This window comes from Aristolochia californica, unplaced genomic scaffold, assembly GCF_029961685.1.
Source record: "Aristolochia californica isolate CCGP_79_NKW_82.1479 unplaced genomic scaffold, dmAriCali1.0.hap1 SCAF_8, whole genome shotgun sequence".
NCBI lineage: Eukaryota > Viridiplantae > Streptophyta > Magnoliopsida > Piperales > Aristolochiaceae > Aristolochia > Aristolochia californica.
In genome coordinates, this window is record NW_027182279.1 from 6,756,862 (window position 1) to 6,828,950 (window position 72,089).

At 37.8% G+C, this 72,089-nt stretch overlaps 1 protein-coding gene and 1 pseudogene across 1 annotated transcript; one reads left to right on the forward strand and one right to left on the reverse strand.

Moving 5' to 3' along the window:
• Positions 1-20,261: 20,261 nt before the first annotated feature.
• On the reverse strand, positions 20,262-31,471 carry LOC137938902 (U11/U12 small nuclear ribonucleoprotein 25 kDa protein). The gene is made up of 4 exons (XM_068784001.1): positions 30,913-31,471; positions 29,934-30,039; positions 29,614-29,713; positions 20,262-20,857 (listed from the first exon to the last, which is right to left on the reverse strand). The coding sequence occupies exons 1-4, from the start codon at positions 31,199-31,201 to the stop codon at positions 20,765-20,767; spliced, it is 588 nt and encodes a 195-aa protein (XP_068640102.1). The 5' UTR covers positions 31,202-31,471; the 3' UTR covers positions 20,262-20,764.
• On the forward strand, positions 31,348-31,848 carry LOC137938239 (pentatricopeptide repeat-containing protein At2g17033-like; annotated as a pseudogene).
• Positions 31,849-72,089: the final 40,241 nt, after the last annotated feature.

Genomic DNA, 72,089 nt, shown 5'->3' on the forward strand with positions numbered 1-72,089 from the left:
GTCCTAGTCTATTATGCCAAATATGAGCAGAAACATTATTAACAAAGGCATTGGAAACAAAATTCAAACACTAAACATTAAGAACATAGAGATCTTGGACTTTGTCACCTTTGCCAATCATCCTCTTGGTGGACAAATCCTGAATAACAAAACAATCAGAAAGAAAACTTACTATAAGGCCAGATCCAGTAACTAAAGCACTGATGGAGATCAAATTGAATTTGAATTGAGGGACAAACAATACATCTTTAAGCACAAGATTAGAATGTAGTTTAACATCACCAGCAAAATGGACCAAAATCTGAGAATGATTTGGCAAAATAACTGTAGTATGAGGAATAGAATGCAAGGAAACAAAAGCATGAGCTTGTGAACAAATATGTTGACTAACGCCTGAGTCTACAATCCAGAACTGATGTGAAGAAATTAGAGGACATAAAGACAAAAAAAAAAAAAACAAATACTTGTGAGGCAGTTGGTTGGAGAAGAATCAGGAGCAGTGGTGACCTTTGCTAAGCTACTCAAATGTGTAGAAATCATTGACATTAGCTACTGATATTGAATTGAGTTCAGATTTTGGACAAAACTTCCAAAAGAGTTAGAAACTTGTCTATCATCATAGAAACTTGATGAGCAGCAGCATTAGAATTGTTGTTGGATCTGAATTTATAACTAGAGGATAACCATGGATCTTGTAGCAACGATCCATAATATGTCCACGAAATTCTGAGAAGTTTGAGATCCTGTCTCTTTTCTGATTCTTGGCAGTACTGTCACTTTTTTTATTGTTGCAAATGAAATTCTGAGAAGTTTGAGAACCATATCCACCAGATTTAGTAACATCTGTTTTAACAGCAAAGGCCATTGTGCCATTAGGATTGATTGAATCAGAGACAGGATTAGTCCTCCTTTGTTGTTCCTCTTGAACAATCAGAGAAAAAACACGATTAATAGGAGGCATCGGATCCATGAGAAGCAACTGACCACGAACTTAGGATAAAGAGTCATCAAACCCCATTAAAAAAACATTATGTACTCCATTTGATGATGATCATTAAGACTTTTAACTCCACTACAAGAGCACTATCCACAAGAGCAATTAGGACGATAATTACTCACTTCTTCCCATATGGTTTTCAGCTTTGTGAAGTAAATGCTAATAGAACTTTGTTCTTGATGCAAATTCATCAATTCACGTTTAAGGTGAAAGATTCTCGGTCCATTCCTCTGTTGAAAATGATCCCGAAAATCTAGCCAAATCTCTCACGCAGAAGCAGTAAAAATAATACTGGCATAAAATTCATTTGTAACCGAATTCAAGATCCAAGATATAACAATATTATTTTTGCGAATCCAAGAGTTAAAATTAGCATCAATACCGTGAGGTTCAGGAATGGAACCATTGACAAATCCCAATTTGTTCTTCACAGATAATGCAACTAACATCGCGCGACTCCAATTGGTATAATTCTCACCAGTGAGCAGCTGGGAAACAAGAACTTGGCCAAGGCTATCAGAATGATGAAGATAGTAAGGATTCAAAGGTTCTTCAATGGAAAAATGATTCGAATTGGTACGATCTCGTAAACTGTAATCACTTGTTGAGGGAGGATTCGCCATATCAAAGAAATCAAGCAAATTTCAGAGACGAATGCCAGCGACAAAGAAAACTTCAGCTCGGAGTCAGTTTCCGTGATCAATCCAAGCTACGGTGACGACTTCTTCTTCTTTTCTCTGAAAAACAGCAGAAAACATAGCTTCGCCTTTCGCAAAAGAAAAACGAAAAATAGAGCTTCGCCAGAACTTCGCCTTTAACGTAGTTGGATGCTAATAGCCAACGATTTCGTCCAATGGCTCCGACGCGAAGATCATATCGGAATTCTCAGGGTGAATCTGAGACAGGATGACAAGAGAGGACGAGATTTGATTTTTCCCCCTCTAATACCATATTAATTTCAAGAAGAAGAAAATTTTCTTTATTCATCATCCAACTCATCTCACAAAAGAGAGATATAAATACAGAAAACAAAACACTGTTTACAGCAGTTCAACCAATGAACAAATGACATGTGTACAAGACTATTCAAACTCTAAAATACAATATTTACACCCTAATATCCTCTGCTAAAGAGGATACTCTCTACCAGAAATAAATGATAGACACCAATTACGGTGAGCGTCCATTATAGGAATAGAAGTAAATTCCAACCAGGCAGAGAGGAAAGATACAATGCCAACAATGATGCAGATTTGCAGTAGATATTCCCACCAATGAGATTGATGATTGATGTACAAAACTTCGGATTGGGATATCCAAAGGCTTTGGACGAAAATGCAACAGAGACAACAAGATAAGAATTGACATTCAGAGACAACCAAACAGCAAGAGCAATGCAAGAAGAAAGCACGATAATGAAACGAGAAATCGTACAGAGCAGCACGACAACAGAGACAAAAAATGGTAAGTGAGCAAAAACATTCTCAAGGCATGTCAATCTTAATGACTCAGATTAATAACCCAGCTTGTGAGTTATCGCCGATGATGACAACTTACAGCCTGACTCATCCGATGAGATTGATGAAGACTGAATACCGAGAGTTGGTTGTATACCGAGTTGGCTTGAAATGGCAGAAAATTCAAGTCCGATGATGGTAGAAATGGCAGAGAGATAATCATATTTCTTCTCTTTGGTCTGGGTTTTATGACTCCCACCGCACCAGCAACTCGAGCGTTGCTAGCTGTTTATTGTTCTATCGAGTTAACTCAACTCACCTCAGATTGGACTCACTGGATAATCTGAGATGGGTGCCTGCCCCAAGCTTGTTTCGTGAACTTATATCTCCAAGAGAGCCTCTTCCACTACTAGGGTTTGGAGGCCGGTGATTCTCCTAGAGAGATCACAAGAAATACCAAAAGATTAGCTGTAACAGGATGAGATACCAAAGAATTACATTAGATCGACCAGAGCATACTTCTAACCAAAATATGATGATGAGTATTAGCAAGCAATACCAAAGGTAGCGAGGTACCAACCATCAAAGATAGGAAAAAACAACAACAACCGATGAGATAACATCAACAAGTTGATCTTCCATGGAACAGAAACAAGTTTGGAATTCTAAAAACCATAGTTACGAGTCCTCAAAAATTAATGCTATGATACCATGTTGATTTTCAGAACTCCATGGATTACATCGTGGATAAAGAAGAAGAACACAAATTGGGGAGAAAGGGAGAAAGAATGTGTTATGCACGCAATAAAATTATTATTTTAGTTGTTTTATTTAATTTACTTTATTTATTTTAGTTTAGGCCACAAGGGTATTTTTAGAATACTTTATTTATATGGGTATTTTTGTAATATTTTATATTAAACCCTAACAGGGTGAACCCTATTTAAGGGGTAAGAGTAATGAGAAAGACATGCATTGAAGTATTGAGAATTAGGTTAATTCTAGAGTAAACAGGCTTGGAGTTCTCTTCAATGAGATCTAGGGTTTTCAAGCTTCCATTTGGCTTGATTTTCATCGTCCTCATCTTAACATTATGTCTCTCTACGAATCCATGTGTCAGATCCAGGACTGTAATAACTGGTATTAGAGCAGGAACACACGGAGTGGTTGGAGAGATTGAATAGAAAGATGGACAATATGATAACTCGTCTTTCGACTGGAAGGAACACAATTCCGGAACAAAGAGGAGAGGACCTCGATGCCGCCGCAGAAATGAAGGGCCTCCGACCTCAAATCTCCGATTATGGCATATGCGCAAAAGAGGCATCCGCTGTTTTAGACAAGTAGAAAGGCGAATGGCCAGAAAAATAAAAAATTTCTTCTTCGTTACCGCCCGAAGTTCCTGCTGAAGAGGCAGATGCTGTTTTAGATGAGCAGAAAGGCCATGCCTCGAAAACTTTCAATATTTCCCTGCAGGGAGATCCAAAGCCGCATAGAGGGTGACCAAGATTTGGGGCATTCAGCAGGTGTTTCTGCCAAGACGTCGTCGGTGGTGGGCGATACTGGTGCGACCCCAAATCCGACTACGGGGGCCTAAAAAATCTCCAAGAAGGACCCTAGAAATCCAAAATCGGAGGGAAATTTTCTGGCACCGATTTCTACCAGGACGTGTTTCCGAGTGCCCTCTGTCTTGGAAACTATCCAAGCAGCGAAGTCCCAATGGGCTGCCCTTCGCCACCAGAGAAGCAGGAGACTCCATCGGTGAAATTTTTGCGTAAACTCCGTCTCAGCAACATAGTGGCAAACGACCTTCCATAAAATTTGGGAGAGGGGTTCTCGAGTCTGGGGAGCTGAGAAATAGAGGTTAACAGGTTTCTGAGAGCCCTCTGTCGCAGAAACTCTCCGAGTGGCGAAGCCCCAATGGGCTGCAAGTCACCACCGGAGAAGCACGAGACTCTGTCGATGAAATTTTTGCACCATTCGGTGCCATGAGGAAGAAAGACGACCGTTGCCCGCCTTAGTTGGTGTCGTGAGGGAAGGATCCGTTGTCGACAAGGTTTTCAAAATTAACAACAGTCGCTCTGTTTGGGATCAATAGGACGATGCCGAAGGTTTCCGATTTCCGCAGAAGACCTGTCAGTGAGATTTCCGCAGAAGGAGGAAGACGGCTTCCGATTCAAATTTTCCTAAGTTAGGAAAATTTAATCTGCGCAGTAAGCTGAGTCGCGCACCGGACTGGACTTACCAAACCGAGTCAACCTAGGCCAACACAAACCGGGCCACTAAAAATAAAAAAAAAATCCAGTTTTGGGCATCCAAAAGGTGGACATAGCTATCGCGAATGCTACTGGGGCACGAGTGGAGACATCAGCATCCAGACCCTACTTCCGAGATTGAGGACAAACTCGTTCTTCCCCGGGGGGGGGGGGTAATAATATTATGCACACAATAAAATTATTATTTTAGTTTTTTTCTTTAATTTACTTTATTTATTTCAGTTTAGGCCACAGGGGTATTTTTGGAATATTTTATTTATAAGGGTATTTTTGTAATATTTTATATTAAACCCTAACAGGGTGAACCCTATTTAAAGGGTACGAGTAATGAGAAAGACAAACATTAAAGTATTGAGAATTAGGTTAATTCTAGAGTACACAGGCTTGGAGTTTTCCTCGATGAGTTCTAGGGTTTTCAAGCTTCCCTTTGGCTTAATCTTCGTCGTCCTCCTCTTAACATTATGTCTACCTACGAATCCATGTGTTAGATCCAGGACCATAACAGAATGAGGTTATGGACTTGTGTCCAAACCATCCCCCTTAAGCTCTATTTATAACTGATAAAATTATAATATTACAATTATGCCCTTCACCCTAGTAAGACTGAAGAAGAGATAAGAAATATAAACTAATTACATCAATGACACCCTAATTACATCATATATTTCAACAAGATTTAGGGCTTTAGATGGAAACCAAGATAATGTGATTCTTTAGCAGATATGATTTTCTGAATCTAGTGAACTAGTCAATTACCAAAGCTATTTGTAGAATGAATTATCAGAGGCCAGCCAGGAAGCTCCCAAATGAAGATACCAATCAAGATCCAACAGAGGAGAAAAATCAAGTAAACAACAAGTAAATGACAAGATTAATGAAGCCAACTTCCAGTGATCTAGGGACATAATGTCGTAGTAGAAGAATAATCCCAGATTGGCAATTGTTGTATGCTACAACTGACGAGATTAACTTGAAATGAATTCGATAAGAGCACACAAAGATGCCTTTGATAATATTTCCAGTGTAGTAATGGATCCAACTAGATCCTTTATTGCCAAAGAGATTAGATGACAAAGTCAATTGGATCCATGATTCGGGTAGTCAATGAGAAGGCAAAAAAAAAAAAAAAAAATAGACCCGAGTTATAGCAATTGTTCCAGGTGTGTTTCAGAGCAAAAAAACAACACAGAGTGCTTAAGATGACACCAAGGAATACATTCGTCAATTTACATAGTGCCAACTAGTCCATTATCGTGATGACCATGATGAAGAGGAAGAACCAGTGAGAACTGAATACCAGATTTCATGATTGATAAATACTGGTAGCAGAGAACCAGAGAGTTAGATACCAGGGAGAGGTAGATATTCGACTTGATCAGTACTGAAGGCAGAGAACCAGATGTGAGGGGTAAATATTTGTCAAAGAATAGACCGGGAAGACCGTCACCCTTGAGGTCAAATCCATTGATACCATATTGACAATTGCTGCCTTCCAGGAGAACTGACTACCAAATGGACATAATGCAAATGGATCCGTTGTAGTTTTTGTCTCTAGGACAAAATGTGTCCTTGTCGAGTGCCAAGAAATTCCTGAAACCAGAAACACTATCACCAGAGAGAAATTTTGGTGCTTGTATTGCATTGGAGGGACCGAAATTCAATTCAAGAGGTAGATAGATAATGTTTCTAACATATTCTGGAACATGGTACTTTCAATAAAAAAAACATACCTTGTGTAAGTTTGATCAAAGCATAGCATTTTTAATCTTTTTTTGTAACCAACCAAGTATAAATAAAAAAATGGAATCCTAAGCCATCTGCTCTGATAACAAGTTGAACCTTAGGATTCCATGATGTATAATCAAGGTAGAGGAGGATTAAGGGGTGAGAAGATGAAGGAGAGTTATGATGAGAACATTTAGGAGGAGAAATACAAGAGTGACGAATTTGGAGAAGCTGAAAGAGGATGGATAATTAGGGTTGTGGAAGATATCCAAACTCTTCCCCTTAACCTTTATTTGTAGATATCAAGAGTACATAGATTACAAGTATACCATTCACCCTAGTGAGAGGGAAGGAAAGACAAAGAATGTAAGATATTTAAAATAATGCCACCTAAACTTGTCTATGACTTTCAAAAATACTAATAAAAAGGCATTAATGTCCATGCTCCCCTTATACCCTTAGAACTAATATTCTATGTGAAAATATTTTCCTAGAAACCTAAATATATAGAAACTACATCTTCTAAAGGTTAAGTATATTGAACTAGTACTATTGCACTTTGAAGTCATCTACTAAGTTCAAAATATTACTTTTGGGCTTAAACTTTGAAAATATTTATCATATTGAGTTGCTTTGAGTGTGTCCCCCGGAGTTGAAAAACCAATCCAATTTTATTATGAGCTTTGAATAATTTGGTAAGGATCTATTAAGATTCTATCATGGTAGTGTTTATCTACTTGTGCTTGTATTGTAAAATTTGTTTGATTAATAGGTTGTTGTATGATAGGGAATGGGCACTATAAGTACCCATTCACCAATCAATAGATGCCCAAAATAAAATTAAAATAAGCGATTTATAAATCGACCAATTGAGAGTGTCCTGATGGCCAAGAGAGAGAAAGGCTATAGGAAGCCTCCATTTGGTCAATTGTTAGAATGCCTAAGCCAAAGAAGCTGAACAACCAAAAGAAGAATAAGAGGCATCTAACAAAGACAGTTCAACCAGTCCACAACTGTCTAAACAACTTATTCCAGAAAAGTTGCAAAACAAAAATTAAAGCTTTGATCTAAGCAAGATTAGTCTCTAAAATCCGTACATGATCCAAGTAACAACACATAATAAAAATATTGTATATTTATCAAAATTTTAGTTGAGATTTTCCCAAGTTTCACAAAAGGAAAAAGTGTTTCTTTCTTAGCTCAACAGTTCAATTTTTTAACATTAGAACTCATTTGTTTAAGATGTATTCACCTAAAGCTCTCTTGTACTTTAAAACGAAATTGGGGATTGAATTTGGCCATTTCATAAGTATTTTTTGTGCTTTTACTTTGAAATCTTATTTGCGTAGCCTAATTCCTACTATATCTCATATACCATTACTTTGAAATCATTTTGTTAGTTCTAGCAAATAAATTTGAAGTGACACTTGCACTAATTTGAGATCATTTGGGAATGTAGGGGCTGAATTTTCAAAAATTCAAACACCTAGGTACGTGTTTTTTGAAATATTTTGAGTAGTCTTGGTTAAATGTGTCTTACCTTGAAAGCTTTCACTTTGTAGTTGTTAAAGTGTTTAGAGTATCACTTATGTGCTTAGATTGTGAAATCATGATTTGATTGAGTTGGTACTAAGTGTCTCTCATATTTCAAAACCAATCTGATTTTACTCCAAGCTTTGAACTTTGAAATTTGGTCATTTAAGGATCTAATTGAGTTGTTATTAAATAGAATAGGTACTTAGGATTGGTATATCTATGCATGTTTTACTTATATTATAACATCCAACTTATTGGGAGGCTTTTGAATTTGGGCCAAGCTATAAACAAGTAATTCTTGCATTGTTGGATCAAGCGTTGGGATGGCAAGATTGTTGTTACCTCAATCTTATTGAGAGGTGCTAGTGTGGCCAAAGATAAAGGTTGTTAAGCCTTATTGTTGTTATTTGAGTATTAGTACTATATAGGCAAGCAATGCCAAAAATCCCTTGGTGGGTCCAAGCCCGGAAAGCCTAGTGAACTGTTAGTGTAAAATCCCTTTGTAGGTTAAGGTTCGATAACCTAGTTAGCTATTGTATTCCTATGTGAGAGTTAGTTATTATAAATTAGTTATATGATCAATTGAGTGGTGTAAGTCACTCTAATGGTAGCATTACAATTGTCCTTTGAGGTAATTTGTTGTAAGTACTATTTGGCATCCCAAACATAGTAAATTAACTTTAGGGGAGTCAATTAATAATCTGAAACAATGTCAGGCTATGAATCACTATAAATCATTGTATGTTTAGTATGTGTATGCTAGTACATAAGTATTTACTTTGAAATCATTTTGATGAAAACAATTAAGGGCTAAACCAAAGAAATTAATAAAGAATCAAATTTGGAAGCAAAATTAAACAAACTTATTCACCCCTCCCCTAAGTTTGTTCTTCATCAAATCTAACAGTTTTACATTTAGAAACTAATCCTACAAACCCAAATCATTCTAAAACTCTCTTTTATGAAATGCTCTTATCTTTCCAAAATTTCCTCTATTGGAAATGCTCTGATTTTATTTGAATTTCCTCTTTTGGTTTGGATAATTAGACACATGCTCAAAAAAAATTGTTGAAGGGGGATAACTTACTAGGGAATTGCAGTGACTAGATTTTTTTCTCGATAGAGAAAATAGAATGCTAGCTAATTTTTTGAATTCCTGGTGGTAGTGAAACTTATCTCACTCCTTGAGCAGGCTTGTTAAAAAAAGAGGTTTTCGCGTAGTATACAATATAGATTTAACTACTGTGCACTTAAAAACTATACCTCTAAACATGGAAAAATATGATCATGTAATTAGACTATAATGGACAATATAGCCTCACTTTAGGGTACCTTAACTATAAAAACTAAAAAATTATTAAGAATGATATTTTCATATTATCCTTATCAGTTTTTATTCATTCAAATATTTTTAAGGGAGGTGTGGGAGATTGAGGAGCTAGTAGCACTGCCCTTCCTAACGAGTGAGTGTGAGGAAAAGGAATTAAGTCTACTTGTAATCCCCTTTAGGAAATATAATGGACGAGATTTGTTAGTCCATAGAACAACATAAGGCTACTCGAATGCAATCATGGGAAATTTTAATATTTTAATCAAACGTCTCTCCATTTCCTGCTCCTAAAGACAAATAAATCCCAACTATGAAGGAAATGGAGTAGGTTGCTCTAATTTATCTGAAAATTTTGAAATTATTAATTTAAAATTTAAGTGATTATTTTACCCACTCACTTTAAGGCTGTGTTTAGAGCACAAAAAGTGGAGAGAAAATAAAAGGAAGAGAAAAAAGAGAGAAAGAGAAATGAAAAGAAAAGAAAAGATGTTTATTTTCTCTTGTTTGGATGCCCATGGGAAATGATAGAGAAAATGGAAGAGAAATATAGTTTCTCTTATTTGGATACATGTGGAAAAAGAAAAAGAAAATAAAATTAGTAATATTTTAAGTTTTTTATGATTAAGATTTTCTCCCCAAATTCCATCATTTTATGAGAGAAAATTTATTAACCAAGAGAGAAAATGATTTTATTTTTTATTTTCTTTTCTCTCTACGATAGGTTAAGCAATTAACTTACAATCGTATTTTTATGTTATTTTCTTTGTTGTTTAAGCCATTGTGGCTAACTAGAAAATGAGAACCGACCAGTGACCGATCTATAACCTAGGGAGTAATGTAGTATTTATATGTTGTGAATAGTAATGTCGTATTTGTATGTTGTGAACAGTAATGTAGTAGTTTTGTGTATTTACTGTAGCATTTATATTTTCTCAATATATAAAAATAGTGTTTCAGTATCTGTGAAATATCTATAGCATGTTTGAACAGTGTTGTCATGTATGAATAGTAACAGTGTTGAAATAGTAAACCGATAGGATAGAATATGTCCAACAATGAAACTATTGGTATCTTAATTTGTTCGATTACACTTCGAGGTAGAAAACGAAACGGAGTTGTGATCTACCTTGCTGAAGCAGCTATGGAGCCGCATCGGTTAGCATGTACGGCTTATGGACCTCTAAAAACCACAAGGTTGCTAGAAGCAATTTATCCAACATAGTGATAAGCCGACGAGAATAGGATAAAAACCTGAATAATATTAAGTAGCAGTAGAAGACATGTTGGGAATATGTAGATAATACGTAATTATCATTGATTATTTTATATTTTGAAAGAAATCAAATTGGGTATATCAGCTGGAAACAAGATCGCAGGGCTAATGGTCCGAAGGAGCTTTGAAAAGGCTCATATCTCTGGTATAACAAAGCCACATATCCACCATCCCATTCAAAAGGGAACCACTATCAATGATGTAATTGTGGTATGTCAAAATGGTATAAGAGCCTAGGATTAGAATGTTTACTTACAAAACATACTCCCAAAAGTTACAACCTATTACCAGGTCAAATCCCAAACATTTGAAACAAAATGTATAAAAAATCACAATTTGTGAGTCAAAAGGGACTTAACGGTCCTTCGAGTAGCACTATGCTCAAAACAAGACAAACTCAAGTATGTCCTATTCTAAGCTATTCGCATGGATGACATAGTGAAGAAAATTCGATATAAAACAATATCGTTGATCTAATAGGAGATACACCATAACTTTTTCTTGAAAAGCTATAGCGATAAATATCCTCCAGAATATGTCGATTTCTTATGCCAAGGCTTAGAAATTGAAATAAAAAATATAATGGAAATTCTTCAAGAAGAACTAAAAACTTTAACAAACCCATCTAGAATAATTAAAAGAAAACTTTAACAAACCAATAGTAAATACTCTAAATGATCTAAAAATCTATGTAGAAAATCAATTTAAAAATTCTCTAATTCTAGAACCCATCAAAGAATTAAAAGCTAAGGTTTTAAAAACAAAACCTAGTAAAGAAGAAATTCAATCGGTTAAAGTCAAAATTAAAAAAACTTAAGAATGTAGACAGGTCTCAATTGTTGACCGAAATCAACATTCTAACAGATAAAGTGGAATTTAGGGATCTCGTAGTACAATAAACTACCCCTATAATTACAATTCATCCATTGGAATGACTTTTACTAGTTTTATTTCAAAAATTAGAAGAGATTGTGTCTCGCATACAATTCTTGAGATGACTAAACCAATAGGAATTAAATTCACTTCTCTCCAAAATAGTATTCATGTTCACCATGAAACTAGGGAGAATATGAAGAACATCCTATTCTAATGCAGGATGGACAAAAATGGACAATTAGTATCCCTATGATAATTGAAGTCTATAACAGAGATTGGATAGAATACCAAAAGAAATCTTTTGTCTTTCAAAAGGAACTATCAGTAGAAATTCAAGATACTGATTCTGGTACATTTTCCTATAGACTGTTATCAGAATTTGACTTAGCAAAGCTAAAAAGATTCAAATATTTCCATTATGGATTAGTACATATAGGGTTAGACCCTTTGATATGAATCCATCAAAATTTACTTTTTATCGCTGCTATAGTCAATAATTCGGTCAAAAACAATTTCGAAAAATCTCTTTAGGAGGAGTAAGAGCAAATTTAGGATTACGCCCATTATCCTTTACAACTTGGCCCAATCTTCAAATAGATCTTCACGAAAAATATAACCAAGATACTTTGTCATTAAAAATTTATACAGATAACTAGTCGAAAAATGGAATTCAACCAGGAAGAAGAGTTATGCGCATACTCGTATGCGTAGTAGCATGAGGACTCAATACTGGAAAAGTTCTAGTTAAAGATTCCTAGAAAATCACTTAATTATCCAAAAATATTGGATATTCAAAAACCATAATGGTTGAAGAACTCGACCCAAAACAATTAACTTGGCCAACGGAATGGGTAGTCCAACCAATGGCACCGAGACACCTACCTCTATCTCAAAAAATCATAAAAGAGATAGAATACCTATAGAGCTTCTACCAGTTCCCATTTCGAAGGAATAGTAAACCCCAGGCCAAATGCCTATGTTCCTCTTCACATAGACAATGGAACATAATCAATTTACAAGAGCATATAAACTGCTTATACAATTCATTTCGACATAAAGAAATTTTAAAATGCCAAAATATTCTAGAAACAATTCTAGAAAAAGTGGATGAAGTAATGAGTCTTGTATTCTTTAGAGAATTAACATAACTCATACAAAGTTTAGAAAACCTAAACAAAGATAAAATACAAGATATCTTAGATGAAATTTTAGTCATAAAAGAACAATTAGGTTCTAAAACTATGAATTCAAGGTATAAAAATCCTTTTACACCTTGGACTCTAGAAAATGAATGAGTTTTTCTATCCAACAGATTTAGAAACTCCTTTACCTTTAGGTCTCCCTGGCATAGCAGGATGGCTTAAAAAATTAGTGTGCATAGCACCCAGAAACAGAAACCCGGAACCGTCAAGTTTCAGGATGGCTTCAAGCATAACTTCATCCTCAAACAATGAAGTATATGCTGAATATAATACTTTTGGTAAACAACCAATTTATTGTGTTCAAGAATAAAAACAAAACGAAAATCAACAAGAAGTGATCCAGAGCCATGGGACTTGGAGGACAATGTTACGACTGAAATTACCAAAAACGGACATTATTCTACAAAAGACAAACTTGCAGATGATCTGGGCAAAATATTTAAAATGCTTCAAGGAAACTCCGAAGCAGAATCTTCCAGAGAAAGAGACTTTGTAGTTGAGGATAATTTTCAAAAGAGATATTCTCACACCAAAGTCTCACTAGGAGGACAAAGATATCCAACAAAATATACTTTTGTTGATCCAAAAAATACTAATAAAGGACATCATCCAATAGATAACATTAACCCTTTTAGATTTTATCTCAATCTAGATTGCCAAAAATATGGAGAAAAAATCCTGAAAAGTAAGAAAGAAGCATGAGCAATGTTGCCAACATGCATGAATCATGGAATAAATATTTTGCATATAACTTCTATACCCACGCCATACAAGGTGATGTTGCTGTTGGAAGATTGGCCCAAGCCCACACGACCAAGGAAGGCTCACATATCCAAGTGTGTTGGAAGATGGGCCCAAACCCATAAGACCAAGGAAGGCCCACACATCCAAGAGATGTGGAAGATGGGCTCAAGTCCCATAGACCAAGGAGAAGCCCCGGGCCCATACAATTGTGGCATTATGAGTCTTACACAAGAAGAAGTCTTACGGAGCCACAATTATTATGGAAGCATGTCTCATAGAGTTTCAGTTTAAAGGTATTTTAGTCAAGTTAATCTTCTATTTATATTTGGTTATTTTATTATTTTAGGACTTGTCTTTAAGTGTTAGAATTTGGGTGTAATTGGGACAAATGTAGTGTTATTGTAATTGGACTCTACTACCTTACTCTATTATAAATAGAGGTTCATGTACTCTGATTACAATAAGTCAATGAAGTATTTCTCTTTTCCATAAATTCAATGTGGTATTAGAGCAGGATTTGTGAGTTGACTTGGTTAACCCATAGAGATAATGAGATCCTTTTCTCTAAACCCTATACCCTAAGTCTAGTTTTGTTGTTATTTTTTATCAATCCCTACACCCGTAGTTTACTTTGCATTTTTCACCTCTATAATGAGAATTTAATATTGAAAATTATATATTGACGAAAATATATTCGAGTCTAATTTCCAAGGAAAAATGATTTTTTTCAATCTAATTTATCTACAAAGAGAAATTGATATTTGAAGCAGCTAAGGTCATATTGAAAAAAAAAGGTTCAAGTAGCAGCAGAAAGCTTCAACTTCCGAGGTATTTTATGCTATCAAGAACGAGACTTTATCTGAAGATTTATATATCAAAAGAAATATTTGTAAGACTATTTTCTTACCTACTCAATTAATTCTAGATTTGGGCTATATACAAAGAGAAATCGATATTTTAATCGACAAAGGTCAAATTGGAAAATAGGTTCAAGCAGTAGCAGAAAGCTTCAACTTTTGAGGTATTTTATGCTATCAATAACGAGAATTTATATGGAGAAATATATATCAAAAGAACTATATGTAAGTCTATTTTCTGACCTATTCAACCAATTCTTGAACTATTTTTTTATAAGGAGATATTGATCTTGGAAGAGTCAATGGTTATGTAGAAAAAAATGAGAAGTATTATTTAGTTCGGCCAGATGACATAGATTGAAAACTATCAGATTATTTATCTTCTTATAATTATATTTTATGAAGATAAGTTATACTTGGATGAAATTTATTTAAGTCTAGTTTCAGAAGGAAAAAATTTCATGTCAATCTGATCTATAATTTAAGATATATTCGCATTGGAAGAAACAAAGGTCATGTTGGTGTCCTATTGCATTGAAAAATCCGAATTTAAGCCGATTGTTTTGCATCACTGTTTGAGTTGCTATATCAGGAAAATATCTCATTTCTCCATATTTTAAGGGCTTATTGCTACATCTATGTTATTTGAGCTTATTTCTGCATCTATGATATTTGGTTCAAGCTGGGATTACTGCCATTATGCCCTAGCTTGAGGGGGAGAAGTAGAAGAAATACAAGAAAGATGTATTTTATTCCATATGTTGTGGATAATTTTATGTGACCAAAATATTTAAGAAAGGGGGAGCACAAAAGATGAAGTTTATGCATCTAAGAAAAAATATTTATATTGGATTATGATTATTTCATGGGTCCTTCTACAAGGTTTATTATTTTGGTTCGTGTTATATGTGTTGGAAAATGATCGTGTTACATTACATTTGCTACTATTATGTCTCTTTGGATGAAACATTATTATTGAAGAAGAGGTGGCCTCAGTACCTTTTCTCATACCATAATTTATTTGACTCTAAAAAATATCACAATTGGGACACCATGAGAGTCGGTGCCCGGATTGAAACACCATGATAAATTTAACTCTAATAAATATCACGGTTTCGATACCATGAGAGTCGTTGTCCGGATTGGGACACCATTATAAATAAACCCACTACCCCCCTGTAATAGTTTTTATTACTCCTACCACTTGAGAGTCGTTATCCTGTGGAGGGACACGGTGGTAGACACTTCAGAGCAATGCCGATAGACACACTACCTACAGAAGACGGAGTGTGCCCTACATCCAGCATTAGGATTGGAGTAAGGAGCAATGTCTTACTGACTAGGAGTGATTTTTACTCTCACTTATATTATGCCAACAGGGTCTCATGGAAGGACGCAACTGCGTGAGGGGGAGTGTTGGAAGATGTGCCATGTTATACAAAAATATTTTATACATCATTTGCAGCAAGTTGGGAGTTCATGCTGTTTTCTCACCCCTAGTTTGAGGGGGAGTATTGGAAGATAGGCCCAAACCCACACGACCAAGGAAGACCCACATATCCAAGTGTGTTAGAGGATGGACCCAAGCCCATAAGACCAAGGAAGACCCACATATCTAAGAGAAGTGGAAGATGGTCTCAAGGCCCATTGACTAAGGAGAAGCCCCATGCCCATACAATTATGGCATTATGAGTCTTACACAAGAAGAAGTCTTACAGAGCCACAATTCTTATGGAACCAAGTCTCATAGAGGAGGTTTAGTTTAAAGGTGTTTTAGTCAAGTTAACCTTCTATTTATATTTGGTTATTTTATTATTCTAGAACTTATCTTTAAGTGTTAGAGTTTGGGTGTAATTGGGACAAAGTTAGTTTTATTGTAATTGGATTCTACTACCTTCCTCTATTATAAATAGAGGTTTATGTACTTTGATTACAACAAGTCAATGAAGTATTTCTCTTTTTCCATAAATTCAACAGTTTCTAATTGGTGGGATAATCTCCCCGAAAACCAAAAGGCAAAACCAGAAGGTTGCACTTCAATTACTGCAATACTAAAAGCCATTGTAGTAAAATTTTCAAAATAGTTTCTAGGCATCAATCCTTCCCTAGAAGCAATGAATGAAAGTCTCAAATCTAGAACAAGACAAGAGACACTACATAAGTTAAACAAGTTACAAATATGTAACATTTGTTTCTATGAAAAATATTATTGTGAGTTTGCAAGTTATTACTACAAACTCAAAACAGAAGATTAGAAACATTATCTAACAATCTTCTATTCAAAATTGCTAGAACCGTTTGCTACACACTATGAGAAAGAATACATAACAAAATATTGACCTGAATTCCCAGATAATTCTATAGAAATCTTTCTAAGAACATTTACTATTGGAAGATGGCATAGATTTATGCATGATAAGTTTGCCACTCTATACGAAACACAACAACTTCAAAAGAAAAGCAGTCGTGCATATAAACAAACTCTTTGTTGTTCAGAACAAACCAAGAGTGTATGAGCCTATGGTTGTAAAAACCATTATTAAAAACAAAGAAAACATCATAAATTTTTTTCAAAAAAAGAAATATAAAATACAAAGAAGTTTTCAGAGTAAATATTCTCCAAAAAGAGATGTTTTAGAAAAGGGAAAACTTTTCAAAAACCAAATCCGTATTGCCCAAAAAGAAAACCTTCAAGCAAATGTAAATGTTGGATTTGTAAAAAATAAGGACATTTTGCTAGAGATTGTCCTAATGAAAAACGAAAACGACAATACAACACCTATATGGTACTTGCCAAAACAAAGGATTAGATGTATGCCATTACGATGACATACAATCTGAAGATGAAGTTTAAGTACTTCACATAAATACAGAATCTTCAAAACTAGAAAATTTCGAAAATATGTTCGACTCATCCGGATCTGAAGAATGAGTATTTGGATAAATGATGAACATGTTTCTTCCAAAAATTCTTATATCACGGTCGTCTTAAAACTACCTGGATATAACAAATTTCATATTCATGCTCTAGTTGATACCAGAAGTACCTATTGTATCATCTGACATGCGTTACTTCCATACAATCTTTGGAAAACTCTTCTAGAACCTCCTCAAGTAACAATTGGTTCAGGAGAAACTCTTACGCTTCACTATGAAGCAAAAAAAATTCACCTCAACATTGGAGGCGAACGATTTTTTGTTCTTTCCTTATTTAGTCTAGTAACAACAATAAATATAGGACTGGATTTTGTCCTAGGAAATACTTGGTTAATGTTCCATGCCCCCGTTGAACAAACAGCAAAATATTATCGTCTACGGTGTCATACAAGACGAGAAATTAATGGAGATGTTGTATTTGCCTATGCCATTAAGCCCTCTGAGGCTTATGCAATTTCTGGAAATGCTCAAACTCTCCATGAACACTTCATAAAAGCAGCAAGTGTGGTGATGATGAGGTTCCACCCTTAGAATCCCTCATCATCGCATAAACCTACGACACCGAAGTTCAAACCCTTATTGAATCAACTTGTTCTAAGAAACCTTTAGAATGGTGGTTTAAACAAAAGCCTTTTGCAGATCTCAAACTCATTGATCCAGATAAGGAAATTCGAGTAAAACCAATGGTTTATACACTTTTGGATGTTGAGGAATTCTCAATTCTAATAAATGATCTCACAAGGACTTATACGAGCAAGTCATTCTCCGCACACTTCTCCTGCAATTCTAGTTAGAAATCATTCAGAGATAAAATCGGAAAAAGCAAGAATGGTCATTAACTATAAAAAAATTAATGAAACCACAAAAATTGATGGTTATTATCTCCCTAACAAGGAACGATTAATTGCATCCATCAGAGAAAAACAATGGTTTTCCATATTGGTTGCAAATCAGGATTTTGGTCAATTCGTCTTACCGAACGAGTCATCCCACTGACAGCATTCAGTTGTCCCTCCAGACATTATGAATGCCTTGTAATGCCCTTCGGGCTAAAACAAGCTCCTAACATCTTCCAAAGAAGAATGAATGATATCCTGAAACCATTCTTTATATTTTGTCTAGTGTATGTTGATGACATCTTAGTTTTCTCCGAAACAAGAGAACAACATACAAAATAATTAATACAGGGTTTAGAAGCCTTAATGTTGTAAATGCACTTACCAAAAAGAAAACTGAAATATTTTGTACTAAGATAAATTTCTTAGGATTAAACATTTCCTCGGGAGAAATAATTCTCCAAAATCATATTCTCAAAAAATTATCTTCGTTTCCAAATGATATAGAGGACATAAAACAACTTCAAAGGTTTTTAGGATGCCTTACATATGCTGAACAATTTTTCAAAAATTTGGCAGAGGTTTGACAATCTTTTCAGCAAAAGTTAAAAAAGATTGTTAAATGGGAATGAACTCCCGAAGACAGTACAAGAGTCATTAGGATCAAACAAATGTTAACCAAACTTCCTACCTTAACATTACCTGATCCAAATGCATTAATTATTTTAGAAACAGATGCTTCAGATCACACTTGGGCAGTTATATTAAAATGTAAAAATAATGATTTAGAAAAAGTATGTAAATACACTTCTAGAACGTTCAAATCAGCAAGAATAAATTATCATTCTTATAAGAAAGAAATTTTAGCTATAAAAAATGCTATCAAGAAATTCTTTATATATCTTGCACCTCAAGAATTTTTAGTACGTACCGATTGGGAAAACTTTGTAAATTTCACGAAATGAAACCTCGAAGACTCTCTTTGCCGAGGACTGTTACTCCGATGGCAACAATGGTTTTTTCAATTCTCTTTTACTTTTGAACATATTAAAGAAGAAACGAATTATCTACCTGATACTTTGACTCGATAATTTACTTGTGTTATAGACAGGAAAAATGGCAATGGATCCACTCAGTGGCTGCTTGCATGATCTCGTAGCAATAATTACACTCTTATAGTATTTCTCTCTACCCTACAATCTCTGTTCGACAATCTCTTAGTTCTTTCAGAATGAAGGGATATTGATGAGAAAATCACTTTCTCTCTTAGTTAATAAATCTCAAAGTTAATAAAAAGGGAAAATAACTAGAAAATAACTTTCTCTATGTTGCCTTTCTTTTCTTAATGTTGCCAAACAACAGAAAATAACTCTCCCTTTTTTTTTTCTTTTTTGTGGGTTCCAAACATGCCCTAATAAACCTATAAAAATCATTTATTAGATATTTATATATTACATTTTACTCTTTTGAATTTTTCTATTGAAAAGAGTACAAAGAGTAACTATACTTTCGATCATGTAATAGAATTTCTATTAACTTTCTATTTTATTATGTTTTGTATTTTATCTAAGATCATGTAACTAAGGTTTCGAACATTTTCCTATTATCATAAGCAAATGAGTTGACTGATACAATTGCCCTGCATTGGCTTGCATTGCTCATAACAGGTGTATCAGGTAAGAGACAATTTCATACGGTATAAGTTAATATGCAATGCATATCTGCCTACAAGTAATACCATCCTTCCTTGCTTGGAAGACGCCTTTTCAAAGTCGACTTTCAGTGTACTTCAAAATGGTTGCTAAAACATTAAAACAGTCTTATAAGTCCTGTCTTGTGCCATTAGTTGATTTCTCTAATTGATATAACAGGACTATCTATTATTAGCCAGCCAATTTCTAAAGTTTTCATCAGATTCTCTGATTCCAAAAGACTGGAGTTTGGGCTCAATTCCCTTGAAAGAACGTCTACTAAACGCCCGATTTGCTCTCTATAGAGTATAATCACAACACAATAAAATTTTAAAATATAAAATGTTAAGGTACTTCAGAGATGACTGGAGATAGAATTACGTGTAACATCATACACGGAATATCATTTCTTAGTAGCTGTTTATAAGCAATCAGACAAAGACTACTAAGGCTAATCGCGTAAAGTAGCCAATGGCCAGCTAATCATATTGCAAAAGATTTGACTAAGCAGTATCAATTGGCTACATTCATCAGTTTCACCTCCTATGGATACAACATAGTTTGAATCCTCAAATCAACATGCATCTACACAAATAAAGGCATTCTTACCAAAGAATGAAACATTTTCCTTAATGATAACAAAAACTTTCACAAATAAGAGAGATAGGAAGCTGTTTGAGGTTTTCCCCTTACTATTGGTACTGGTGGCCATAGTTGCAATAGACTGAATAATCTGCAGGAAGTAGGCTAAACTCCGTTGGTGCTTGAGCAGACCGAACACTGATCTTTAGTTGAATACAGATTTTACCCATTTTAGTCAACAAGAAAATGATGAAACACAATCCACCTGCTACTGCTATACGCTACTCAATAAGGTGGAGAGTTTGTGCAGGACAGCAGTTCTGTGAAGTGTTGCTCACAAGTTCAATATTCACAATAAACAGTATACATATGGTGTCTATCCGTTCCAAAATGGTATCATAATTATGTGGTCTGTTCCCTGCAAACAAGGAAATTCACAAGCCAACTATCTCTTGCTTAAACCATGAAAGAATCGGTGTTTCCTCCTTCGAGAGTGCCTCCGGAACAATCTTGACACGACACAAGGAACAAAGTGCAGCTGCAAAAACCATCCAAAAGTACATAAGATGAAGTGTCCATCACATAATAAAATAACAGTACAACTCGTGCAAACATTCAAGTACAGGAATTTGATGATTGAAACCATGGGGTGCACAGATTCATGTTATTCCATGCGCTAATAGTCGGTATCCAAATGCATATAGCCAACTTGACGGCAAAACTTACCTGAATTCTAGTTCTTTCTTTTTGCAGTTAGTCATTTGTGTGGTGGCTAATTAATTAGACAGTAACTTGTAAACTTTATAGGGGTGTTAATTTATGTGATTAGCTGTTTTACTGTTCTACTCATCCGTGTATAAACAGAAAAGGATTTGGGCAATTCACATGTTTACCTGATTACCATTGTTAAATGGAACATATATGGGTAAGCACACCAAATTACCCTGTTACCTGAAGACTAGGTTGTTGATTTAGGGTTGACTCTTATCCAGATTTTGATGATAATAAAACTTAATTGATCTAAAATTTGCAAACTTAGAATTTCAGATGCACTTTCTTCAAGATACACAAAATCAAAGTTTATGCAAAAGAACCGGTATAAGCATCTCAAGAGCTCGAACTTCACGAGTGTGTCAAGTCATCTTCAAGAAACACCCTTAAGAGAAGAAATAAATAATTGAAGTTTAGAGTCTAAATAGTCTAGCAAATCTCAAGTACTCTACTTATGTAAGAAAGTAGCCCCAAATTCTTCAAACTTGAGGTACAATTGAAGTTTTTGAAACTATAAGATCTTTTGCATTCATAATATGTTTTATCGATGCATACCTACTTTCAAACATTTAGAATAACTTGGGACTAAAAATAATCATGCTTTGACGTTACATTTAGTAAATTGGCTTTGGTTGGATCAATCATTGTCTGCCAATGATCGATCAACCAAATGTGCATTGGCCTATGTGAAGTTGGGTCCAAGGCCCATCCCAAAATGACTAGCCAACTTAGGAAACCTCTTCCCTAACTAACAAACTCAAGATCTTTGTACTCACTAATCTATGTAGGATATTCCTTAATACTCCCCCTCACGTGTAGGCCCTCTTTTGTGGCTCTACAAGTGGATAGTCTAGGTGTGAGCACTCTTTTGTGGCTCAACAAGTGGATAATTTAGGTGTAGGCCCTCTTTTGTGGCTCAACAAGTGGATAGTTTAGGTGTAGGCCTTCTTTTTATGGTTTTATAAATAGATAATTTAGGTGTAGGCCCTCTTTTGTGGTTCTACAAATAGATAATTTAGGTGTAGGCCCTCTTTTATTTCTCTACAAGTAAATAATTTAGGTGAAGGCCCACATATGAGTTCTCGCTCTGATACCATGTGAAGTTGGGTCCAAGGCCCATCCCAAAATGACTAACCAACTTAGGAAACCTCATTCCCAACTAATAAACTCAAGATCTTTATACTCACTAATCAATGTGGGACTATTCCTTAAAAGCCTAAAATATACAATATGATCAATCAATCAAGAAAGATAGATCTATCAATCAGAATTTAGCCAAAAAGTCTTATAAAGCATGATAAATATTTTTTTGTGGACTGATTGACCAATCTTGTCTAGGATATGAAAAATTATGAAGCATGATAGATCATACCATTAGATTGATCAATCATACTGAAGTTTGCCATTGAGGGACATAATGCATGATCGATCATAGGTTTACCATCGAGTGATCATACATGTACTGTACAGACAGTAAGAAGATTGCATGATCAATCAATCTAAATACACTGATCGATCAACTAAATGTGTCAAACCCAACTAAATTATATTAATCGATCAATCCAACGATCAACAAGCCATTGTTTGACAAAAACTATAGTCATTACATACGATTGATTGATCATTACTTTGCATTGATCAATTAATGTCATGTCAACTTTTTACAAACGACAAAACAACGACTAGTTTGGCTTGAGAAACTTATAAATACCCCACCAAATGTGCCTTTGAGAAGTTAATGAACATTTTTTTGGTATACCTACACCATTCAAAACATTCAATATTAAAATTCCTTCCTAAATTCATTTTTTAGAGAAAAACACCTCTTTGCAAAATTTTCAACTCCTCACAAAATTTCCTCCTTACATTCAATTAGACAAGCTCCATATCATCTTCAAATTAAGCATCAAAATTGGAGGCTTGGATAATTCAAAGGTATAAGTTTTTCTTGTTCTTGTAATTTTATATTTTATTTGATAGATTCATCTAGAACCGACAATGAAATCTAGAAAGAAGTGTTTGCTAGAGCTAGAATCAAGTAAAATCTCTGGGGAAATTTCTTGTAATCGTGTATTTGGGCACAAACGTGGCTTAAAAGAAAGTCGGAATTCCAACTAATAGAGCTTAAATTAGTGGAATTTCCCAAGTATGGGGTCTTAAGTTGTGAATACCAATAGGGGAACATTGATAACAAAACAACTTGTGCTATTTGTGGTGTATGATTTTCTATTTTTTTTATTTTTTAATTTGAGCACACTTAATTTAGTTTCCAAAACTCAATTCACCCCCATCCCCCTCTTGAGAAGTCACCTGTGGCAGCACAGGTTAAGATTATTAGGCTAGGATGAAGTAGAGCTCAATAACTCATTTTACGCTTACATCTTTAGGCTGTGTTTGGTAGTAGAAGAGAAAGCGGAGAGAAATGAAAAAATAGAGAAAAGGAAGAGAACGAGAAAAGGAAAAAATGAGATTCTTTTCTCTTGTTTGGGAGATGAGAGAGAAAACAAAAGAGAAACAATGTTACTCTAGTTTTGATACACATGAAAAATAGAAAAGAAGTTAGAAAGTTTAAATAATATTTCAGAAAACATTAAAGATTGAAACTGAATTTGAAGTCAAAAGCTCTATTGCCAATGCTATGGCCATGCCGATGTTTGAATTTGAATGCTCTGCATTTTCAGCAGCATACATGGATGCTATAGCAACTTCAACTACAGCCATGCACAAGGCAGCTTGAATTTGAGTATTATCCATGCTTGCCACTCTTTCCTTTAAAATTTTGTTACCACTCAACTCCTTGCTGTTGAACCAGTCTTCAATTGATGCTCAGTAGGACAATCCAATCAATGGTCCCCACAGCTATTTAAGCAATAGAAGCTCAGAAAACCACATCTGAAACCGCACATGTGCAAGGACAAATTACCTATGCAAGGAAAGAACGCTTTTAGAGCAACATCAGGTTTTGTATCTGCAACATCTGATTTCTTTTTCTGCGCAAGTGCTTTAGAGATTTTAGCAGCAGAGACACTCCTCAATCTTGAAAGAAACTCCAAGAGCTCCTTCAGTGTTTTGGGAGGGATCTTGTAAATTTCCAGACCTCCCCCATCGACATGAAAACATCCCATTTTCAAGGAAGAATTCAATTCATACCAATCTCCCATATCTTTAACCAACTCATATTCAGAAAACAAAAAGAGCTCCATTTCCTATCGCCGTCCAAATTCCAAGAACCACAAACAGCAGTTTTGAAGAGCAGGTATGAGAGAGTCTTACGTGACTCTCACCGAAAGAAGTCTCATAGAACAGTGATTAATATAGCAAAATCGTAAACAACTGTGTCGAAGAGCAGGTATGAGATAGTTTTACATGACACTCAGAGAAATAAGTCTCACAAAGCAGTAATTAATATGGAAAAATCTTACATGAGTCTTATGGGAGGATGTCTCATAGAAGTGTTACAGTTAAAAGGTGTTTTAGTTATTTCAGTCTTCTATTTATATTCAGTTGTTCAGAAGTGTTAAACTTTGGGTGCAACTGAGACGAGGGTAATTTAATAGTAATCGAATTCTACTTCTTTCTTCGATTATAAATAGAGGCTCATCGTACTCAAATTAAAACAAGTCAATCAAATATTTTTCTTTTCCAAAAATTCAACAAGTATAAGTTCTCTACTTTTATCTGGTAATCCCACCAATGAAACGGTTTGCAATCTTGGATTTCTCGCCCTATAATTCATCACAAGTACATGAGAAGATGCAGGAAGAAAGAGGAAGTGGACACAAGAACCGATTGATGCCTCGTGCTTGCTTTCTTCTTCTTTTGGCTCCGGAATCCAAATTCCAAAATTAAAAAAACAGATGAAGAAATTGAGCTCCCATTCTTTTGGCTCTACAGGGGAGAGACTCCACCAGAGCCAGACAGGACCAGCTAGTCAGACACTTGCCAAAGAGAAACAAAAAAGGCAAAAGAATCTGTTATGGTCCCTGGATCTAACACAGCGATTCGTAAGGAAGAAGAGAAGAAAGAAAATCAAGCCTAAGGGAAGCTTGAAAACCCTTGAGCTCGTTCAGGAGAACTCAAATCCTCTGTTTTAACCTAAATTTTGACTTTCTTCTTTTCATTCCATTCCCCCTCTAAATAGGGTTCATGTCCACAAGGTTCAAGAGAAAATTACAATTTTGCCCCTTCATGGTATTTAACTTGAAAAGTAAACTAAATGACTAAGTAACTGACTCAGTTAGGGTAATTGACTCAACCATGGTGTCTCTGCCTGACTCGGCCTGCTATTGGGTTTATAACATTATAAAATTACAATTTTTCTCTTCCATGGCATTTAACTTGAAAGGTAAACTAAATGACTAAGTAACTGACTCAGTCAGAGTAATTGACTCAGCCATGGTGTCTCTGCCTGACTCGGCTTGCTATTGGGTTCATAACATTATACCCCCCTTGGAGAACGAGCTTGTCCTCAAGGTCGAAGGTAGGGATGCGTGCCGAACGTCACCACATCTCCCCAAGTAGCATTTGTGGTATCCGCGGCAAACCATTTCATGACAAAAGCGGCAGCCAGGCCTTGCTCTGCCCTCCATCAGTCCTAGACTGGTGTGAAACGACCCCTCACTACGACCTCCCATTTGCAAGGTTGCACTGCCCACACTTTTCGTGGTCATGGCGGAGAACCAGCATGGCAGCAACAACGTCATGACCACCCCCCTGGAACTGAGAAGACTCAGCAGCACTAACCCCCTCAATTTGTTGCACCTTGAAACACTCAGAGGCCTGAAACCATCATGGAAAACAGGATCTGCATTGTGACAATGTATGGTGGGTGGAGCCATTCCATAGTGTAGTGCCAAGACAGCAAAGAGTGCTTCAACTGCCCCAGCTGTCCCAAGGAGATGACCAGTATCACCCTTTTTTTTTTTGAGACAATACCAAGGCCCCTGAACTTGCATTGGCTTCAACAACATCACCCAGTGTAGTGGATGTGTCATGAGCATTTACATAGTCCACTTGATTCGGATGAAGCCTTGACTGGTGTAGCGCAGTAGTCATAGCCAAAATGCCCCCCCTCCCATCAGTATGTGGCTGAGTAATGTGATCAGCGTCACCTGACATGTCATGGCCACAAATCTCAGCATAAATACTGATGCCACGTTCCTTTGCCTGTTCAAGATTATCTTCTCTGCTATTATCATCCTCATGCCAGAGTTCATGCCACTCGAACCTATCAGTCATGTAATCCATATCCACTGTTGAGCTAAGGCCATAAGCTCTTATACTGGTTGGTTCATTGTCATAAACAGCAATTACAACATTAGTGGAGCCAGTTAGTGGCAGAAGCAATCGAGCACTATCACTTACCATGCAAGAGGTCAAGGTGACAAATAATGGAGTATAACTGAGAATGAAGGCCCTGCCTCTGTTTAAGATGGGTCTTGCGCTAAACTTCCCAACCTCCAGATGCATGAAAAGACCTGAGACTTGTTCCCGCTATAGAAAGAGGAATTTTGTGGCTTGAGAAAGGAATCCAGTAGAGAGAGCCGCTGGTCCCATAGGTCTGAATCAATGAGGAAGCAACGCCTCACACAATTGAGCTCCAAAATATCTGAAGCTACCTGGGCAAAGTCTGAATAATCCTGGGCAGCAAACCGCAGCAATCCTTCATTTTCATTTCATGCCTTCTTCAACATAGCTTTCAGCTCATTAACACGACTAAGCAGGATACTCACTTTAGAAGTTTCAAATCCAGACATTACAAGCTTCTGCCCGCTGTCCTGAAGTACATCAAACACCTCACCAGACATAAATTCCAGGTTCTTCGAAATCTCTACCGCTTCTGTTTGAATCCATTTCTGATGACATTGGTCATTAAGTTCCAAAATCAGAGGTGAGTGATGAAAGGTGTCCACCATGCTTACTGCAACAGCAGCAGCAATTTTTTCTTTTCATCATCATCTCAGTTTCAATATCTTCAAGAATGGCATGTGCATTAAGAACACTGTTTCTGTTCTCAACAACAGTACTGTATTTCCTCACCTTTCCCTATTCAATAAGACTTCTGAGCACAGACTTCCCATATTCCCCCTTTCTTTTCGTCCTTTTATCAAACATAAGAGTTACAAATTTTTCGATCCCATAATCAACGGTATTCAGCTCCCTCCAACACATTCCAGAAATTCCAACAGAACTTCCAGCAGGCAAATTATTCAGGGACATCAATTGAAAAAGAGAGGTAAAAGCAGACTCCATTTTCTGGTAGATGTTTGTCATGTTTTCAATAAAAAGAGCAGTCCTTACCTCTTGTGATGGATAATGGAACATGCACATTGGACCTTTCAACTTGAATTCCACTGATCTTGACAAACAAGAACTGCACATACTCTTCTGCAACAGCAAATTCATCTCCTGGGCATGCCGGGCTATATCACCCACACCACCATCAGGGTCCTCGTCCTGTTGTGGCAATTTCCGACCGAACATCATTGTTCCAAAAGTGTCTTCTTCCGTCAAGGCCACACTCTCCACGGTGAAATCAATTGTTCTGGGTTGTTGTTCTTTCCTGTTCCAATCACCGTCATCGCCGAGAAGAACTACCTGAGGAAGCTTTCCCCGACGGCAAATAGCGGAGGCATCTGGCCGGAATTTTTCGTGGAGCTTCTCGGCTCGGGAATTTTCAGTCTCCCCGACTGCTGATTTCACGACTCTGGGTGTCGGCGCTGGATTTCCATGCTCGGAGGAGTTAGGGCGACCCTCTGCTGGACGGCTGTTCCCGACGGTGAACAGGGAGTCTCGGGAATTTCCGAGACAGAGTCCCCATGGTGGGTGCCATTCCCATTTTTCCACTAGTCGATCTGCGTTGCAGTCTGCCTATTCCCGATGGCGAACAATAGCAAATCGGGGCTGAAGTTTCGAATAGGGTTGGCACTCGTCGGACTGTTCCGAAAGGCTTTTGGCCCCATAAGCCGTTGGTTTTGGAGTGACAGGCTCCCCGTGTTCGGAAATCCCGGCTCTGGAATTCCTTGCTTGACGATTTGAGGTTGGCCGATGAACAACAGCAACTATTCATCTTCCAGAATAGCGACCTTCCTTTCTGAAAAAAAAATTTGATGCTTCTCGAATTCTAGCAACTTATCTTTCATGTTAATGGCAGACTGATGTAACATTGCTGAAATTTCTGCGCGCAGTACCGAACATATTTCAACTACGATCCACGAATTGCTCATTGTGTTTCTGCTCTGATACCAAGTTGTTACGGTCCCTGGATCTAACATGGCGATTCGTAAGGAAGAAGAAGAGAAGAAAGAAAATCAAGCCTAACAGAAGCTTGAAAACCCTCGAGCTCGTTTAGGAGAACTCATATCCTCTGTTTTAACCTAAATTTTGACTTTCTTCTTTTCATTCCATTCCCCCCTCTAAATAGGGTTCATGTCCACAAGGTTCAAGAGAAAATTACAGTTTTGCCCCTCCATGGCATTTAACTTGAAAAGTAAACTAAATGACCAAGTAACTGACTCAATTAGAGTAATTGACTCAACCATGGTATCTCTGCCTAACTCGGCCTGCTATTTGGTTTATAACATTAGAAAATTACAATTTTGCCCTTCCATGGCATTTAACTTGAAAGGTAAACTAAATGATTAAGTAACTAACTCAGTCAGAGTAATTGACTCAGCCATGGTGTCTCTGCTTGACTCGGCCTGCTATTGGGTTCATAAAAGAATCAAGAGGAAGATAGAAGAATAGAGACAGGGAGAGAAAGAGGGGAGTCTAATAAAATTTTCTCCCTTCATTCTCTTTCTTTCTTTTCTCTCTAGATTCCACCATTCTAAAGAAAAAAATACTATAACTAAGACAAAAACTCCCTTTGTCTCCTATTTTCTTTTCTCTCCAGGATTTGTTGCTTCTAAAACAAAGAAATTGACTCTCACCCTTTTCTTATCTTTTCTTTTCTGTTTCTGTACTGCCAAATGCAGCCTAAAAGAATCCAAAATTCATTGACCCCTATGCGTCACTACCCAATTCTCCTCCTTGCTAGCAAGAACTATGCAACTGAAGGACAATATGTACCTTTATGACTGTATCATTTCATAGATGATCAAGTTTTCTTAATTTTTTAGTGTTTATTGACACATGACATTATGTAATTCTTTGGCTGCATTATAATTTAAAAGATCGGGATTATCCTACAGCATCCAATTTAACAAGATGGTCTTGTTACAATTTTGTGTAACAATTGATAAATTTTTTAGTTATATATATATATATATATATAGTTTTTTTTAAAAGGGTGCATTTTTATAGGTTACCCATCTATTTCCTGATTTCCTGTTCACCAGTTGGTAAATGGGTAAATAAAAAAAAATAGGGAAACTCAATTTAGTAAGAGTATAAGACGAATAGATTACTAGCAAATAAAATGGGTAACAGAATACACTTCTTCTATTCTGTCCATTACCTGTTTACACCTCTATGTTGAGTATATGAAGCATCGTGTAGGGCCAAAAATTAAGTAATTGGTACCTGAGAGTTGTTATTAATGCCAAAATTTTGAAGTTGAGAGTTGTCATCAGTGAGCTTCTCGTTATAATATTCAAGATAACAGTTTGCCCATACATGCCTCCTACATAAACAGTTTCTAACTTAAGTCAGCATATTTCATTGTTGCAAATGAATAGAAATAAAAGGCAATTGCAATAAGAGCATGAAGTTGCTTGGAGATTTTATAAAAGTTGAGAAAGTAAAAGCGTTTAGTCATATCTACTTCATGATCTGAGCTTTCTCATTGTAAGACACACTCTAATACAAATTACACGAGCACAAATTGCATTTAGTATCCATACCATGAAATATGCCTGTGGCCCATTTGAGCTTCCTCTGTCTCGTTCATTTTCTTCTGAATTGCTACTTTCAGATCTTTAACTGTGGCTGAGTTCATTACAGCAACCTCTTCATCCATATAGCATGTCTTGTCAGTTATCAGAATAAAATGAAATCCATTGCCCTACAAATCAAAATGAAGCTCAAAAAGCTAACAAATTATTAAAAAATCCTATTAAGGGTAACTTGTCTCGCAAGTCAAAGTTTTTCACAGACATAATTGCACCATAGGGCTGACAGCAGGGTTTGATGGCCAAATGGTGTGGTGTCAAGTGTGAGGTCTTGAGTTCAAGTCTCTTTGGAGATTGGGATTTGGGGTTTGGTGTTAGTGTGTATTCATAAAAAATGTAAGACTACAAAGGTGCTCAGAAGTTACATTTAAAAAAGCGTTGATAAGACTAAGACTATCAGTAACATTTTAGCATGAGTGCGGATCAGGCTAAGACTATCAGGAATATTTTTCTTCTGTAAGCTGCAGTCCCTGTGGCAGTCACAAGTCATTTAGTTAAATTGGATGTATGAAGACACTTAGATTGGTCAAGGAAACAAGTAAATAGGGGAATTACGCCATAACAGCTAAAATAAAATGCCTTGCAAGATTGCATGTACTTTCACATCATAGTATTTATTTATTTTCTGTAAAGACAAATCAGAGTAAAATTGAACTGTTGCATAACCCAATTATCTTCCTTGATCACCCTTCAACAGAAAGAAGTGTCAGACTAAAGTTCAATCCAGTATCTACTTCGTAACAGGGCTCAAAAGACGAAAAGCAGTCTTTCAGACATTTCATCGAACATTTCCCAACACAAAAACACTTGTAAATCTAACAATCAGAAGAACGGGGCGAGAAAGGCATATAGTAAATAAACTAACCTCGTCTAGGACAAAACTCGCTCGTCATATTAAAAGAAATCAACAAATTAAAAGCGAGAAACATACCAATGGAAGTATTATCCATCTTGATAACAGAGACTTTCATGGCACTTCCAAGTTCGAGGCTAATTAGTGTGTCGACGTCCGATAGAGAAGGTTTCCTCGGGACGTCAGCAAGGACGGGATCATCAAGTAGCGTGGCTAACATCGACTGCAACCGAGCCTTCTTTAGTTCAGAAGTACCACAGCTATAAGAAGCGCCCTCAGCCTCTTCCGTCACCATGGAACCGGAAGATGCAGTAGCTTCCATTCCTTCCGTTTCCTCGCCGAGAAGAGGAGAGTGGCGAGGGCGCATCTAGTCTTTCTCGAAAGACCGGGAATGCCTTGAATATCATTTCAACCCGTCTGATACCGGACCGGTTACTCATGGAGCTGAACCGGACAATACCGACCGACCACCAGTCTTGAGTCTACCACATTAGCGGACACGTACAAAACTCAATGGGCTGCATCGGAAGAAACGGAGTATCGCGGCGGCTCGGTATGGGCACCAGGCTGCTGTGGTTCTCCCTGCCTGCTTCCTCTCCTCGCGGCGGCCTGGACAAGGCCGGCCACCTTCTCCTATCAGCGTTAGACCTCACAGATGCCACTGCAACCGACCGCCTCATCCGCAAGTTCGTTGCTTCTTGTCCCAAACAACTCGCTTTAGACACTTTCTCCCACCTCCCATCTTAACGGCTTGTCTCCTTCGCTCAGCCGGTAATCATGTATTGACTTCTTCCGATCTTTTCTTTCTTCCTTCTGTAAAGGTCTCCTTACACGGAATGTGTAGATGTATAAAAGAATCAGCGAGGCTCCGTGGTACAAGTGGAACCCCAAGCTCCTTGCCGAGCTCGCCGCTTACTGGAGAAGCAGCATATGTATGAAGAGTCGCAGGCCTGAATTTCTGATTATTCCGAAATTTCCCCTCCCGGGATCTTGGCATTTTCTACTGTGAATTAATGGAGCCCTGTTAGTGCCCTCTGTGAAATGTATCCCGTTAGTGCACTCTGTGTAAGTTGGGAGGGAAAGTAAATTACCAATGTAATATACTTTCCAGCACAACGAGAGGGAAAGTGAATTCAGAGGGGTCGAGCAATGAATTCATTTTCCCTCCAGCAATTATGTCTGGCTGTCGGGAGGGCCGTCGAACGAAACATTTTGGGGGAAAAAAAAATTTCATTGCTCTCGCTCGCGACCTTCGGCTATTTCAATCACCCCTTCTCCAACCTCTCCCCAGCGATCGCTGATTCTCTTCCTCTCATCGTCCCCAGCACCGACGACCTTCGGCGACTTCTCTCCCCCCTCTGCAACCTCTTCGGCTTGATTCGAAAGAAACTAGGTAAACCCTTCTTACTGGAATTTCTTCTTTTTGTGTATCTCTCGACCATAGAAAAACGTCGAATCCTTGTTCCCTTTTAAGCCGTTTAGGATTTATTTCCCTGCACAGCTTCCCTTTTTCGTCCATCTCCCAGACTCGTTTGGGTTTTCATGGTGTAGGAGATGAAAAACGGAGTGGGCACTTTCGCTTGACTTTCTGATTTAGGCATTACGAGGAGGAGATATATATATTATATTCTCTTTTTGTTCTTCCTGCGTTTTCTTCTGCACTTCTCTTCCAGTTGAGTTGTGTCGAAGCCCAAAAGTGCCTCCAATCCGGTACAAAATTTGGCGCTCTGAAAAGGGCCTACTTGAAAGCCAGTGAGGCCATTTTCTTCCGCGATTACATTCGAAGAATAGCATGAAGCGTTCCTTGATACAGGAGAATGTCTTCCAGAGACCATTTTTTGGGTTAGAATCCTTTTTCTATTGCTCTCGTTTATTTTTTATTGTAGTTCTTCCTATCTGCTAGTTTCGTTTGGGGAGAAAATAGCCTTAGTTCGTGTAGCTTCGACGAATCATTTTATTTCTTGGTCGACAGATACTAAGCTGTCATTTTCTATTATTCTATTGGGCTCTGCGTTGAGATTGTGGTATTTCTTGGTCTTGCCGTCGATCCGTTTTCATGGTGTAGGAGATGAAAAATGGAGTGGGCACTCTCTGTTACTGTTTCATTTCTTCGAGTTCGATTTCCTCTCTTTGACTTCTTGTTGTTGTTGTGTTTAAACTAAAAGAACCTCCCATTTTAATTTTTCTACGTGTGTCAATAAGAAGTTTTGTTGAGGTGAAAACTGGGAGTGATCAGAAGGTAAATGTTTTTCTGTATGAAAAACTATAGCAACAGGGCATCAATGTTTGTCCATCGCCCATTTGGTTATTCTGCAGTAATTTGTACAGCAATGATCAACTACAAACAAAGAGATTAACCTTATATTCTCTTTATCACTATGTTACTTCCCTTGAGTCTCAATTTTTTATCTTTATGTATTAGCCTTATATTCTCTTTATCACTATGTTACTTAATGTTTTAGTGGCATTTACTATTTTTAAGCGGTAACCCCCACCCTTTTTTGCATCTCCCCCTTCCCTTTCTTTTACTCTTTTTTGAAGAACAAATTATTTTTTATTAATTGTCTACTTGTTATGAGTTTTAAATGGCTGAAAGGAGGAAAAATACAGACAGTATGGATGAAACTACAAAGAGAGCATACGACACATGGGCGTGCGACAAAGACAGTAAAATGTTTGATTTACTCATTGAGCAAGTCAATTTGGCTAAATTCAATGCAATATAATAGACTTACACAAATGTTGACAATTTTAACCTATATCTACGAGACACATTTGATTTTGTATGAATGACGTTGATTATTGAGTATTTGTGGTAAACAGTGAATGAGAATATAGTTTGAAAAAATGTGGGTAAAAATTTAATGTGTTTTTTGTATGCCAAAATGGTTAAAAATTATTATTGTTTGTGTTCAATACGTAAATGTTGAGACTTTTCTAATGGTATAGGTTGTATTAACATGTTTAGACATAAATAATTGAATGTGTTTGAACTATATTTTCATTATCGAATGTCTAGTATTTTAGGTACCCATGGATAATTTACCAGATAGGGAGAAAATATGTATTTGTATTGCAACTTACAGGGTTGCACTTGTCTTTGTCAATTCATACTTAAATTATTATAATATGCAAGTACAACATTCTTATGATATGGGTGGTTCACGATATTTAAAGAAAACATTAGAAAAATCGCCTATTAAATTTCGAAAAGTAGAGGACTCTTATTTGATACAAGGACAATATCTGTGGAAGAACAAATTGTATATTTTTGTATCATTGTTGGTCAACAACAATCGTATAGTGTCACCTCAGAGATGTTTGAAATATCAAATTGGACAATTAGTACGTATTTTAACAAGGTGTTAAATGCTATTATCAAACTACAATCTGCTTACATGAAACGACTGTAAAGACGTATTCATTCAAAGATCTTGAATAATGATATCTATTATCCATATTTTAAGGTAAATATAAAGCCGTTTGATGAATAATTTTCAGTTATTATAAAATATTTGTTTGTACTAATGATTTTTTTATTAGGATTGTATTGGTGTCATCGATGGTACTCATATTAAAGCACATATCCCGTTTTATCAACAAACAAGATTCTGGAACAGGAAGGGTTTCCTCTCACAGAATGTAATGGCATCATGTACATTTGACATACAATCCATATATATACTTGCTAGATGGGAGGGATCAACAAATGATTTACGTGTATTGAAGTCAACATTAACCAGACAAGATAAATTTTATGTTCTTGAAGGTAATGTCACTTCTCTCTATATAGTTTATTTAAAATTATTATTTTTATTAGATTATAATAGATATATATATCTTATTGTAGGCAAATATTATTTGGTAGATGCTGGATATGCAAATCTTCCAAAGTTTTTAGCTCCCTATTGAGGGATTGGTTATCACTTGTAAGAATTTGGAAATAATACTCCTACGGATGGAAGAAAATTATTTAACCGAAGACACTCATATTTAACGAACATTATCGAACGTACATTTGGGGCTTTAAAAGCTCGTTTCAAGATATTAAAAGATGTTCCTCCTTTTAATTTTGATGTCTAGGTAAAATTTGTGATTGCCTGTTATATATTGCATAATTATATACGCATGGAAGATTACATGGATTTATTTGAAGATGAAGAAGATAATTCAAGTGATGATTCTGGTGGAGAACATTGTGAAGATAACAATGAAAATGAAAATGAAAATGAAGACAATGATAGTTGTGATGATGTTGAGGATGATGTGGACATTCAAAGAAGTACTCAGAACAATTTATTGCACTTGTCCTTGTCGTACTTCCTGTCATAACGTCAATTTCCGGCGAACAGAAAATAGAGTTGTCTCATCTATCGTAAAGACTTGTTCATGGCAACATCCAGGCATGCCTCTACTAGACCATACCATTTCTTAAAACTTCTCCTTTCCATCAAAGGAGACCACCAAACAACGGGTTATTTATGTGAGAGGTTGTAACGATTGCCAATTATAATCGGCGGCCACCTTTTAAGGGAAACCACCAAGCGGCAGTCATTTAGGTGATAACTGTCTAACATTCTCCCACTTGACCCATGCGCATACTTAATATGTATCATTGATTATTGATACATCTTCAAGAATATTTCCCATAGTTATAATATCCTTATACTCCTACAAAGAATATTAAATTACATGAATCGTGGTGGTAAGTCCTTTAGAGCAAGTATTACTTTTTACGTATTATAATCCAACTGTCTCATTTGAATGAAAACCTTATGTGACACATTTATTGATGAATGAACTTTCATAATGCTTATTCAGGATCATCTTATATTGTCATTCTCTAAACTTTATGTATATAATAAAATAAGAGAAGACACAAATGAACTTAATGGAGTTTTTCATTGACAAATTGCAATACAAACATAAAGGGAATCTCAATTACATAAATTACATAATAGAACTGAGTCTCATATGTTCTATATGTCCTTTATAAGTAACAGGTGGTAGACCTTTTGTCAACGGATCAACGATCATTAATCTGATGTTGATGTGTTCCACAACCAATTTGTTTGTTTTGACATGTTTTCGAATAGCTAAAACTTTATGTCAATATGCTTACTATGACTTCGTTCTTATTGTTCTTGGCAAAACACACTGCGACGGAATTCTTACAATAAATCCTTAATGGCTTAGAAATTATGTCAACAATTTCAAGTTCTGAAATAAAACTCCTCAACTATATAGCCTGTGATGACGCTTCAAAACATGTTATAAACTCTGTATGTGGTAGAAGTAGTAATCAAAGATTCTTTTGCACTTTTCCAAGAAATAGCTCCTCCAACTAATTAGAAGACGTATCCTGATGTCGACTTTTTCCAATCAAGGCAACCAGCAAAATCAGAGTTTGAATATCCAATCACTTCCAGATGACTAGATCGTCTGTACATAAGCTTGTAGTCTTTAGTCCCCTGAAAGTATCACATGATTTTCTTTGCAGCTTTCCAATAGTCCAAACCGGGATTACTTTGATATCTGCCCAACATTCCCACTGCATATGCTATGTTAGGTCTTGTGCAAACCTGAGCATACATTAAATTGCTAATCGCGGAAGCAAATTGAATGTTTTTCATTTGTTCCTCTCTAAATTATTTCATGGACCTTGTTCCAAACTCAATTTGTCACCTTTCACAATAGGTGCAACACCAGATGAACAATTATTCGTACGATATTTCTTTAGAATTTTGTTAATATAGGTTTCTTGAGACAATCCTAATGTCCCTTGGGATCTGTCTCTATCAATCTTTATGCATATGACATAAGAAGTTTCGCCCATATCTTTCATATCAAAGTTCATCGAGGGAAATCGTTTGACCTCATGAAGTTATCCTAAATCACTTGAAGCAAGTAGAACATCATCTATATATAGGGCTAAGAAAATTATTTTGCTCCCACTGACCTTATGGTATATACATTGATCCATGATATTCTCTATAATACTAAATGAAGAAATAACATCATGAAATTTTAAATACCATTGATGGGAGGCTTGTTTTAGTCCATATATAGATTTCTTATGTCTACAAACCAAGTGATCATTCTCCTCTGAAATGAAACCTTCAGGTTATTTCATGTAAACCTCTTCTTCTAGGTCTCCATTGAGGAAAACCGTTTTCACATCCATATGATGTAACTCCATATCATAATGAGCTACTAATGCCATGATTATCCGAAATGAATCATTCTTTGAAACAGGAGAGAAGGTATCATGATAATCAATTCCTTCTTGTTGAGTAAATCCTTTGGCTACAAATCTTGCCTTATATCTTTCAATATTGCCAAAAGAGTTTCTTTTGGGTTTAAAAATCCATTTACAGCCAAGGGACTTTCCCCTTTTAGGTAATTCAACAAGATCCCAGACTTGGTTTTTAGCCAATGAATCCAATTCTTCCTTCTTGGTATCATTCCATAATGTGGATTTATGTCCACTCATGTCCTGTGAAAACGTAATAGGATCATCTTCAGCACCAATGTCCATGTCAGACTCTTGAAAGTACACTTTATATTCTGAAGAGTATCAATTTTCAGGACTCCATAGATTTAGCTCATGGAGAAAAAGGGAGAGAAACTCATTGGGAGAAAACTGGAGGAAGAAGAGGTTATGGACTTGATTATCCTAAGCCTCCCCCTAAAGATCTGTTTATAGATTAATGAAACTATTGTATTACAATAATACCCTTGAACTTAGGGTTTATGGTTTAAGGTTTTAACCCTGGAACTTTAATCTAATTACATCAATGCCATAATTGTATGTGGGCCTTCTCTTTGATTTGTGGGCCTTGAGTCCGTCTTCTATATCTCTTGGATGCATGGATCTTCATTGGTCTTATAGGCTTGGGCCCATCATCTAATACACTTGGATATGAGCCTTCCTTGGTCGTGTGGGCTTGGACCCTATCTTCCAATAAAGAGATTGCATGTTTCCTAACTATTGAAGATCTTCTTAATGGTACTTCAACATTTTTAGGTTGAGAATGTTGAGTAACTGGATCTATAAGAGAATCCTAATGGTGAGATGGTTCTTCAACTATTGGTTGTACTTGAATAATCGAATCCTGATGATTATCATGAACAACAACCAATCTATGTGAAGTTGTAGGAACAGGTTGAGGACGTGTATACTCCTCAAAAACTAAGTTTCGAGGTTGGCTACTCCCTCTAATGTCATCGTTTTCAAGGAACCTTGTATTATTAGATTCGACAATTCTTGTCAAACGAGATGGACAATAAAATCTATATCCCTTAGACTTTTTTCGCATATCCAATGAAATGTCCACTGACTGATCTAAAGTCTAACTTTGTCTCATGTGGATTATAAATCTGAACTTCAACTGGACAGCCCCAAACATGTACATGCCTTAAACTAGGTTTCCAACCTTTCCATAACTTGAATGACATTTTATTAACTGCTTTGGTTGAAACCCTATTGAGTACATAGATTGCAGTTTTGAGAGCTTCACTCCACAAAGACAATGGAAGATCGGAGTTACTAATCATACTCCTCACCATGCCCATTAATGTTCGGTTTCTTCTTTCAGCAACACCATTTTGAGACGATGAACTAGACATTGTTGATTGTGGCACAACACCTCGTTCCTCAAGAAACCTTACAAAAGGACCATGCAATTATCCTCTTTTAGTGTACCTTCCATAATATTCACTACCTCTATCTGACCTCACGATTTTGATTTGTTTGCCTAATTATTTCTCTACTTCTACTTTATAGACCTTAAAAGCATCTAGTGTTTCACTTCTATCATAAAGCAGATAGAGATACATATATCATGTATGGTCATCAATAAAGGTAATGAAATACTTCTAACCATTGAAACATGCATCGTAGGAACCTGAAATATCAGTGTGTATGATTTCTAAGACATCATAAGTCCTCCTAACACCTTTCTCGTACTTGTTGGTTTGCTTTCATTTAATGCAATCCATACATGTACTAAAATCAGTAAAATCAAGAGCCTCAAGGATTCCATCATTAACTAATCTTTTAATTTTATCAATGGAGATATGACCTAATCTCCTATGCCAGAACATGGAGGATTTCTCATTTATAACACTACGCTTAATGCCAACATTAATACCATGCATAGTAGTAAGACTGCAATCAAAGGTAGGGTTTAATAAAAGCTTGAACAATCCTTCATCTAAAATTCCATTTCCAACAAAAACATTGATACAAACTATGTCAATACATGACCAAACCCGATACCAAATCTAGAAATCGACCCCAAAATCTTTCAAGTTTGATGAAAATTGTGACCCGTTGCTTAGCAAAGAAAGAACCTTGGTATGTTGAAGACACCACACACGGGTTTGGAAAGTCTGTTTGATAAATTAGTTTGAATGCCACAAGGAAACCTTGATAAGTTCGAAAAACAATTTTCTTCAATAACTTAAGAAGAATAACTCACAATATGAATAAATATCAAAACTCCATTGCATGATCTCAAAGTCATCCTTAAATAGCCGAAATTACAATGGAATGTTTGAATTTTAAAATTCCTAAAATTCCTAAAAACACGCCTAAAAATCCTAGGAAGGAATCAAAATTTGACTCAAGATTTCCTTCCTCCTAAACACATTTATAATGGAACTAAAATTCAAATTTTAACTGAAACTTAAATAGGATAACAAAGAAATCAAAGCTTGATCAGATCTTCTAAGCTTCTTGAATTTTGAAAACGAAATCTTGACTTAAATCTTGACCAGATCTTCTAAACTTTCTTGAAACTTGAAAACATAATCTTGACTTGATTCTTTGCTGGACAACACCCCCTCATTAGCTTGGAAACCCCCTTGCACGTGTATCCCGGATTGGACATGCAAGTTGGCCATGCAATGGCTCAATGGACGTGTATGGCTGATTGGCTTTCTTTTGGATCAACTTTGATGAGTAAAACCAGCCTTTGTTCATCTTTAGTAGTGAACACACTCTCTTCTTGTTGTAGAACTCTCCGGACTAAGATATTCAATATTTCTTTGAATCTTTTAGCTCGGGCCTTCATCACCGGACCAATTGGAACTTGAATTTGTTTGTGAGTATTCAGTGCAGCCTTGATGTCTTCATCATTCCCCCCTCTTGAGAAGGATTTGTCCTCAAATCATCACCTACATCAAAAGTGATACGAACCACATCAACACGTGACGAAACCCGATACCAAATCTGGAATTCGACCCCAAGACCTTTCAAGTTTGATGGAAACCGCGACCCATTGCTTAGCAAAGCAAGAACCTTGGTATGGTGAAGACACCACAAATGGGTATAGAAAATCCGCTTGATAAGTCAGTTTTGAACCTTCATAAGTTTGAAAAAGTTAATAACTCACAATATGAATAATCATAAAAAATTGTCTTTAATATGTATACAAGGTCCTCTATTTATAGTGGAGGATGTGGTAGAGTCCTTATTACATTCAAACTCTAACTCTTAAAGATAAACCTATCATGATAAGATAATGCATGTAAACTAGAAGTCTAATATAACTAAAATTCTAACTCGTTCTTATGAGGGCTCTTATTGGCATCCCATGTCCCCATGGTGGGTCCCACCAGCTTGTGCAACCATGGTGGATCCCACATTGTCACATAGTAAAATCAGCCCACTTCCTCTGTTATGGTCCCTAGCCATGGATCTAATAACTTGGCGAGTCAAATAAGGATCCAGCATTGTTTCTTAACACGTTTTTTGTGAAAAGAAACTCTCTTTTACTTCCCTCACACTTTATAATTGAAAAAGAGTTTCCTTTTCTCAATTATAGATGCACCAATTCAATCAAGAGTGTTTTAAGGATCCAATTATAAAACCCTACTTTATACGTCACGTCAATGCGTAGGGTTTCTGAATTCATGCAACTACCAATGTTGAATGTAAAGAGGGCAGTCTATAGCTCTTCTAAACTCGAAAAAGAAAGATAAAAATACTTCTTGAAGACCTCCTTCAATCAGCAACTCAAAAACCCCTTTCTTGATGCTAAGGCTCACGCAAATTCACCTTCCCTCATTGCTGGTTCGTGGAAGAGATGGATGACTATTGCAGCTTGGAAGAGAAGGTTGATTCCTCTTCCTTTTCCTTCCAAGATCTCCTCAAAGACTCCCAAATGGATGCAGCAAACCACCAAGGATAGTTCACGCCAAGAACCCTAGGATAGGGAACCTAGCAAGAACCTAATTACTCTATTTTACTCTAAATCTGAACTTACCTTATTTCTCATTCCTTACCCTTTAAATAGGGTCATTCACGCCAAGATAGGTTAGGGTTAGGTTTATAAATTCCAACTATACCCCTACCTTCAAGTCTTATTACATAATCAATCAAATTTGAAATTAAAAGCAACATAAGTAATAAAAGTAAAATTAGGTGACTTGGGTGAGTCATTGTCTCTTCCTCTGAGTGACTCGGTGTGCTATTGAGTCCATAACATCCCGGATTTGACACGTGAGGAAGACGATGTCGATGAATAGGAATGTGATGATTGAGCTTTGAAGGAAGCTCGACCTGGATCTCAAAGGGAGAATCCGACCTGTTTACTCTAAGCTTACTAAATTAACTTCAATACTCAATGCTTTTGTTTCTCATTACTCTTACCCCTTAAATAGGGTTCACCCGGTTAGGGTTTACAATAAAATTTCTAAAAATAACCCTATAAATAAAATATTAAAAAATACCCCTATAAATAAAACATTCCTAAAATACCCCCGTAACCTAAAATTGAAATAAAATAAAATAAATTAAAGAAAATAACTAAAATAATAATATTATTGCGTGCATAACATTACACACCCCCTGGAAGACGAGCTTGTCCTCAAGCTCGGAAGTAGTGTCTGCGCAAGTGTCAACCGCTGTATCGGAGAGCCCCAAGCCAGCGAAAGATTTTTTTTTTTTTTCCGAGTTGGCCTGGGTTGACTCGGTTCTGGAAGCCCGGTCCCACGCGTGACTTAGCTTCCTGCGCTGATCAAATTTTTCTAACTTAGGAAAATTTGAATCGGGAGTCATCTTGCTCCTTCGGAGAAAAATTTCGCCGATGGGTCTTCTGGGGAAATCGAAAATCTACCTCATCCTCATGTCAATCCTGAACAGAGCGGCCATCGGACATTGCGGGAACCTCGTCTCCTTCCCTCACGGCACCGACTAAGGCGGGCAACGGTTGTATGCCGTCCTCATAGCACTGCACAATGCGGAAATTTTGCCGACGGAGTCTCCTATTGCTCCGGCGATGAACAACAACCCTTGAAGGCTTCGCCGCTTGGAAATTTGCCGAGACAGAGTGCTTGCGGAAATATTTCGTGGTCGGAATGGTTGGAAAATTTTCCCTCTCCCGTTCGGAATGGAGTGTGGTTTGCCGTGAGCAGGGGAGGTTTGATTTCCGGATTTCGGAAATCTCTTCTGAAAGGGTGAGCTTTCGGACTTGAGGGGGGACCTGGAAACGGTCTTCCATGGGAGTCGCCAAAGGGATTTCGTGATATCCTTCCGATTCGGGACATGTTGAGTCCCCAATTTTAAAGGTCGCCATTGCAGAATCGACGCCGGTGGTCGGTGCTAGTCAAGGTGAGGATGGATGGTGGTGTTGAGGCGTTTGGGGTGAATCTGGATTTGAGGTTTCCCCCAAATCCTCCGCAGGAGTCTCGGCCGATAGACAGAATGAAACCGAAGCCTCGGCGTTACTCTTTTTCCCGTTAGAGATAGTTTTTCCACTGGATGCCTCTCTATACCTCTCCATTTGCCATAATTTCACTCCGTCAGAGATATCTTCTCCGAGTAATGCCTCTCTGTACTCCGTCGTCAGCTAATATTGCACCCAACCAGCACGCCACATCTGTATACTTTCCGGTGTGTCACCATCTTCAGCCATTTCACGGACTTGTCTGTGCATCGCCAAATATGGGTCTTCGATGGGCATTGTGTTCCTGCTCTGATACCAGTGTCAACATGTCTAACCTTTCGGAAGAGATTTCCGAAATCGCGAAATCAAACCTCCCCTGCTCACGGCAAACCACCCCTGCTCACGGCAAACCACACTCCGTTCCGAATTGGAGAGGGAAAATTTTCCAGCCATTCTGATCAGGAAATATTTTCGCGAGCACTCTGTCTCGAAAAATTTCTAAGCGGTGAAGCCTCCAAGGGCTATTGTTCACCGCCGGAGCAGCAGGAGACTCCGTCGGCAAAATTTCCTCACTGTGCGGTGCCGTGAGGACGACATACGACCGTCTCCCGCCTTAGCTGGGGCCGTGAGGGAAGGAGCCGAGGTTCCCGCAATGTCCGACAGCTGCTCTGTTCAGGATCGGCATGAGGATGAGGAAGATTTCCGATTTCCCCAGAAGACCCATCGGCGAAATTTCCACCGAAGGAGGAAGATGACTCCCGATTCAAATTTTCCTAAGTTAGGAAAATTTGATCAGTGCAAGACGTTAATACTAAAGAGGGGTATTTTTCTTATGGCAAATTAGTGAATCCTGAATGGACCACTTAGAATCCATCTCCCCATTAGAAATTTTGCAGTGCAGCTCCTGTAGTGCTGGAAGTGTGGCATGCGCATCACAGACCATGTCTAGAATGAGAAAATGCGGCTGGCTGATGGCATACACGAGCTGCTGATGTTCAAAACGTCTGGACAAGGCATCTGCCGCCTTGTTTAATCTGCCTGCATGATACTCAACTGAGAAATCAAAGCCCATCAACTTACTAATCCAATGCTGTTGTGGTGACGTCATGAGACACTGCTCAAGTAAGAACTTGAGACTATAATGATCAGTGTGGATGAGAAAAGTACGTCTCCATACATATGGCCGCCAGTGTTGGACCGCCTTGGCCAACCCGATCAGCTCGCGTTCATATGCAACCAATTTCTGATAACGAGAGGCCAACTGTTGACTGAAATAAGCAATGGGGTGGGAGTTCTGATGCAACACGGCCCCAATGCCCCCACCAGAAGCATCACATTCTATCACAAACAAGTCATCAAAATTTGGAAGTTGTAACACCGGTGTAGATGCAAGAGCATTGTTGAGTGTGTCAAATGCCATGGAAGCCTCCTCGTTCCACTGAAAGGAATTATTTTTAAGGAGGTTTGTCAAAGGTACTGCCAACGGGCCAAAACTCCGAATAAATTTTCGGTAATAGCCTGCCAAACCCAAGAATCCGCGTACTGCTGAGCAAGACTGAGGCTGTGGCCACTCACTAATGGCCTGAATCTTCTCGGGATCAACAGTGACCCCCTCATGGGAAATAATGTGGTCCAGATAAGCAACATGAGATGCCCCAAATGAGCATTTGGACTTCTTCAAATATAATTGGTGTGCTCGCAATAAATCAAATACAATTCTCAAATGTGCTAAGTGGTCATCTCGAGATTTGCTATGTTTGAGTAAATCATAAAAAAAAAACAAGTACAAATTTTCGAAGGTAAGAGCTAAATACCTCATTCATCAGCGCCTGGAAAGTAGAAGGAGCATTTGATAGCCCAAAAGGCATGATCACAAATTCAAAGTGGCCGTGATGTGTTTGGAATGCCGTCTTTTCAATATCTGCTGGATGCATGCGAATTTGATGATACCCAAACCGTAAGTCTAACTTTGTGAAGACCCACAATCCATGTAGCTCATCGACGAGCTCCTCCACCACCGGAATGGGAAATTTGTCTTTCACTATCAGCGCGTTCAACTCACGATAATCAACACAAAAGCGCCAAGTCCCATCATGTTTCTTCACGAGCAGAACTAGTGAAGAGAAGGGGGACCTACTGCTGCGAATAAGGCCCTGTTGTAGCATCGCCTGACATTGTCTTTCAATCTCATCTTTCTGGAGGTGAAGGTACTGATACGGATGAACAACTACCACATTTGACCTTGGTTTCAAACATATACGATGATCACACTGTCTGAGCGAGGGGAACCCTATAAGCTCACAAAAAAGGTCAGAGAACTCATCAATCATGCCATCAATATTGCCTACTGAATTATCCGGGGTAGTCAGAGAATGAATGTGCTGCTGTGTTTCTGTTTGACTTCCTTGTAGGAGCACTTGGCTACCACATAGGACAAAAATCATTGTCAATGCAGAAAATTCCCACAAAATGGGTCCCAACGTTTGTAACCATTTGATTCCCAACACCATATCAACACCAGCCAGAGGAATAAAAAAAAACTCAGCATGAAACAAAGTAGTGCCAATAGTAAAATTTACCGCCTTGCTGATTCTGTAGCTAGGAACCTTCTCCCCATTGGCCACTGAGACTGTGGTTGTCGGATGGGGAAGAATATGTAACTGCAGGTGCTGGGCCGTCGTCAAACTAAGAAAATTGTGGGTGCTCCTCGAGTCTACTAGGCCCACTAGTTCCCGATCGAAGATCTGAGCTCTGACTTGCATGGTTTTGGGCGACTTTTGCCCAGTAATTGCATGCAAGAAAATTTCCGGTGGTGCTTCCTCTACCATATCCTTTGTCACCTCAATATCATCATCTTCAACTGTATCAATTAAAAAAAATCTTTTGCACTGATGACCAACCTGATATGGTTCATCACAGTTGTAACACAGATTTTTGGACCGTCTCTCCATCATCTCGGCACTAGTCAATTTCTTTATGTACTGAGGTGGATGACTGCTCAATTTCGTATCCCCTAGTAAAGTGGTGCTTGGAGTGTGTCTGGGAGGAGGTGTTGTGGTCCGAACCCCCTGAGGATAATTGCGTCTGCTCTGCCGGGTGGAGGAAGTGCTCCTCTCCCCTGACCATGTGGGTTGTTGTGCAGGGCCTTCTGCCGCAGTTCTAAAGCACGGGCAATATTCATCGCGTGTGATAATGTAATCGGTGCATAGAGCTCCACCTCAAGATTTAACGCCTCTGTCAGGCCTGCTGTAAATAACGCCACTTGTTGGTCCACTCGTACCATACCGTTTGCTCGTGCTAAATTTTCCTGGAACAGTTTCTGATATTGCTCCACGGAACCAGTTTGTCATAACAGAACCAAATCACCCAAGGGATTGTTGTATGCCAGAGGACCAAAATAAAGAGAGCATAAATTCTTAAATTCTTCCCACTCCACAACTGGTCTATCCGCCTCAACTTGCTGATACCAGAGTTGTGCTTCTCCCAGTAAGTGGAAAACAACCATCCCCACTTTATCATACGCTGGTACTCGTTGATGGGCAAAAAAATTTTCGCAACGATATAGCCATACCAAAGGGGACCCATTATAAGTGGGAAATTTGAGTTTTGTGTACCTAGGTATTGTGCCTCCTCCCTGGTGGAAAGATCCCCCCGGGATGAAGGGTCCTTGCTGGCCAGGTACAGTGCCTCCCCCCTGGTTGAAGGGTCCCCCTGGGATGAAGGGTCCTTGCTGGCCAGCGAAACTCGTGCGCCTCGTAAACTCATCTCCCCCTCTGTTATATGAATGGTCCCCTCCTCTTTGCTCTGGAGTTGTGTTCCTTCCAGTAGTCAGACCAGTCTCCATGCTGTCCATTCTTCCATTCATGGTCTCCATACCGATATCAACCTTAGAGAACCTCTCCTCCAATTCAGTAAATCTTTTCTCATTATCTGCATTGCCTTTGAGGATAGCTTCAAGCAATTCATGGCTGCTGATATCTGCTGGGTTACCTTGCTCTGATACCAAGTTGTTATGGTTCCTAGCCATGGATCTAGTAACTCAGCGAGTCAAATAAGGATCCAACACTGTTAGAGGGTTTCTTAACACGTTTTTGTGAATAGAAACTCTCTTTTACTTCCCTCACACGTTATAATTGAAAAGGAGTTTCTTTTTCTCAATTATAGATGCACCAATTCAATCAAGAGACTGTTTTAAGGATCCAATTATGAAACCCCACTTTATACCTCACGTCAATGAGTTACTCGGCAGATATTAGCAGCCATGAATTGCTTGAAGCAATCCTCAAAGGCAATGCAGATAATGAGAAAAGATTTGCTGAATTGGAGGAGAGGTTCTCTAAGGTTGATATCGGTATGGAGACCTTGAATGGAAGAATGGACAACATGGAGATTGGTCTGACTACTGGAAGGAACACAACTCCAAAGCAAAGAGGAGGGGACCATTCATATAACAGAGGGGGAGATGAGTTTACGAGGCGCACGAGTTTCTATGGCCAGCAAGGACCCTTCATCCCAGGGGGACTCTTCAACCAGGGGGAGGCACTGTATCTGGCCAGCAAGGACCCTTCATCCCGGGGGGACCCTTCCACCAGGGAGGAGGCACAGTACCTAGGTACACTAAACTCGAATTTCTGACTTATAATGGGTCAGAAGACCCTTTGGTATGGCTATATCGTTGTGAAATTTTTTTTACCCATCAACGAGTACCAGCGTATGATAAAATATTGCACCACAATATGAATAATCATAAAAAATTGTCTTTAATATGTGTACAAGGTTCTCTATTTATAGTGGAGGACATGGTAGAGTCCTTATTACATTCAAACTCTAACTCTTAAAGATAAACCTATCATGATAAGATAATGCACGTAAACTAGAAGTCTAATATAACTAAAATTCTAACTCGTTTTTATGAGGGCTCTTATTGGCATCCCATGTCCTCATGGTGGGTCCCACCAGCTCGTGCAACCATGGTGAATCCCACATTGTAACAGAGTAAAATCAGCCCACATCGTCATGGTCGGTCCCACCAGCTTGTGTAACCATGGTGGGTCCCTCATTGTAACAGAGTAAAACTAGCCTTTATTCACATAAAAAAAGGACTCAAATCAGTAACATTGAAAGTACGAATAACTTTGTACTCACCAGGTAAGTTAAGTCTGTAGGCATTATCATTGATCCGTTTTAGCACTTGGAAAGGACCATCTCCTCGCGGCAACAACTTAGAACATCTTTGTGCCGAAAATCTTTCTTTCCTCATGTGTAACCACACCCAATCACCGGCCTCAAAAAATAGCTTGTGACATCCCTCGTTAGCTTGCTTGATGTATTGTTCGGTTCTCCTCTCTATGTTGAGTCGTGCCCTCTCATGGAGTTGCTTCACAAATTCTGCCTTCTTCTTACCATCTAAGTTCTCATGCTCGGAAATAGGTAAAGGTGATAAATCTAAAGGAGTATAAGGATTAAAATCATAAATAATTTCAAATAGTGAGAACTTAGTAGTAGAATGAATGGTACGATTATAAGCAAACTCAACATGTGGTAAACAATCCTCCCAAGTTTAAATGTTCTTACTAATGACAACCCTCAACAATGTGGATAAAGTCCTATTAACTACTTCTGTTTGACCATTGGTTTGAGGATGACAAGTAGTAGAAAACAAAAGTTTTGTTCCTAGTTTTTCCCATAATTTCTTCCAAAAGTAACTCAAGAACTTAACATCTCGATTTGACACGATTGTCCTTGGCATACAATGTAACCTCACAATCTCCCTAAAGAAGAAATCTGCAACATGAGAAGCAATGTCAGTCTTATGACAAGAGATAAAATGAGTCATCTTAGAAAATCGATCTACAACCACAAAGATTGAGTCCCTCCCACGCCTACTCCTAGGTAAACCCAAAACAAAGTCCATCGAAATATCAATCCAAGGTGAACTAGGAATAGGTAGGGGTGTGTAAAGCCCATCCAGCTGAACCTTCGATTTAGCTTGCTTACAAGTGACACATCTACCAAAAATTCTCTCAACATCCCGTTTCATGTGTGGCCAATAGAAGTGCTCCTGTAAAATAGCTAGGGTTTTAGCGAGTCCAAAGTGTCTCTTTAACCCCCCATCATGGGATTCCCGAACTAACCAGTCTCTCAATGAACAATTAGGCACACACAACTTATTCTCTCTAAACAAAAAACCCTCATGCCTATAGAACTTACCCTTTGTAGATTTTTCACAAGCACTATAAACTTCCCCAAAAACGTGGTCATCATGATAAAGTTCCTGAATGTGCTCAAAACCAATGAACTTAACATCAAAAGTAGAGATTAAGGTATACCTGCGTGAAAGTGAATCCACAACCACATTTTCCTTACCTTTTTTATACCAAATGACATAAGGACAAGTTTCAATGAACTCAACCCATCGAGCATGTCTCTTGTTCAACTTCTGTTGACCTTTCAAATGTTTTAAGGATTCATGATCCGTATGAATCACAAACTCCTTTGGCCACAAGTAGTGCTGCCATGTCTCTAAAGCTCGAATCAATGCGTACAACTCTTTGTCATAAGAGGGGTAGTAAAGTGCAGCACTGCTTAGCTTCTCGCTAAAGTATGCAAGTGGTCTCCCTTCCTGCATAAGAACAACGTCTATACCTACACCAAAAGCATCACATTCAATTTCAAACATTTTAGAAAAGTTAGGAAAAAAAATTAAACGAGCGTGAGTAAGCTTGTGTTTAATAAGCTGAAACACCTTCTCTTGTTCTTCACCCCATTTGAACACAACATTCTTCTTGATAACTTCGGTAAACAGTGCAGCAATGGTGCTAAAATCTTTCACGAACCTCCTATAAAAACTAGCAAGTCCATAAAAACTTCTAAGTCAACCACTCCTGGATGGCTTTGATCTTCCCTTCATCAACCTCAATACCTTTAGTACTCACAACAAAACCTAGAAAAACAAGCTTATCAGTGCAGAAAGTACACTTTTTGAGGTTAGCATATAACTCCTCCTGTCTAAGCACCTCCAAAACTGAATGCAACTGTGAGACATGATCATGCAAATTCTTGCTATAAATTAGAATATCATCAAAATAAACAACAACAGATTTACCAATGAAAGCATGTAAAACATGATTCATTAAGCGCATGAAAGTACTAGGTACATTTTTTAATCCAAATGGCAAGACTAACCACTCATTCAATCCATATTTAGTTTTAAATGTTGTCTTCCATTCATCTCCTTCTTTCATTCATATTTGATGATACCCACTCTTAAAATGGATTTTAGAAAACACACAAGAACCATGCAGCTCATCTAACATATCATCTAAGCGAGGGATAGGGTGTCTGTACTTTACCGTTATGTTGTTCATGGCTCTGCAATCAACCCACATCCTTCATGTCCCATCCTTCTTAGGCACTAGAATCACCAGAATTGCACAAGGATTCATGCTTTCTCTCACGTGCCCTTTCTCCATCAATCGTTTGATTTGCCTTTGAAGCTCCTTTGTCTCCTCCGAGTTGCTCCTATATGCTGGTTGGTTTGGAATTGATGCACTGGGAACGAAATCGACTTGATGTTCAATCCCTCGGATAGGTGGTAACCCATGTGGTACGTCATCGGGAAACAAATCCTCAAACTCTTGCAAGAGAGAAACAACAACACGAGGCAGCAAAGCATCAAGTTAGTTAGTGTTTAAAAGAGCCTCTTTGTATATGAGTCAATCATCGACCGTTTTGAAATCAACGCTCGCTTAACCTCACTTGTTTTTGCATAGAAATTTCTTTGGTTTCTCTTTGTTTTTACCTCACCAAATTCAACATTACTCTCTTGTTTTCTCTCTTTCCTTGTCTCTCTCTTTCCCCCCACTCTCACTATGCACGACCTCACTTTTTTTTTTACTCTCATTCTTTTGCTCTCTCAAGTTCTTTTGATCTCTCGGTTTCTTTTGTTCAGTCAATTGTTGCAACCTCACTTAATCCTCATAGACTTGTTTTGGTGTCATCAGAACTAGAGTGATTGTCAGCTGATTGTGAGTGAATGAGTACTTGATGGTGAAGCTGTCATGCTACACACGTTGGTCAAATTGCCACGGTCTTCCTAAGAGGAGATGTCCAACTTGCATTGGTACGACATCGCACAATACCTCATCCTCATATTTACCAATTTGAAATGGTACAACAACCTGCTTCGGAACCCTTATTTCACCACTATCATTCAACCATTATAGCTTGTATGGACAAGGATGCTTAAGTATTGTGAGCCCTAGCTTTTCAACTATGGAAATACTAGCAACATTAGTGCAACTACCACCATAGATAATAACACTAAATACATTGTCTTTCACGTGGCAGCTAGTGTGAAAGATATTCTTCCGTTGTACTTCTCCTTCCTCATCTTTAGCTTTCAAGCTTAAGGCTCATCATATGACTAGTCCAAGCATTGCATCATGATCTGCCCCGAACTCCTCATCTCCTATGGGGGCATCCTCCAATTGTGGCATGTCATCTAGATCAACTTCCTCTTCGGAATCAATTTCACCATTTTCCCGGATCACCATAACTCGCTTATTTGGACATTGACTAGCTATGTGTCCTCTTCCCTGATATTTGAAACATTTAATATCAATAGCACGATTCAAAATAGGGGCTGATTTACCCTGAGAAGTCGTGGTATTGGTGGCTGTTTTAGGCTCAGGTTTGGCTTTGAAGGTGGACGAGTTTTCTTCTTTCTTTGGGTAGTTTGACTTCCAAGGTGCTGCACTCGAATTTTGTGGGGCTGGTCTTGGCCGTGTACCACCCCTCTTGAGTTGCCTCTCAACTTTGATGGCCATATGCACCAACTCCTCCAATTCTACATAATGGTGTATCTCAATTGTGTTAGCAATCTCTCGATTTAAACTATTCAAAAATCTGGCCAGTGTCGCCTCCCAATCCTTCTCCACATTGGCTCTAATCATAGCCATCTCCTTCTCTTTATAATACTCATCAGTGCTCTGGTTACCTTGATGGAGATCTTGCAGCTTGAGGTATAGATCCCGATAGTATTGAATTGGTACAAATCGTCATCTCATCACTCTCTTCATCTCATCCCAATTTTCAATAAGACGTTCTCCATTCCGCCTCCTATTGATGCATAACTGGTCCCACCATACAATAACATAATCAGTAAATTCGATTGCTGTGAGTTTCACCTTCTTTAATTCGGAGTAATTGTGACAATTGAAAACCAACTCCATCTTCTTTTCCCACTCAAGGTATTCTTCGAGATCAATTTTTCCTTGAAACGCAGGAATTTTCATCTTGATACTTCCCAAGTTGTTATCTACCAGGTTCCTAGCTTCTCTATCCTGGCCATATCTCCTATAGCTGCCCACTGACATCCTATCAGACTCCTCTAAATCGTCACCTTCAAATTTTCCCATATCCTCAACTTCCCTTCGGTGCAACTTGTTCCTCCTTGGGGTGTTCGGAACAAATGGAGGCTGCCCCTGTTGTGTTTCCTCTTCTACCCTGTTGAATTTATGGAAAAGTGAAATACTTCATTGACATCAATCACTTGTTGTAATCAGAGTATATGAACCTCTATTTATAATAGAGGAAGGTAGTAGAGTCCAATTACAATAAAACTACCCTTGTCCCAATTACACCCAAACTCTAACACTTAAAGATAAGTCCTAACATAATTAAATAACTCAATATTGATAAAAAAACAAGCATAACTCAAACTAAAACTCTTCTTTGACGTGACCGTAAGATAAGATACTTTTGTGAGTCCTTCTTGATCTTCCAACTGATGTGATAAGGATGCTAGCTCATGGTAATCATTGTGGGTCCTACTTTTTATGGGCTTGGGCCCATCTTGTAGGTCTTCCATGGTCATGTGACCCATCTTGTAATAATCTTAGATATGTGGGCCTTCCTTGGTTGTGTGGGCTTGAACTTATCTTCCAACACTCCCCCTCAAGCTGGGGGTGAGAGAACAACATGAGCTCCTAGCTTGATGCAAATGATGTATAGAATATTTTTGTATAAAATGGCACATCTTCCAATATGCTTTCATCTTCCAACTTTCCTACTCAAGCTGTTGCGTCCTTCCATGAGGCCCTGTTGGCATAATATAAATGAGAGTTAAAATCACTCCTAGTCTGTAAGCCATTGCTTCATACTCTAGTCCTAATATTGGTAGTGTGTCTATCGTCATTGCTCTGAAGTGTCCACCACCGTGTCCCTCCATAGGACAACGACTCTCAAGTGGTAGGAGTCATAAAAGACATTACAATGGGGGGTGGGGAGATAACATAGATGTAATAATAAGTTCCTCCGTCATGGTTTCCCAACCATAATATTTTTTGATAGGGCCTATCATAGTTTCTCAACCGTGATATTTTTTGTCAGGGTATCCTCCGTCATGGTTTTCCAACCATGATATTTATTTTTTACAGGGCTCATCATGGTTTCCCAACCGTGATATTTTTTTATAGGGTATCCTCCGTCATGGTTTCCCAACCATGATATTTTTTTATGGGGTAAAATAAATAATGATATGAGGCCACCTCTTCTTCAATAATAATGTCCCCAAAGAGACATAATAGCAGCAACTGTATATAACACGACTATCTTCCAACACATATAACATGAACCAAATAATAAACTTTGTAAAAGAACCCATGAAATAACCCAATATAAAAATTTATTCTTACATGCACAAGCTTCATCTTTTGTGCTCCTCCTTTCTTGAATATTTTTCTCACATAAAATTATCCACAACATATGAAATAAAATATCTCTTTCTTGTACTTCTTCTACTTCCCCCACTCCCTAGTTTGAACCAAATATCATAGATGTAGCAATAGGCCAAAACAATAGAGATGTATAAATAAGCCCTCAAACCAGGGATAAGTGAGATATTTTCCTGATATATCAACTTAAAAAGTGACACAAACAATCGGCTTAAATTCGGATTTTTGATGTAACAGAATACCAGCATGACCTTTGATCTTCCAATGTGAATATTTATTTAAATATAGATCAGATTAAGATGAAATTTTCTCATTATGAAAGTAAATTATAACTTATCTTCATAAAATATAATTATCAAAAGATAAAGAATCTGATAGATTTCGGTCTCTGTCATCTGGCCGAACTAAGTACTATTTCTCCTTTTTTTCCAGAATGACCATCGACTCTTACAGGAACAATATCTCCTTATAAAAAATTCATACTGAGAATTGGTTGAATAGGTAAGAAAATATACTTACTTATCTTTCTTTTGATATATAATTCTCCATATAAAGTCTCTTTATTGATAGCATAAAATACCTCGGAAGTTGAGGCTTTCTGCTGCCGCTCGAACATCTTTTTCTATCTGACCTTTGCTGCTTGAAATATCGATTTCTCTTTGTAGATAACTCAGATAAAAAATTGGTTGAATAGGTAAAATAATAGAATTATAAATAATTTTTTTGATATATATTTAACCATTTAAAATCTAGTTCTTGATAGCAAAAAATACGTCGGAATCTGAAGATTGCTGCTATTGCTTGAACCTTTTTGTAATCTGACCTTTGCTCATTCAAATATCGACATCTCTCTGTAGATAACTCCGATTGGAACAAATCATTTTTCTTTGGAAAGCAGACTCAAATATCTTTCCTTCAATATATATTTTACAATATGAAAAACTATGTATAGAGGTAAAAAATCCAAAGAAGTCTATGAGTATAGGGACTAAAAAACATAACTACGAACCTAGACTTAGTGTTTATGGTTTAGAGAAAAGGATCACATTACCTACTTGAGTTGACTAAGTCAACTCACAGAACCTGCTCTGATACTTTGTTGAATTTATGGAAAAGTGAAATACTTCATTGACATCAATCACTTATTGTAATCAGAGTACATGAACCTCTATTTATAATAGAGGAAGGTAATAGATTCCAATTACAATAAAATTACCCTTGTCCCAATTACACCCAAAATCTAACACTTAAAGATAAGTTCTAACATAATTAAATAACTCAATATAGATACAAGACAAACATAACTCAAACTAAAACTCTTCTTTGACGTGACCATAAGATAAAATACTTTTTTGAGTCTTTGATCTTCTAACTGATGTGATGAGGATGCCAGCTCATGGTAATCATTGTGGGTCCTACTTCTTATGGGCTTGGGCCCATCTTATGGGTCTTCCATGGTCGTGTGGCCCATTTTGTAATAATCTTAGATATGTGGGTCTTCCTTGGTCGTGTGGGCTTGAGCTTATCTTCCAACAACCTCCCATGTATATGTTCTAACTCCGCCCTCATCATCCATCTCATCTCCCCATTAATGCTTGCATTTACAGATTCAGAACAACGGGTGATGTAATCTCTTCGTTTGTGTTTTTCTCTTGATTATGCAACATGATTGAAATTTACAAACAAGGTTAGAACAATATGCAAAAGGGACCTCACCACACTCCCTCACATGTTTCACTCAAAAAATAATTCACTCAAATCCACTTGTGTTTCACTCAATTTAATTTGGCTTTTATCCTCTAATACACTCACACACTCTGCCTTTTTCCACTCGTATTCTTCTTTTAGTTTTTTTCAAAACTAATCAAACAATAATAAGAAGGATTCAAGCAGCGAATTAAGATGAGAAACAAACCAAATGAATCAAATTTTGTCATGGATTCTGATGATTTCTTTTGACCCTTAAACCCCAAGGGTCTAGAAAGTAAGAAGCAAGATTAAAACAAAAAACTTTTAAGAATGGTTCCCATACTCTTTTTTTTCATTTGGATTCTTTTCTTTTCTTTTTCATTGATGTCACAGAAACGAGTAGCAACGAACAAGAAACAAGAGAATCGGATTTTAGAAACACTAGAACCCTAATTCACGTTTCTAGGGTTTGAAAACCTAGTAGGAATCAAACACTAATATCAAGAAAATGATAGAAATCAAGATTCAATCAAGAACAAGAATCGAAATCAAGACTCAATCAAGAACAAAGAAAGGCAACAATCTGGTCAATTAGTTTTTTTTTGTTGTTGGCCGAATTGAAAACCTAAACCTAAACAGACGACTTTGACAAGGAAAAAAAATAAGAAAAGGATAGGCAAACCTGATGAACCAAAGTTATGATACCAACTGATACAAACCACGTCAACATGTGACAAAACCTGATACCAAATTTGGAAATCGACCCCAAGATCTTTCAAGTTTGATGGAAATTGCAACTCATTGCTTAGCAAAGCAAGAACCTTGGTATGGTGAAGATGCCATAAACGGGTATGGAAAGTCTGTTTGATTAGTCAGTTTGAACGACAAGTAAACCTTGATAAGTTTGAAAAAAAAAATTCTTCAAGAATTCAAGAATAACTCAAAATATGAATAAACATCAAAATTCCAATACATAATCTCAAAGTCAACCGTAAATAACCAAAATTACAATAGAATGTTTGAATTTTAAAATTCCTAAAATTCCTTAAAACATGCCTGAAAATCCTAGGAAAGATTCCTAAAAACATGCATAAAAATCCTAGGAACGAATCAAATTTTGACTCAAGATTTCCTTCCTCCTAAACACGTTTATAATGGAACTAAAATTCAAATTTTAACTAAAACTTAAAACTAAAATAGGATTACAAAGAAATCAATTCTTGATCAGATCTTCTAAACTTCTTGAATCTTGAAAATGTAATCTTGACTTAAATCTTGATTAGATCTTCTAAACTTTCTTGAAACTTGAAAACGTAATCTTGACTTGATTCTTTGCTGGACAACACACCATCATCAGCTTGGAAACCCCCTTGCACGTGTATCCCATAATGGACATGCAAGTTGGCCATGCAATGGCTCAATGGACGTGTATAGCTGATTGACTCTCTTCCGGATCAACTTTAATGAGTAAAACCAGCCTTTGTTCACCCTCAGTAGTGAACACACTCTCTTCTTTTTGTAGAACTCTTCGGACTAAGTTTTTCAATATTTATTTGAATCTTTTAGCTCGAGCCCTCATCATTGGACCAACTGGAACTTGAATTGGTTCGTGAGTATCCCATTCAGCCTTGGTTTCCTCATCAAACATGGTCTTTATACAATTGAAGGGAATTTCCAAGGAAATTAAAACTAAATCTAAAAAGTGAAAGTTTGGAAACTGATATAAGGTTTTTAGAAAAAGATGGAACATATAATGTCCTTTTAATGTCTAATACAAAGCCAATATTTAAGACAAGTCTGTAAGTTCCAACCGCCTCCACATGTGAACCCATCTTGTTTCCTGAATAGATGGAACATTCACTTGGCGTCGGTTTTCATTGGTTCAAGAAACCCTCCATGGTGTTGGCAACATGGATTGTAGTACCAGAATCAATCCACCAAGTGTTATAAGAAGCATGAGTCATATAAGATTCAAAACACACTAAGGATATGAGATTACCTTCCTTTTCAAACCAATGCTTGAATTTGGGGTAGGTTTTCTTTATATGTCCTTTCTTCTTGTAGAAGAAACATTTGACACAACCCTTATATTTTTTATTTAGAGGCGTTTTTCCCTTTCCTTTCTTAAAAGGTCTCTTGTCTCGAGTCGTCAAATGCACACTTTCGATGCTCTCCTGATTCAGCCTCCCAACCTCTTGTACACACATGGTCAAAAGTTCATTAATTGACCATTTATCCTTGTGTGTTATAAGAGATTTTGAAGGGTGCATATGCTTACGGAAGCGAGTTAAGGATGAAGTGGACCAAAAATGACTTAGAACTCTCAATCTTCTTCGATTTTAGTATTGCCGCCATATCCCAAATTTGCATGATGTGCTCATGCACACCCTTGGTGCTAGTAAATTTCATGGAACGCAGTTGGGTTATCAAAGTGTTTGCTAATGCCTTATTGGAAGTCTCAAATTGTACCTGAATAGCTTGAAGATATTCCTTGGCTTTGGCACATTTAGGAATGGATGCATGAATACTCTTCCCAATATGAGACTTAATAAACATCAAACTTAATCGATTGGATCGCTCCCAAAGTTTAAATGATGTTTTCTCAATTTGGGTATTAGATTCCGTGGGATTTGGAGGTTCATCCACTTGAAGTGCCAAGTCAAGATCCTTGCACTCTAATAACAGGAGAATTTTTTCCTTCCACTCAATATGATTTTCTCCATTTAGGGAAATTATAGAGGAATCAAAGTTTGGGACAGACAAAGTTTGAAGAATTGTAAAATAGACAACAAACTTACTTAACATGTAATGAAGCATTTTTTTTTGAATATTTACGTATGTAAATAATCCAAACAAATAAATTAGTGTGTCATTATAATCATTCATGTGGGCTTAGATTGTAACACACATGCAATTTATGTCTCTTTATGATGGGGCCCAAAATTTTGTTTGTAAAGGAATAATCTAGGCATGTGGTAACTAGTTTTTTTTTTTTAAATATTTCCTTCCCATCCTGATTAATCACTTAAAAATAACATTTACCATGTGGGGTTAAATTATTATATCTCCATGATTAATCACAATATTTTTATGTCATTAACTTTATGTGACTAAACTTAATGTCACTAGACATTTGCATAATTAAGAATGTTGTGGCCATTACTCAATTATTCAAACATATACCCAAAATATGACTTAAAAATAATTGACTAAAATTAATATCAATTATTAATTCCTTATATTTAGGTCAACTTAAAATATGCAAAAAATGAAGTATGCATAAAACCTAACTAATTTTTTTTATTTTTCACAATTGAAAAATCAACAAAATATCACTGTATACAACTATATGTGCATTCACAATTATTTAATTCATATGAACTGAAATTGCATAAAAAAAATATTGCAATTTAAATATGTATTAAATGTGTATCCAACAATAATACATGATGGCCAGTGGGCCTAATGGTTACCGGCGGTTCGAATCCCCGCAAGCACAAAATTTATTTTGAGAATAGAATCAGCTCGGTCTTCTCTCGGTCGACTCACGTTAGTGAGTTGAAACGGGCAAGCTGACTCAACCAATCCAATCCTTCTCAATCGGTCTGAGTCAACTCTACCCATCCGAGTTGACTCGTTATTTAAATGAAACTTATCCATTAGTTTCAATTTTTTTTTTTTAATTTTCTGCGCGGTGGAGGTCATCTTCAACCTCCAACCACCCGTAGAGGGAGACCTAGATGGCTTCCACCATTGGCCGCCTGCCAGACGTCGGCCTCCCATCGGACGTTGATCTCTGTCATTGGATGTCAACATGCGTCCTCGACATCATTGGTGCATCCTGCACCGACCAGTGACTCTCTTTCGTTGTAGAAGCCCAATAGTGCGGTGGACGAAGGGAGTTGTTTGTTATCTTCAATGCTGAATTATGATGGCGATGTTGGCCGACACGCAATGCGAATGTGAGACACCAATTGGCTTCACAGTGCTGGCGCTCGCTGGCACCGAAGAGTGTATGCACAGAGCGTTGTTCTCCATGGAAATAATGTCATATCAGAGAGGGCTGATCTGATACCAACTATAGGAATTCTTTATATATCATGAAATTCTAAATAACATAAATAAAATTCATGAACTCAAGGTCGTACCTTCTGTCATGGTGTCAATTTCCGGCGAACAGAGAACAATGAACAGAGAATAGAGTTGTCTCATCTATCGCATAGGCTCGTCAATGGCAACGTCCAGGCTTGCCTCTACTAGTCTAGACCCTTTCTTAAAACTCCTCCTTTCTATTAAAGGAGACCACCAAGCGACAGGTCATTTATGTGAGAGGTTGTAACTGTTGCCAGTTACAACCGCCAACCACCTCTTTAAGGGAAACCACCAAGCAATGAGTCATTTAGGTGACGATTAGAGAACCGTCTAACAGAGATTTCTTCCCGTATGAAGAAAGATATTCTTTCCTTCTCTTAAAAATCCTATAATCCCTATAATTGTGTAATCATTGTAATCTCTCTCAATCATTCCATGTATAGATTATTATAATCTATAAATCGGCTATTTAAGCTTGAATGAAGAGTTGCTTTAAACCAGCTTTCGAACGTCGCTGAACTCGTGGGACTCCCGTCTCACCAAAGAAGATGAAGAGGTAATAAAAAAAAAAATTGTCCACGTTCGTTTACTCATGGCCACCACCACTAGAGTCTCAGCTGAACTCCGATGGGACTCCTGAACTACTGTCGATGAACAGTGGACCTTTCGGGTTGCCTCCAGCCTGACGAAAGAGGAGCTACACATGAGTGTCTCACAGAAGAAGACGTGGTACGAAAAAAACATTTCCATATAACTTTGGTCCCGTATTTTATTTTTCTGTCAACTCGGACTCGGACTGGACCACGATCAAAGGCCCAAATCGGGTCAATTGAACTGGGCCACTTCTCGGACCAGATAAAAAATAGAGACCCAAACCGGGTCAACCCAGTGGCGGATCGAACCGGAATAAGAGACCCAAACCTGGTCAACCCAACAAACTAAAAGTGGACCAGACCAGTTCTCAGACCAAACTAGAATCAGAGACCCAAACCGGGTCAACCCAGAGGTAGGAAGCAGACTAAACCAATATTTTTGGGTGATCATCACTGAGCTTCTTCAATCATGTCAAAGGAATCAAACCATAGCATATTTTTACTCACTATGGTGAGATTGGGCATATAATGTCAACTTATTGGGTATCCAGAATGGTAGGATCCTACCAAAGAGCCTTGCAAACGGAAGGATGCATCAATTTTAATTTCTACATCTGATAAGGTTCTTAATACTTCCTCTCCTAGTAGAAATAGTGAATGGATAATTGATTCTGGTGCTACTAATCATATGACCTTTGAGAAACATAATGTTAAAATTATGAAACCATTTGAACTACATATCGTTGTTATGGTCCTTAGCCATGGATCTAGTAACTCGGCGAGTTGAATATGAATCCAGCACTGCTTGAGGGTTTCTTATCACGTTTTTTGTGAAAAGAACTCTCTTATACTTCTCCTTTCACGTTAGGATTGAAAAGGATTTTGCTTTTCTCAATTATAGATGCAACCAGCAAGTTAAAGGACTGTTTAAGCACTCAGATATGAAACCCCTCTTTTATGATTCAAGACAAGAGGGTTTTACTTGCTGTAATGACTCAAGACAACCCCTTTCCCTTCACTGAATTCATTCCCCTTGAAAAGGAGTTTCCTTTTCTTAATTATGAACGAACCCGGCTAGTCAAGGAAGCTCCTTGAGGCCCCAATGTGGAATCCCGTTTCCTATGGCTCACGTCAAGGTAGTGTTTCGAATTTCATGCAGCACTGGTTCCTTACTTAAAAGAGAAACATAAATCTAATCTCAATGCTTGGAATAAGATTAGCAAATACCTCTGGACGTCAACACCCAACCAGCAACAAGAACTCGTCCTCCTTCCTGGGTAGACTCACACCAAGACCTCTCCTTTTCTGGAATTTTCGTGAAAGATATGATCTTCTCTTGCAGCTCAGAAGAGAAAGGTAATTCCTCTTCCTTTTCCTTCCAAGATCTCCTCAAAGATTCCCCAATGGATGTAGCAAACCCCCAAGAGAGTTCAAGCCAAAAACCCTAGAATAGAGAGCCTAGAAAGAACCTAAATTACCCTAGTTTATGCTAATTCCGAACTTGCTTTATTTCTCCATCCTTACCCCTTAAATAGGGTAATTAACATCAACATAGGTTAGGGTTATAAAACCCAATTCTACCCCTACCTTTAAGTCTTATTAAAAATCAATAAAATTCAAAATTAAAAGCAACATAAATAATAAAAGTAAAGTAGATGACTCAGTCTTATTGAGTCCATAATATATGCCCCCTCTTGGAGATCGAGGTTGACCTCAAGTTCGGAAGCTGGGTAGACATGGTGGAAGTTGACGAGCCGCTCCCATTTTGCGTAGTTGTGGCCGACTGCTGCCCAGTAATGGCATGCAGGGAGATGTCTGGTGGTTCTTCCTCAATCATATCCTCTGTCACCTCGATATCCTCATCTTCAATCTTATCGATAAAAAACAATCTTTTGCACTGTTGCCCAACCCGATATGGTTCATCACAGTTGTAACATAGATTCTTAGCCCGCAGTTCCGCCATCTCAGCACTTGTCAATTTTTTTATATAAGGAGTTGTAGGATGACTAGATCTCGGATCCCCTGTCAAAGTAATACCCAGGTTGTTTCTCGGAAGAATGCGCTCCCCTGACAATGGAGGTCATCTGTGTTGTGCCTGCTGTCGCAATTCTAAAGCACGAGCTATATTCATGGCGCTGGATAAGTCAACAGGTGCATAGAGCTCCACCTCAAGCTTTAAGGCCTCCATTAGTTCTGCTGTAAATAGCGCAACTTGCTGATCCACTTGTACCATACTGCTGGCTCGTGCTAATTTTTCCTGGAACAATTTTTGATATTGCTCCATGGCCCCAGTTTGGCGTAGTAAAACCAAATCTCCCAAAGGGTTACTGTAAGCCGGAGGACCAAAACGAAGAGAACACAGTCGCTTAAATTCATCCCAATCTACCACCTCGCTATCAACCTCAACTAGCTGGTACCAAAGTTGTGCTTCTCCTAGTAAGTGGAAAACAGCTACGTTGACTCGGTCATAGGTTGGGACTCGCTGATGGCTAAAATTTTTTTCGCATCGATACAACAATATCAAAGGGTCTTCTGACCCATTATAAGTAGGGAATTCCTATACCTCGGAACAGTTCCTCCCCCCTAGTAGAAATGTCCCCCGGGAATGAGGGGTCCTTGCTATCCCGAGAAACTCGTGCGCCTCAGAAATTCATCTCCCCCTCTGTTATACGAATGGTCTCCTCCTCTCTGATCTGGAATGAGGGGTACAGTGCCTCCCCCCTGGTTGAGGTGTTCCCCCGAAATGAAGGGTCCTTGCTAACCCGAGAAACTCGTGTGTCTAGTAAACTCATCTCCCCCTCTGATCTGCGAATGGTCTCCCGGAATTGGGTTTTTGCCAGTGCTCAGACCAGTCTCCATGTTTTCCATCCTTCCTTTTAAGGTTTCCAAACTGAGAGTGAACTTTTCCTCCAATGTAGCAAATTTCTTGCCAGTAGTTAGACCATTCTCCATGCTATCCATCCTTCCCTTCAAGGTCTCCATATCGATATCAATTTTTGAGAACCTCTCTAGGAGAGTATCAAATTTTCTTTCAAGCAATTCAAAGTATTCATTGGTGCTTCTCTCTGCCGGGTTACCCTGCTCTGATACCAAGTTGTTATGGTCCTTAGCCATGGATCTAGTAATTCGGCAAGTTGAATATGAATCCAGCATTGCTTGAGGGTTTCTTATCATGTTTTTGTGAAAAGAACTCTCTTATACTTCTCCTCTCACGTTAGGATTGAAAAAGATTTTGCTTTTTTCAATTATAGATGCAACCAACAAGTTAAAGGACTGTTTAAGCACTCAGATATGAAACCCCTCTTTTATGATTCAAAACAAGAGGGTTTTACTTGCTATAATGACTCAAGACAACCCCTTTCCCTTCACTGAATTCATTCCCCTTGAAAAGGAGTTTCCTTTTCTTAATTATGAACGAACCCAACTAGTCAAGGAAGCTCCTTGAGGCCCCAATGTGGAATCCCCTTTCCTATGGCTCACGTCAAGTTAGGGTTTCGAATTTCATGCAGCACTGGTTCCTTACGTAAAAGAGAAACATAAATCTAATCTCAATGCTTGGAATAAGATTAACAAATACCTCTGGACGTCAACACCCAACCAGTAACAAGAACTCGTCTTCCTTCCTGGGTAGACTCACATCAAGACCTCTCCCTTTCTGGAATTTTCGTGAAAGAGATGATCTTCTCTTGCAGCTCGGAAGAGAAAGGTAATTCCTCTTCCTTTTCCTTCCAAGATCTCCTCAAAGACTCCCCAATGGATGCAGCAAACTCCCAAGAGAGTTCAAGCCAAGAACCCTAGAATAGAGAGCCTAGAAAGAACCTAAATTACCCTAGTTTATGCTAATTCCGAACTTGCTTTATGTCTCCATCCTTACCCCTTAAATAGGGTAATTAACATCAACATAGGTTAGGGTTATAAAACCCAATTCTACCCCTACCTTTAAGTCTTATTACAAATCAATAAAATTCGAAATTAAAAACAACATAAATAATAAAAATAAAGTAGATGACTCAGTCTTATTGAGTCCATAACAATCGTATCTATAGCAATGGTACTCCCTCACATGTTATTGGAGAAGGTTCCATCACCCTCATTGAAAATCTGAGTTTTGATTCTGTATTAGTTGTTCCAACCATAAATCATAATTTATTATCAGTGGCTCAAATAGCTCGCACTCTGCATTGTATTGTATTTTTTGGCCTAACCGTTGTGTTTTTAAGAAAATTCGAACTCGAAAAACAATTGGTTGTGGTACTAGAAGGGGGAAACTCTATTACCTTTATATGAAGCCAGAGAGTTCTCATCAGTTAGCTCAAGCATTCTTCGTGAATAAATCTACAAATTCTGGGATTTGGTTATGGCATAAAAGGTTGGGTCACTCATCCTTTGGTTATTTAAAGAATTTTTTTTCGAAACTCTTTGCTAGATTATCGATTTCAGATTTTAAGTGTGAGGTATGTGAATTGGCTAAAAGCATTCGTGTTCCATTTCAAATAAGTATGAATAAGGGTCCAACACCCTTTATGATTATCCACTCTAATGTATGGGGTCCAGCAAATATAGCCTCTCTTAGTGATAAACAGTGGTTTGTTTTCTTTATTGATGATCACACCCATATGATTTGGATTGGCCTAATAAAATCAAAAAGTGAAGTTAGTTGGTTGTTCAAACAATTTCATAGAATGATAGTCATTTAGTACCATTCTACAATACAAACTCTTCGGAGTGACAATGGTGGAGAATTTGTTAATTAAGGTTTGAAAGAATATCTAGATGATCATGGTATTACTCATCAAACTACTTGTCTGTACACCCCTCAGTAAAATGGGGTTGCAGAGCGAAAGAATTGCCACCTTCTTGAGGTTGTTCATGCTTCCTTGTTTGAAACTCATATTTTGGCTAGTTACTGGGGTGAAGCCATCACAATTGCAACTTATCTTATCAACCCAATACCCTCGAATGCATTACAATTTTAGACTCCCTTGAGAGTTCTTCATGAAACCATAAGTTCACTTGTTGTGTCGAATCTGCCACCTAGAGTTTTTGGGTGTGTAGCCTTTGTTCATCTCCATAAGCCATTGAGAAATAAATTGGAACCCCGAGCTCTCAAGTGTGTCTTTGTTGGTTATGCTCAACATTAAAAAGGTTATCGCTATTATCATTCTCCCTCTCACAAATTGTATGTCACTCTTGATGTGGTATTTCACGAAGATAACATGTATTATTCTACTCCAAAATCTTCAATTCACGGGGAGAACAGGATTGAATTGCAGACCCTTAATCATCATTTGGACATCTTGGATACTACAAGTGGTAAGAATTCAGATTACAACAGTGAACATCAAAATGATACAAATGAGCATGATTCACAGAATGGAGACAGATAAGACCAGATGGAAGTGATGCAACCAGAGTCTCAGCTGACATCTTCCCCCTTTCATAATGTACCAGTGGATCAATTGCTTTTTTGAGTCCGAGTCCATGTCTAAGCCTCAAGTAAGTTCCAAAACTCAACTAAGAGTGCTACCTCATCGAATCACAAGGGGAAGAAAACCTTAAATCAACTATGAACGTCTTTTCACCTCTAAATCTTAGTATCCCATGCATAATTTTGTGCCTTATCATAGATTGTCAAAGGCAAATGAAGTATTTGTGAATCAATTATCTGTTATATCTATTCCCAATAATGTGCAGAAAGCGTCGAAAGATCCTAATTGGAAAGAAGCTATGAATGAATAAATGAGGTCCCTTCAAAAGAATTCAACATGGGAAGTGGTTGAACTACTTGTAGGAAAGACACCAGTCGGATGCAAGTGGGTATTTACCATTAAATATAAAGCCGATGACACCATTGAAAGGTTCAAAGCAAGGCTTGTCACCAAAGGATATACACTAGTGGCCAAAATCAATATTGTTTAGATTCTACTATCTCTGGTTATGAGTCTTAATTGACCCTTATATTATTTTGATGTTATAAATGCATTTTTGCATGGAGATCTCCAAGAAGAAGTATATATGGAATTACTTCTTGAATGTATTATGCAAACCAAAGGATACAAACAAGTATGTAAACTGAGGAAATCCTTATATGGTTTGAAGCAGTCCCCACGGGCGTGGTTTGGAAGGCTCATAAATTTTATGAAATCTATTGGATACAAGCAAAGCAACTCATATCATACTCTCTTCCTGAAATCTATCAAGGATGCCATCACAAATCTTATTGTGTATGTTGATGATATGATAGTAAATGGGAATGATCTAGAAGAAAAGAAGGCGTTGCAAAGTCATCTTCCTAGAGAGTTTGAAATGAAAAATCTTGGCTACTTAAAATATTTTCTTGGTATTGAAGTGCCAAGATCGAAGGAAGGAATTTTTCTATCTCAACGAAAATATGCTTTGGACTTGTTGAAGGAAATTGATATGACAACATGTAGTCCAGTCAGTACTCCCATGGAAGAAAATCTAAAACTGGGAACACATTCTGATCAAGTCCATGCTAACAAGGAATGTTATAAGAGACTAGTCCGGAGTTTAATGTATCTTGCACTTACCAGACCAAATTTAGCATATGTACTAAGTGTGCTTAGTCAATTTATGCAGTCTCCAAGTGAAGAACATATGAATGTCGTCAACCGTATATGCGCTACTTGAAATCATCTCCAGGGAAAGGAATTTTATTTAAAAAAGGAGGCAACTTAAAAATTGAAGGTTACACCGATGCCAATTGGGCTGGGTCAATAGAGGATTGACAATCTATATCTAGATACTTTACATTTGTAGGTGGAAATTTGGTGACTTGGAGAAGTAAGAAACAAAAGGTGGTGGCTAGATCATCAACCGAAGCTGAATATAGGGGAATGACCAAGGCAATATGTGAATTATTACGGATCAAGAATCTGATACAAGAACTACACATTGAGCAGACAAGTCCTATGAACTTATATTGTGATAGTAAGGCAACATGTGATACTTTCCATGTTGATTTTCAGGACTCCATGAATTTAGCTCATGGAGAAAAAGGGAGAGAAACCCATTAGGAGAAAACTAGAGGAAGAAGGGTTTTTGAATTGATTCTTCCTTACCCTCTCCCTGAAGCTCTATTTATAGATTTAGGAAGCTATTATATTACAATAATACCCCTGAACTTAGGGTTTAGGGTTTTAACCTTGGAACTTTAACTTAATTACATCAATGCCATCAGTATGAGATGACTCTTTATTTACCATCTTGTCATCAATGTATGTGGGCCTATGGGCCTTCTCCTTGATCTATGGGCCTTGAGCATGCCTTCTATTTCTCTTAGATCCATGGGTCTTCCTTGGTCTTGTGGGCTTGGTCCCATCTTCTTATACACTTTGATATGTGGGTCTTCCTTGATCGTGTGGGCTTGGGCCCTATATTCCAACACTCCCCCTCAAGCTGGGGGTGAGAGAACAACATGAACTCCCAGCTTGTTGCAAATGATGTATAAAATTTTTCTTCTATAATATGCCTTCATCTTCCAACACTCCCCCTCACGTTGGTGTTATCGTTCATGAGGCCCAATTGGTATAATATCAGTGAGAGTAAATCACTCCTAGCCACTAAGACATTGCTCTGAAGTGTCCACCTCCACCACCGTGTCCATCCACAGGACAACGACTCTCAAGTGGTAGAGTAATATATGATATTAATAGGGGGTGGGAGGGGAAGTAACATAAATATAATAATAATTTCCTCCGTCATGGACTTCTGACGGGGATGAAATTCCTCCGTCATGAACTCCCAACCACAAAATTTTGATATTTTTTTGACTGGGATGATGTTCCTCTGTCATGGACTCCCAACCACAAATAAATTTGATATTTTTGATGGGGTTGACAATAAATATAATAATAAGTTGCTCCATCATGGACCCAAAAAAAATTGATATTTTTGACGAGGTTGACAATAAATATAATAATAAGTTCCTCCATCATGGACTCCCAACGACAACCAACCACAAATAAATTTGATATTTTTGACAGGGTTGACAATAAATATAAAAATAAGTTCCTCCGTCAAGGACTCCGAACCACAAATAAATTTGATATTTTTGACGGGGATGAAGTTCCGCCATCATGGACTCCCAACAAAAAAAAATTGATATTTTTTACAGGTTGACAATAAATAATGGTATGAGGCTACCTCTTCTTCAATAATACAGTCTCATCAAAAGAGACACAATAACAACAGTCTAAATGGGCTTGGTTTGGGCCCACTTAACACGCCCCAAAATAATCCTTGTAATATCTCTCATGAAATAATCCAATGCACATATTTAGACTAAGTAATATGTTGACCAAGGAATAATCTATCAATTCATCAAAAAATAATATTGCAGCCAGGGAAAAAAAATTTATTGAGTCGCTTCGAAATCTTGGGCACGCATACTGAGGCAAAAATTAAGTGGCTCGGGTTAGGTTGACCCGGACCGAGTTGGTCTGGGTTGACTCGGTAGACCGGTGCAATCGGTCGGCTGGGAACTCAGCTTGCTGGTCCGAGTTGACTTAGGCGCGCTGAACAGGCGTTGATTATTTCTTGTTTCCTAACTAAGGAAACATGAAATATTTTTACAGTGCATCTTCTTCCCGACTTCCAAACAGAGTGGAAAGAGAGAGTTCTTCGGGAGGAAAGTTTCCGAATAATAGCAATCCAGCAAAGAGATCTTGAAGATGAGACGGAAACAGAAACTTTCCAAAATAAGAGACATCACCGGAACGACGGCAACTTCCAAAAAACAGCAACTCATAGCTGGTGCTCTGGAAGCTCGACGACGCCAGCAGAGTGAATAATTCTCAGAGGGGCAGCGAAATAGTCTCCGTTATCGACTCGGCTTCCCTTTGCGCTGCCTGGTGCTTCATCTTCTTCGGCAACGGCGCCGAATAGAGAACGACAGCAGCAACGGATATCTCAGCTGAAACAGAGCTCGGCGACGACAACTGGCGCTATTGTCATCCCACAGAAACCATGCAGTAGATTTTTTTTTTTCTTTTGGGCAGAGTCATCTTCTCAGGCGATGGTGGGTCGTCTTCCCCTGCGGCCGAACAGAGAACGACGAAAAACCTTCTCTTCAGGAGGAAACTTTTCGACAGAAGTGATCATTTTTTTCTCTCGGCACCGACGGACTCTCGACAGAAACCGTCCAGAGATGCACGACACCGAAGCACTCTCGAAATGCCTTCATCTTATTCATGGTGTTGAACAGTGCGACTGACTGAACTTCAAAACAACATGACTCTTCTCTGTTGCATTGTAGCAGAAAAAGAAGGTTTTCTGCGGCAATACGAACAGTCCTAACACGAAATAAAAGAAAAAAAAATTCTAAACCTAAACAGACGAGAAGACCATGGATCTGGAAATATGGAGTCAATGAAGGGAATCAATGTTGAGGATGAGAGAGTATACAGGTATGGTGGATGATGATTTAATAAAAAAGATGAAAACAAAAAAACTAGTGTACGAGTCTAACAAATAAAAGAGAGAGAAAATAATTTCTAATCCTAAACGAAAGATAATGAAACCAGACAAACCATAGTTGGAGTCCTGAAAATCGAAGTTCTGATACCATGTTGATTTTCAGGACTCCATGAATTTAGCTCATGGAGCAAAAGGGAGAGAAACCCATTGGGAGAAAACTGGAGGAAGAAGCGGTATGGAATTGATTCTTCCTTACCCTCCCCCTGAAGCTCTATTTATAGATATAGGAAGCTATTATATTATAATAATACCCCTGAACTTAGGGTTTAGGGTTTAGGGTTTTAACCCTGAAACTTTAACTTAATTACATCAATGTCATCTGTATGAGATGACCCTTTATTTACCATCATGTCATCAATGTATGTAGGCCTATGGGCCTTCTCCTTAATATGTGGGCCTTGAGTCTGCCTTTTATTTCTCTTGGATCCATGGGTCTTCCTTGGTCTTATGGGCTTGGTCTCATCTTCTTATAAACTTTTATATGTGGGCCTTCCTTGGTCGTGCTGGCTTGGGCCCTGTCTTCCAACATTCCACAACCCAGTTCAACGTGATAGAACTAAACACGTTGAAGTTGATAGACATTTTATCAAGGAAAAGCTATATGCAAGAATCATTGAAGTCCCTCATGTTCGATCTGAAGATCAGCTTACTCTTATGGTCCCGGGTTAAGTATTTGGTTTTCCGCTACCAAATAGATCGGTCTTTTGATATGTATTGGCTAGGTGCTTAATATTCGGTATCAGATCATGTGCTACGTCGGGAGTTCGACTCCCGGTGTAGGCGATCGCGTCAACCCAGATTTCTGTGACCATGTAACTATGGACCGTGTCGCTAGTGTTAAGCCGTTGTGGTCGTCGGCTTGTGAAGGTGGGTGTGATGTTATGGTTCTGGGTTAAGTACTTGGTTTTCCGCTACCAAGCAGATCGGTATTTTGGTATGTATTAGGTAGGTGTTTAAAACTTACCGATGTACCAATCAAACCAGTGTCTTACCGAGCTTTTATTAATTGTCTCAACAAGTTGGGCATCAGTTATATCTATGCACCAACTTGAGGGGGAGTGTTGAGATTTCTTCCTGTATGAAGAAAGATATTTTTTCCTTCTCTTAAAAATCTTGTAATCCTTGTAATTGTGTAATCACTATAATCTCTCTCAATCATTCCATGTATAGATTATTACAATCTGTAAATCGTCTATTTAAGCCCGATGATGTGAATACAATATAACACAGAAATTGAAGTCTTATTTTGAGTGATCACAAGACTCTGCTTGCTAAAACTGCCGGAAGAAGCTGAGCTAATTCTACAAGTAATGGAAAAGGAGGGTTTTAAACCTACGCCAATTGAGTTGAGAGCGAACTTGCTCTGTTATTGACTGTTTGGTTTGTTATGGGAGATGAAAATAATGATTACGGAATTGGATACAGTTACTGCAAATATGGTTCTGTGATGCTACAGCCATCGCTATGAGCTATCCAAGATGCTCCATTGGCTTCAGGAGCATTAGGGAGGAATCCCCAAATAAGAAGTTAGTTTAGAGTTGATGTTGCAAATGAACAATCTGTGGGTCGTTTTGTGGGAAGAGGCAAAGTTGTGAAGGATTGGTTGTATGGATAATCACCGTTTTAAATTTGATGGCCCTCCTGGAAGGAACCGTTTGCAATGGAAATATCAAAGCCATCAATGGAACAATTAATCTATGCAAAACAGAAGGGCATCTATACAATTCCTTTACCGACCATCCTCTATTATAAAATACTGAGAGCTCATGAGTTTTTCATTTTAAATGTTTTTATACGAGGGTCGTAAAGCCTCTCTGTAAGGATCCTAATAAAATACGAGAATGTTAGCCAAACCCATGCAAAAATAATTTCAAAGTAGTTGTTTAGCCTCTGGAAAGGTACCACTAAATGATAACTTTGTCTGCTCATCCACAAATACCAAATACTATTGCAATATGAATGATGATGATAATAATGCCCTTAGAACTTCATTGTATCCACCACCAATATGTGGTACTTATGTCATTTATCTTAGTTGTAACCTCTTTGACATATAAAAGTATTATCAACAAGTAGGAGAGTATCTCATTCTCTCTAGAGCCTGCATTCTTTATGTGGATGTAGGGTTTTAGATCCAAACCAATTAATTTTTTCTTTTTTTAATTTAATTTGATTTATTCGTGTTTACATCACTTAATCATCACATGGAACAAGAGTGGGTGTTTGGAGGTGTGCAAGTTTGGGCAGGACCACGAGATTCGCCCATTGCAACAAGAGAAACTGAAAATTTGTAAGTTGGACTGTTTCGATTGTTTCTCATTGTTTGTTTGGATATATTAATAACCCTTTTTAAGCTTTTGGGGATATTTTTGAATGTAAGGGAGGATTTTTATCACTCAAACTCTTGTGGTTATTGGCAAAAAGGGATTATTTCTGCCATTAAAATTTTGGTTTTGTGAAACCCTAGATTGAATTGACTTGAGTATCACAATTGTTGTTCTACTCACAACTTTTTCAGGAATCAAGTTGACTTGATCAATCACAGAATTTGGTTATTTATTATTTTCGTTACCTTTTTTGCATATTTCATAACATATTTCCTTGATTCATTTGTGGATTCCAAGAATCAATAACAATGTCGATGATTTAGTGACAGTTAAGTTCGATAACTGCAACTTTATTGTGTGAAGTGATTTGGTTTGCACCTACACTTGAGGGTAAGATGCCTAGATCATGTTGAGAAAGAGGATCATGCTCCATAATCTAGAGCTGAAGACATGGGTTAGTGAAGGATGTCTAGGTTATTGAATGGATCAACGTGACCTATCTCTTGAAATCCTTTCTCAGGTGATAGAAATAAATAGTTCTTAGTAGTTGAGGTAGACCTTATGAAAACCTACCTAATTTAGATTGATTCCAAAGCATTTCAACTGAAGATGCAATTTATAGAATTCCAAAAATAGGAAAACATTCTT

What these genes read in the sequence shown, in the direction of transcription:
- LOC137938902 (XM_068784001.1), bottom strand. Translation starts at nt 31,201, where the DNA reads ATGCGCCCTCGCCACTCTCCTCTTCTCGGCGAGGAAACGGAAGGAATG. An exon ending in GGCCACAGGCATATTTCATG is followed by an intron (nt 29,714 to 29,933) that starts GTATGGATACTA and finishes CTGTTTATGTAG; the next exon opens with GAGGCATGTATGGGCAAACT. An exon ending in GCATTAATAACAACTCTCAG is followed by an intron (nt 20,858 to 29,613) that starts GTACCAATTACT and finishes TGGTTTTTGCAG; the next exon opens with CTGCACTTTGTTCCTTGTGT.